General features: G+C 44.5%; 1 protein-coding gene across 1 annotated transcript; it reads right to left on the bottom strand.

The window, feature by feature from the left end:
- Positions 1-21641: 21641 nt before the first annotated feature.
- Positions 21642-35902, bottom strand: LOC146190819 (adenosine deaminase-like). The gene is made up of 8 exons (XM_084599845.1): positions 35630-35902; positions 31149-31210; positions 29843-29965; positions 28391-28620; positions 26716-26840; positions 25803-26050; positions 21929-22055; positions 21642-21770 (listed from the first exon to the last, which is right to left on the bottom strand). Exons 1-8 carry the CDS (start codon positions 35675-35677, stop codon positions 21666-21668), a joined length of 1068 nt encoding a protein of 355 aa, XP_084455971.1. The 5' UTR covers positions 35678-35902; the 3' UTR covers positions 21642-21665.
- Between the last annotated feature and the right edge of the window lie 36187 nt (positions 35903-72089).

Raw genomic sequence — 72089 nt, forward strand, 5'->3', positions numbered from 1 at the left:
AGTCATTTGCCCATAAAGTGCAATTTTTTTCCTAGTACGCATGGAATCTACTGGAAATTGCTTACACAGCGTGCGTTCAATGCGACTTTGGCATAAGCCTAAGCTGAAAAAGAAGGAAGGAACACAAATGAGGCTAGTTGAGCTTGTAAGCGCGTGGATGCATGCATGATTTAGCTGTATGTAGCAGAAGACCAGTGGCAGGGGTGGGAGGGGAGGGTAATAATTACATTAGCGAACAATTCAGGATGGCAAGCGTATAACCAGAGGGCGCCTAACATGGCCGGCTTAGTACTTTGGGTTTCGTCTACTTGAAAAGAAAAACGCCCTTAGTGCTCTCGGCCGTGAGTACCTAATGAGCTTGAGCCGCTGGTAAACAGTGGAGCTTCCAGTATAGTAGGAAATTCGAAACAAAAAAAGGCAGATTTTGGTGGAGTTTACTCAGCAGATCAGTTTATTGTTATCTTTATCAATGTGCTCTCTGCTGGAAAGAAGCCCGGATGTGTCTCCACCCTGGGTCGTCCCCGCGTCATTGCATTTTTATTAGTTCGGCCCTCAACTATACCTGAGCTCTTTTTCCCTTGATAGCTAGAGCGGTTAGACTGCCGTTGGCGATAAAGAATTAGGCCAGGTTATTGTAATGGCACAGCTAATGAGCTCACTAGGGAATGACATAGAACCCGGTCCCAGTACGCACATTTCAACGTTTTTTTTTTCTATAGCTTCAACTCCTCTTTTGCTTTATTGGCAGTGACTGTTTGTATCCTGACTGCAACGTTCCAGCAATATCGGGGGCTTACAATCAACTAAGGTGAATATAAAAACCGAACAATTAAAGAAGTGAAGAAGTGGTACCAGTAATATCCCTGCAATTGAGTATTTTTCTATAGGCCTTACATGGGTTCTAACGGATACAGCAAGGACATTCGCTTTCGTAACCAAATACCTGAATTACTTTGAACCTGGGAGCGCAGTAATTGGGCGCATTAAGCTAGTCTACTCCGAGCTCTAAGGGGGGCCACTCGAGCGCTACACATAGAAGCGAAGTCTGAGCTTAACTTAGCGACAATTTGATTCCCTTGCACGTATGAGCCGTATGAGATAGTTCATTTATTCTTGCATCATTCTCGTTTCCGGAATTGTTTCGAGCGCATTTTGATCATGGCAGCAGTCAAGTGCAAGTTACTTCAGCTCTTGCTAGACAACGACGAACTAGACGAGCTTGATGCCCTGCGACGCAGACAGCAGCAGCGGTTTACCTTCATGCTGCAAGATGTCCGTGTTTGCATGCGGGGTACGATTCTACTGTTTTACCACATTGCAGTATATTAACTGTCTGCCCGCTTCGTATGAAGACCGCAGAATTGCCGAGAGGAGGATCCATGGCATTGAAGGCTGCATACTGAACGCAGTACCTCGGTACGCAGATATGCATTTCAGGGAGCGTTTTCGGATTACCCGAAGCACTACGCGAACACTTTGTTTCTTCGCCGCGGCAAATACGGCTGCTAGAAATTTAAGAATGCTGAACGATTGAGTCACCGGCATCACGACTGACCAATAGGAGTGGGAAATATTTAGAGCGGCGATTGTTTTCGATTTTAGAGCTATCCGCAATTATAGGCTCCCTTAAACAAGCAAGCAGTGAACAATCTTAGCGCACTTTGGGTCAGTAAATAGGCAATACCTCCTGTTCATTCAGAAACTGCATTGATCAGGTATCTTGAAATGCACTGGCCTATTTTGTTGCTGACGAAAGTCGTTATATCTATACGCAAAGCTTGTTCTGAAGCAGAAACCACTCCGAATTTAAAATTTTTATGGTTGTCATGCAGGTACAGCTGTGGAGCACGCAAGAGTGGCTAAACATAAAAAGGGTACCTCCCATACCTCTGTAAATTAAACTGCTGATGACACTGTGGATGCTGAGCAACCAGGAATCATTTCGTGCAGTGGCTGATCAATTTGGGATCAACAACGACTTGCTTTTTATTCAACAAATCGCATTATTAAAGGGTGGACACATGCTGAAAAATAATTCATCCGTTGGCGCGCAAACCTGCAAGGCGTTGCTCGGGAGTTTGCTTGGAAACGGCGCTTTCCGCGTGTTGTTGAAGCTGTGGACGGCTGCGATATTTCAATCAAGGACCCCGAAAAAGAACAAGATACATGCTACAACAAGAGTAAATTACACTGTCGTAGGAATGCTGCGACAGGAAATTGATATTCACTCAAGTACTTGAAGGCAGCCCGGGACGAATGCAGAATGCCAGAGTTTCTGCCAGATCAGGCCTTGATGAGGTAGCAGGCAACTTGCCGCAGAATTTTCGTATCTTGCAGTGACTGTGCGTATTTCTTGTCAATAGGTCTCATGTAGCCGCAGAAAAACAACGGCCACTCAACAACACCACCGCTCAAGTTGAATGAAACGCTAGGAGCAGTAAGGTCATTAATTGAGCGAGCGTTTACTCAGTTCAAAAGAAAATTCAGAACACTGAAGTACCTTGACATGGAACCAAATGTGAAAACGAGCAACTATGTTAGGGGCATCCTACTCGTTCACAACATAATAGTACAATGTAAAGACACATTCGGAGACGACGACAGCACCATGGAAGAAGAGAGTGATGCAGATCCATCCCTTGATGATGAGGCCGCGGAGCCAGAAGACAGCCGTGCTACAATGAAACGGGTTTCAATAAGGAGTTTCTTGTGTATAAAGTAATGCAAGGAATGCGTATGATAGGCAGCGAACTTCTAGTCCTGAAATGCAACTTCTGCGTTTTATGCATCACACATATGTGACCCTTACGTAGTGAAATTACTTATTGTACGTACGAGGTGATCAATTCCGGCTAAAACTCTCAATGGCAAAAACTGTTGAAATAAATCGAATGTCAGTATTTCCTTAAATTAAAAAGAATGCAACCTACACCTCCATCAGTGAGCAGAATAAATGGGAAATTAATACACTATGCAAAAAGCAAGTTTATAAAACAATGAATCGTTTTAGCCTCACAAAGACCTGACAAAGTTCACTGCTGCTTATTCAGGGCTGCAATGCGTTTCAGGATACCCAGGTTAAACCTCAGCACCCTTAAATATTGCTTGTATCGTCTTCCTTTTTAATACGGTGCTGAGTGCCAGTTCACTAGAACTTCTTCCAGTACGACAGACGGCGTTCGACGACGCTTCCCATTTGGTTTATTTTTCTGGTGAAGAGCATCATCATTTGTCGAGCCCTTTTCGCAAGAAGCAGCTGCATCTATTATTAAGGGTGGTTCGTTGCTGCTGTATGTGGTGACCACTGCTAACGAGCAGACAAGTGAGGCAATGGGTTGTTGGAGTTAGCTTGCTTCCACTGGATCCTTGTACCCAACATCGTTTTAAACCAGACCATCCATTGCCTGAAAAAAGACTCTCCTTTCTTTCTCTCCCACTCTTCTTTAGCTGACGGTGCTCGTCATATGTTCGCTCCAGGCCTTTTTTTTTTTTTCACAGTTCACAACTGTCCGCATATATCCATGCATGTATCCATGCAGGTATCCATCTATCCATGCTTGCACAATTCTAAACTAATCATTTTCCAGGTGTGTTTTCTGTTTTTGTAACTGAAGTCCTGTTTGTGCTTCTCATCAGATGAAATCCAAGTAAGTACATCAACATGTACCCAACTTGAGCCTTCTTTTGAGAAACCTGCAGCACAGACGACAGCTACAGCTTAAGCACCGGCATTAAAATATTAGTAACAGAGCATGAAAAGCATCTAAATTAAAAGAAAAGAGGCATTGCTCACCGTTATAGCTGGGGTCATAATCCCTATCAGCATTCCAGTGGGTGAACTTGTCCTCTGAAAAAAAAAAGAAAAAAAGGCTTTCACTCATGGTGTACCGGGGCGAACAAAAATAAACGGAGCACGCGATTTCTTTCAAAATTTTTTTTTTTTCACGCGTTGCGTAATTGAAGGTGGCCGTAGTGGTATGTGCGAGCTCGTAGCAGACGCCAGTGCCCTTTCACTTGGACAAACATTGTTTTCTTATCTGCGTTGCAGAAGGTGTGATTTCAATTTGAACGGAAAAGCGGGCTCCGTTTACTTATGTCAGCACCTGTGTATCATCTTACACAAGGAATCATATGCTAGAGGATTCTATTCTCCGCTAGAAAAGTTTTAAAAAAGAGGTCTTAGTCACCCTGCGCGCCAGTAAAATGGGCAGTGAATATATCATAATAATGAACAAGTGGATTATTTCAAGCACTTTGACAAGCGCGAGTGATTGCCCGTACCAAATACATAACGCCTGAGTAAGAAGCCCCAATGTAATTTATTTTCGAGCGCGTTTTGTGCCTATTGTCGCCTAATACGATGACGAAAAACATCGCGCTCGACAAAATGTCGTCAGTGTTAGCTACAGCTTTACAATAATGCTTGCTGCGCGAGGCCAGCAACGTCAAGCGAAAAACAGAATTCAGATTTTACGCGAAATTTCCGTAGTGGTCGCTTGTTACTGCTCGTTCTCTGGAAACAAACAGAACACTCTTCGCAGTCCAAAAAACGAAACAATGCCGACAAATGATTCATACTGCCGCGAAACCTTCAAAACAGTATTTGTTGTTTTTTAACAGCCGCCGGCATACAGGCTTATCACTCTGATTCTGGACCGCGTATCAGTTCCGTAATCTTTGTTTGTTAATGCTCGATGTCGCAAGTCACAACTTTATCAGTTTTGTTGTAGCGCAAGATGCACCGAGATCTGTCTCGAAGGTTCCGGCCACTCGGGTGTCTTTCCACAATGTTCCAGCCCGTGCTGGTAGCTGTTTGCGACGTTATCTAGATTGTTCGGTGCAGCCTTTAAATTGAGCGTTGCCGAGTGAGACGAGCATTCTTTGTCCGACGACCGACGAGCGCGTTTGTTGCTATCGCCGCCGCCGAGTTGCTTAGTTCTTTTGCGGGCGCAAGTCAGCCCAAATAAAGAGTTTCTTTAGTGCAATCATCGACCCCTTCATTTGTGTCGTCGACCTCGTCACCACTACGTGACATCTAGTGGAGGTGCTGCCTTTGATCCTTCAAGCGAAGACCCAAGCCGTGTTCCTGTCGCCCTGGAAGACCAGCCTACAGGCCACCGAGCCAGCCGCCGACTTCAAGGCCTACAACCCGAACACGGTCTGCTGCCTGACCCTATTCGATCTCGGAAGGCATCGACGCTGACAATGGCCCAGCCTACAGCACCGGTTGTTTTCGTCCAACCCCGTGAGCCCCCCTGCTTCCATGGACGACCGGATGAAGATGCTGGAGACTGGATGGACCTTTTCGACCGTGTGGCAGAATTCAACGGCTGGAATGACGCCGCGAAACTTAGGCAAGTCTACTTTGTTCTTCAAGGACATGCCCGAGTTTGGTTCGAAAATCATGAGGCTACTATGAAGGATTGGGAGACTTTCAAGGAAGCGTTTCTGACTGCCTTTTTAAGCGCCGTCCGAAAGGAAAGAGCCCAGGCCCTCCTTCAGTCAAGACTTCAACTCCCTAACGAGCCTGTCCTGGCGTATGTTGAGGAGATGAAGCGCCTCTTTCGCCGCGCCGACCCAAATATGACCGAAAGTGAGCAAGTCAAACTTTTATTGCGAGGCGTTAAAGAGTCGCTCTTTGCGGGTCGTGTGCGAAATCCGCCAAGAACTGTGGCCGAATTTGAAACGGAGGCATCTACTATTGAGAAGACGATGGCCACCCGGATGCGCCACTACGAGCGACCACTTCAGCCGGACTGCTCAATCCACTAGACCAGCGCATCTGCAAGCGGAGAGAACCTTCGGGACCTCATTCGTGAGATTGTGCGAGAGGAGCTCCGCCGACTGATGCCATCATCGCAACAACCGCAGGTGGCGACGCTCGCGGACGTCGTCCGTGAAGAAGTCCAGCAGGAGCTGGGCGTTCCTCAAGCGACGGCTGCGACTGTTCCAGCACAAGAGGCTACAGCGATGAACTACGCTGGTGCATTACGTCGCCCTCGGCCCCGACGTGATGACTTTCCGAGCCCTCGCCGCTACCGTCCTGTTCCTGAAAACCGCCCTTTGGCCCCCGCCCGCCAAGCCCACCAACGACCAACAAGCCCCAGGAAATGCGACGCATGGAGGACAGCGAACAACCGGCCATTATGTTTCCACTGCGGTGAGGCCGGCCACATTCTGCGGCACTGCCCGTACAGGCGGATCGGCCTCCGTGGTTTCGCTGTCGACGCCCCACGTCCCCGTCCTGGCGAGTGACCACAGGAAATCAACGACTTCCTGCGCAGCGGAGAGCACACGTCACCAAGGCGTCTATCACGCTCCCCATCGCCGTTCAATGCCCGATTTGCGTCGCCGGGCCGCGGTTACGTGCAAGGACGGTCTCCTAGCCCCCGTAGGGGAAACTAAAGGCAGCAACCTTTGGAGGTGAGGTTGCTCAACGGCGAAAAGACGAAGATCCTCCGCCGCCGACAACCACTAACGACGACGCAACCATTTCATCGCCGCTCCACACGACGACATCGACGACAACACGACCAGAGTGCAAGCAGACACCGCCGCCCAGCGAAGTAACAACGGTATGCCCCGGCCATGACCTGAAGAAACGACGGAGCCGAGATCGGACACTAAGGCCCACGTGCAATGCGAGGACGCGAACAAGTGACCTTGAAGTTGATATCGACGGTCGCAGAGTCACTGCCCTTGTAGACACCGGAGCTGACTATTCAGTCGTTAGTGGACCGTTAGCCTCTCAGCTCAGAAAAGTTACCACCGCTTGGGATGGCCCGCTGATTCGCACCGCAGATGGCAACCTGATTACTCCATAGGGACGATGCACTGCAAGAATAACCGTAAATGGGCGTACTTACCCCACCAGCTTTGTGGTCTTGCAGCAGTGCTCCCGGACGTGATTTTAGGCATGGAGTTCCTAAATGAAAATAGGGCTATCATCGACCTCCGATCCAAGCTCATCAAGCTCTCTGCAGACAAAGCTATACCTGCTACGACGACTTCGACGCAACACGTCGCTCTAAACGTCCTCGACGGAGAATTGACCGTGCCGCCCCGATCAAGCGTCGCCGTCAGCGTAGGTAGCACGGACATCGAAACCGCTGAAGGCATCGTCGAAGGAAATATCCAATTGCTCTTGGAACGAGGTATAGGCATCGCAAAAGGCATTGCGAAATTCCGGAGAGGACAAGCTCAGGTGCTGGTAACAAACTTCACTGAAGAATACCGGCATCTCAACAAGGGCACGACCATCGCTTTTCTCGACGAATTAGCGGACCTCAAAGACGTATTCGCCCTCCACGACCAACCACTCGAAGACGCACCGGACCAATTCCGTCAGCCCACATTTGACACCAACCCAGTATTGACCCACAGCAGGAAAAACCAGATTCGCAGTCTTCTTCGAAACTAAAGGGGTGCTTTTCATCATCATCAAAGGTACGACAAACACCACTGGCCAAGCACCGCATTATAACGGACGAACACGACCGACCTCTGCGCCAAAGCCCTTATCGTGTATCGCCGCGAGAACGGCAGGCCATTCGCGATCAAGTTGAGGAAATGCTGCGTGATGACGTAATCCAGTCATCGAACAGCCCCTGGGCGGCACCAGTCGTTTTGGTCAAGAAGAAAGACAGCACACTTCGCTTCTGCGTTGATTATCGCCGCTTGAATAGCATAACGAAGAAGGATGTCTACCCGCTTCCCCGCATCGACGACACTCTGGACCGGCTCTGCAATGCAAGGTACTTCTCATCGATTGACCTGAAGAGCGGATATTGGCAAATTGAGGTGGACGAAAGAGATCGCGAGAAGACCGCATTCATCACACCGGACGGCCTTTATGAGTTCAAGGTGATGCCATTTGGCCTCTGCTCCGCACCAGCCACGTTTCAACGAGTAATGGACACAGTCCTGGCAGGCTTGAAGTGGCAAATTTGTTTGGTATATTAGGACGACGTTGTTGCCTTCTCGTCAAACTTTGAAGACCACCTAAAACGACTACAGACAGTGCTGGAAGCAATCAAGTCATCGGGACTAACGCTAAAAGCAGAGAAGTGTCACTTCGCCTACGAAGAACTCCGGTTGCTAGGTCACATCGTTAGCAAGGACGGTATTCGCCCAGACCCGGAGAAAACAGCTGCAATCGCACATTTCCCACCGCCTGCCGACAAGAAAGCTGTGCGCCGATTCCTTGGGCTGTGCGCTTATTATCGACGATTTGTCAGAAACTTTTCGCGGATCGCAGAACCGTTGACGCAGCTTACAAAGGCTGACGTACCTTTTAAATGGGAAGCGCCGCAAGGAGAAGCCTTCGACGAACTCAAGCGCCGCCTGCAATGCCCTCCTGTACTTGGCCACTTTGATGATAACGCCGAGACCGAAATTCACACCGACGCGAGCAGTGTGGGCCTAGGAGCCGTTCTCATCCAGAAGAGTGCCGGACAGGAGAAAGTAATCGCCTACGCTAGCAGGTCACTCACAAAAGCCGAAGTCAATTACTCGACGACCGAGAAGGAGTGCCTTGCAATCATCTGGGCCACTTCTAAGTTTCGTCCATACCTATACGGCCGACCATTCAAGGTGGTAAGCGACCATCACGCGCTCTGCTGGCTGGCTAATTTGAAAGATCCTTCCGGCCGCATTGCCAGATGGAGCCTACGCCTTCAAGAATTTGACATGACTGTAGTCTATAAGTCGGGCCGGAAGCATTCCGACGCAGACTGCTTATCCCGCGCTCCCGTCGATGCTCCCCCGAAGGACGATGACGACGACGCCCTTTTAGGACCGGTAAGCGCCAGCTGTTTCGCAGAACAACAGCGATCAGACCCTGAGCTGAAAGCGCTAGCCGATTACTTGGAAGGAAAGACCGCTTCCCCTCCTAGTGTGTTCAGGCGACATTTATCATCCTTCACGTTAAACAATGGCCTCCTCGTGAAGAACAACTTCGCACCCAACAAGACCGCGCAGCTTCTCGTAGTGCCTAAAACCCTTCGGCAAGAAATTCTGCAGGCGTTACACGATGAGCCCACAGCAGGCCACCTCGGATTTGCGCGCACGTTGCGTCGAATTCAGGAGAAGTATTACTGGCCGCGACTGCCTGCCGAAGTTGCCCACTACGTGAAGACGTGTCGTGAGTGCCAACGACGCAAGACGCCGCCGATCAGACCAGCAGGACTACTAAACCCGATTCCACCCCCAATCCTGACCTTTCAACAAATTGGGATGGATCTCCTCGGCCCCTTTCCATCTTCGTCTATGGTAACAAGTGGATCATCGTGGCCACTGACTACCTTACCCGTTACGCCGAAGCAAGAGCACTACCAAATGGTACCGCGGCAGAAGTCGCCAAATTTTTTGTGGAACAAATTCTCTTGCGACACGGCGCCCCAGAAGTGCTCATCACGGACAGGGGAACGGCGTTTACGGCAGAGTTGACGCAAGCCATCCTGGAATACAGTCACACAAGCCATCGACGAACAACTGCGTACCATCCCTAGACCAACGGCCTTACGGAGCGCCTGAACAAAACGATCGCGGACATGATCGCTATGTACGTCGACGCTGAACACAAGACCTGGGACGCCATCTTGCCGTACGTGATCTTCGCGTATAACACGGCAGTCCAGGAGACGACCAGAGCGACCCCGTTTAAGCTTGTGTACGGCAGGGAGCCCACGACGACGCTCGACGCAATGCTGCCGCACGTAACCAGCGAGGACAACCTTGACGTCGCCGCCTACCTGCAGCGAGCAGAGGAAGCCCGACGACTCGCACGGCTGCGTATTAAAGACCAACAGCGCACCGACAGCCGACGATACAATTTACGACGACGCCACGCAGAGTACAATCCAGGAGACCAAGTGTGGGTTTGGACACCAATTCGCCGTCGCGGGTTAAGTGAAAAGTTGTTGCGTCGATACTTTGGGCCATACAAAATCCTTCGCCGCGTCGGACCACTGGACTATGAAGTCATTCCCGACGGAACTTCAGCATCACAACGGCGACGCGCACGCCCAGAAATTGTACATGTTATACGACTGAAGCCATATTACGCGCGTTAAAGAATCTGTGGTGTTTAAACTTAGCAGTGTTTATGTTTAAGTTTCTTTGTTTTGGAACATCGAGGCGATGTTTTTTTAAGGGGGCAGTAATGCCGCGAAACCTTCAAAACAGTATTTGTTGTTTTTTAACAGACGCCGGCATACAGGCTTATCACTCTGATTCTGGACCGCGTATCAGTTCCGTAATCTTTGTTTGTTAATGCTCGATGTCACAAGTCACAACTTTATCAGTTTTGTTGTAGGGCAAGATGCACCGAGATCTGTCTCGAAGGTTCCGGCCACTCGGGTGTCTTTCCACAATGTTCCAGCCCGTGCTGGTAGCTGTTTGCGACGTTATCTAGATTGTTCGGTGCAGCCTTTAAATTGAGCGTTGCCGAGTGAGACGAGCATTCTTTGTCCGACGACCGACGAGCGCGTTTGTTGCTATCGCCGCCGCCGAGTTGCTTAGTTCTTTTGAGGGCGCAAGTCAGCCCAAATAAAGAGTTTCTTTAGTGCAATCATCGACCCCTTCATTTGTGTCGTCGACCTCGTCACCACTACGTGACAATACACACTTAGCTTTCACTGAGCTGTTCCCGCGTAGGAAGCCGACGCTGTGCCTGCCACTACTTCGCATAGTTCAAGTAGGCCAAGCCCTACAGTTGCAGCAGCTGTTTCTATTCCGAATTCTGCGAATGCACCAACGATTAAAACAAGGCCACTGGCGAAACAGCAATGTTTAATTACATACCTGCGTTAGTGTTCGCGACGAGCACGAACCACAAGGAACCCGCGGCCGCCACCGCCGCCATAACCACCAGAATGCGCCAAAAAAGAAGCAGCACCCAGAAATACGCAATGTCGGCAGATTCAAAGCCGAGACACCCGCTCCCGCACACCATCGTCGAGGACGGAGCGCTTGGATGGCGCTCTGCAATCGCACAGCGGAAGTCAGTTGCAGTTGTTTAGCTTGCTTGGACGACATGAGCGCGCTCGAGCCTTTTAACTTAAGGCTTTCATTATCTAAGAAGAGCGCAAGCTCTAAACTTTATATATTCCGCATTAGTAAGTGCAAACACACTGTTAAATTAGTGCTTTACGACTACCAAAACTATACTGGCCACTATTTACCTTAGACAGCAGCAATTTCCCATTTTAATGGTGCCTCTCTTCCCCAGCTGCTCAGTTTTAGACATATTACACAATTTTGAACCACCTGAACCAAGGCATTCCCAAGAGAAGGTGCAATTGCGAAATAGTTTGGTTTGATTTGGTTCTGTTTACGGGGCTTAAGTCTCCACATAGACACAGACGTTGAAAGACGCTGTAGTGGAAGGCTCTGAAATTTCGATCACCTCTGAACGTGCAGGGACGTTCCCCAGTACGCAGGCACATTGCGGTTGCATAGAAACTCTACCGCCAATGCAGGGATTAAAACATATCCTAGGAATAAGCTATCAATCGCTCCAACCATTGAGTCACTGGGGCGGGTAAAATACAGAAAGATTGCCGGTGAATTTTTGACACAAACATGAGCGGCACCTTTTTTCCGAAAGAGATAGTTACTCATGAAATTTTGCCGGCCAAGTCTATATCAGCATTATAGAATTGTCATTCCTTCGGACATGAAATTCAACAAGGTTGACGACTGGACGAGTTGGTAAGCATTCATCTTAAACCAGCCAAAAGACAAGACACAGGGAACATAAGCGAACAAGGCGAGGCTGGTTTTCGTGATACACTTTTGCACACACCTTAGAAGTTTGTCCTGTGGCAATGAATAGAACAGATTATCTACATCTATGCTCTGTTGCAGAGCACCTGCCCGGATTTCTGTGAATAAAGAACTCGAGCGGCGTAGAAGAATTCGGAACCAAAAACGGGTCCTGAAGTTTCTTCGTCTTCAGATGCTTCTGCAGAAATCCGGAAATCTCGTACTACCAGGTGCGACGTTCGGAAACAATCGTCCTGAAATGAATGTCCGCCTTGTGCGCCTTCACCATAACGAAAGCATCCAAGTGGGCTTTTTGGGCTGCCTTCATCCTTGAACTTAATGCCTTCAGACTAGCAATGCAGTAGCTTGCTTCCTGTAGAATGATGTCTTTGCTTTAAACTTAAAATTCTTGGCAATTTCAGCCGAGCCTTTTCAGAGAAACTGCCATTGGGTACACCGACAAAGAAGTCTTCGTTGTCAGACACCAGCAGACGCGATTGGTTGTCAACCAGATAGTCGCACACTGGTTTCAGTTTTTACCGTGGCTTCTGCTCACGTTTAAGTGTCGCTATTACGTCCGTGGCTTCACTCAAAAAACATCTCTCCTCATCTTCCGGAACATGACGAGACATCGCCAAAACATCAACTGGACGCCCATTATGAGAGTCTATGCATATGGACCGTACGTGTTATTTTGTTACTCAAGATTAGCACGATGATATTCTTTACTTATTCTCTTATTTATGAACAAGTAGCAAAAGCTTCTGAAGTGTCGCGCTGAAAACCAATGGTACATAAGCAAGTGATTCAGCCACGCGTACAGCAAGTTTATCGAAGCTGCCACTTTTAATATAACCGCTTTAACTGGGAGCTTGGTACAATGACAGTCCTTATTCATTTAATTCGATACTGTTGTTGTTCAGTGAATCGATTTACTTCAAGTGTCGTATCTAGCGGGCTCTGCAGTCATGCGACCGAATGACATGTTAAATAAACAGTGCTCGCAAATACATTTAGGCATCTATTTGCTTCATTCGGGCTCGACCAAGCTTTTTATAAACGATGACGGCAAAAGTTAAGACAATACCAATTTTCAAATTTTTGTGCACAGCATGGATACGTGGAGTTGCTGAAACATCTACATGATTCGTGAAGAAGCAGGTTCGAAAAAAAAAATAAAACACCACGACAAATAACAGTCGGAAAGAAACAATTGACTATATAAAGATGAAAATAGTTTCGCCACTACCCTACAGCTTAAAATTTTAATTCGTTTCGTCGAATAGACAATACAGACGTTACTATCGCATGCGTGCTTTGACCAAGCGACATCTGCGGCTCCAGCGATTTCTCGAATTAGCTTGTGTCGATGGTTTCTTAACATATTTATTTGCTTAAAGAACGGCTGGTAGGTTTTACTTTCGCAGACGTTATAATGTACGCCGACATGCCCTTTCACCGTATTGTATCCACTGCTATGGTTCATCTTCAAATTTCTGTTGAAAATAATTCTCGTCTGACCCACGTATTACTTGGCGCAAGACAACTAGGTGATCAAGACAACACTTCGACACGCCATGAAATGACCCGTGCGCTTTATGGAGCATTCTTGGCGTACAAATTCGTCAACTACTTTGAAATCTTTTTAAGGATTTTTTTAGATCTCAGAAACAAGTTTCTGGGCTCGAAGGGTCGTCTTTTATAGATTTTCTGCAAAAGATCAGTACAACTTTCAACCATTGTCTTTTTTTTTTTTTCACGTGTTAAGCCAGCCCCTTTCCAGTTTCGTCTTGCTTGAATTTCCGAGGAATGGTCCTGATAAACCCACAAACAGCAGCGCGTAATATCGATGCCTTCAAAGGACAACCAATTCTGTGAGTGAAACTTTTTTCGCAAAGGGTTGATGCAGGATTTACTTTGAGTACAACAAATGCGATGCCTGATCACTGCTTCGAAATCTCACACTCTAGCTACAGAAATGCTCATGTCATTGCTATACCCCGCCGGCTCACTCGTGCATTTTACTTGAATGGGAAAGGGCATCTCGCAGAAAGCAGATGCTGCCGTCCTAATATGAGAAGCCCAATTGATCGAAAAGGTGGTGGCGTCATAGCCTCATGACATAGCTCGGGAATTTATAACACCTCAGAACTGTTAGGTTAAACGCTGCGTCACACGTGCGATGACAGTGATTACAACATGGCATGTAATATGAATTGACTGTCGCCGCATGTCTCAAATTATTTGACTCTATACAGTAAATTATATAGCCTAAAGAAGCACATTAAGTGCTTTAGCTTTCGTTTACATGAACATAGGTGGTCCTAAGAAAATCGGCCAAATTTCTGCGCTCAAATAGACATTACAAAAGCTTGCCCTTCTGTTGCAAGCCCGACAGGTTGACCGGCCGCCTTATTTTGTATCGTCATTTTTTGGGGCACAAAGCTATTTCTGGATCGACAGACAGGTCTCGTCAGCTCGTTCTAGATTCGTACACCCTCTGAAACAATAGAGCCGTGAAAGTCGCTTTTTGTTTGTACAAGACATCAAGAAACACTATAAGCCGAGCGCAATCAATAAATATTCACGTAGGAAAACACTCGTTTGTATACTTCGTTATTGGTAGCGATAATTGTGCAACAGTGGTCATTCATATTTACTACGACTTCTCCTTTGAGCCAGAGGAAATGCCTCTCAGACTTAATTTATTTTGGTTATGACTTATAGCAGGCACGTCAGCACTTCTGCTTTTAGAAGAAACCAGAACAAAAAGTTAGCTTCTCTGTAAACAACCGCGTTTTGAGAGCGCAATCCAGATAGGAAGGAACAATGCTTAAACCTTTAACGATTTTGTTTGTTGTCCAAGTCACCTTAGAGTATTTCTTTTATAAGGTGAGCAGAAATTTGAGCCATAGATAAATATTTGTCTAATCGCCTCTTACTCTAAAGACAACAGAGGTTTCTCCGGAAAAGAGTCCTTGAGAGGGCAGGATCACTTTGCTGATCCCTCTCAAGAGTTTTCTTTGCCTCTTACGGTTTTTATCGCCCCATACACTACATCCTCATGCAATCAGCACCTCTCTGAGAGTTGCGGTAATTCATTTTGTTCTCCAACCTTTAACGTCTCGTAAAGCTGCATTTTCTTTCGTTTCTCGGAAGTCATCCTAATGAAAGGTAGAATTCGCCGAATAGTTGCTGTAGAGGCACTCAACACGATACCGAAATGGGGCTAAAACAAGGTTGTTTAGCTCATTCGTTCCAAGCCGTTGATTTCGACGCTGACAGTGGCAGGAAGAATATGCGTTCCGAGAGAGAGAGGGAGAGAGAGCAGCAAAAATTATTCGCATACATATCAAGGAGCTCGTTTTCGCAGAATAACGCTACAATTTTGTGCGGGTAAACATTTAATATCTCTGGAAATAGCTCAGCTACTGTGTTACTCTGAATGCACTTGTAAATACATCAGCAACTCAGTATGCATTTGGAACCAAAAATTAAAATGTTTTTACTGAAGTAAAATAGGGTAAAAAAAGGCATTATTTTTGCTTATACTTAATTTGCTTTCTCAGTTGTGTTTTGTTTTCGTGCGTTGAGCGATTATTTGTGGTCTCTATAGGCCTCCCTGGGATATTCTTTAAACCAGCTTGATGCGGAAACCTTATAAATTTTAGAAAGTAAGAGCGTCCTCTTGCTTATCATTTAATAAAAATTAAGAAGCTGTCAACAGATATCTTAATAAGTCCTCTAGGTAATATGTCTGTCTATTTCCTCATTATGACTTGGTTTAATTCTTATTTGGGATTGGTACTTAATTTGTTAGAGCGGCTTCAATAAAATTTGCTATGACACATTGTGCAATGCATGCATCAAAGCCAACTAGCGAGCATTCAGGTGCACATTTTTGATGTCCGATATATTGAGTCACATCACTGATAAAGAACATTTATTAAATGTAATCACCTTTGATGCTGATGGCCTTCAATTTCACATTTTATTATTGGCACCTAAAATCAAAATTAAAAAATGCAACGCCTAATTCTATTTCAAAATTGCGAATTATTATGCTCTATAACGTGCAGGTGCGAAAAAAAAGTAAAAAGAGGATGTCACTGCTTTGTAACCTCTTTCACGAGTTGTCTAACTAAACCTGGCAGCTATGATTATGTAGCGTGTTAGTAGAGGTTACTGCTCGTTTTCAAGGACAAAGCTTTGTTACAAAAGGTAATAGTGATTTCAATTATAACAAAATAATATGCTCCGTTCACTTATGTCCGCACCTCTACATAATGTCCATCTTTCTGCGCAGCCCATCTGCACAGACCGCTGCCAGGTATCGCTCGTAGTTCTTAAAATATGCAAGTACTTAAAAAAAAAAGACCGGCTAGTCACACTTCGCTCAAATTAGTTAATCTCGGCAAAGTTCACATTTCTTGAAACTATCGTTGATTGGGCAAAACCTGAGTCTTCGCTTCAGAAACTCTGACGACCATTTGGAAATTTGACCATATCAACTGCATTGACATTACCTTCCTGAGATGTCATGTATATATTGCGTGATTTTATCGAAATTGCAAGGTGGTTGCTTAAACATCTGTTTTTTTTTTTTTTTTCGAGCAAATGCGTTTACGTTGTTGTTTTCCCTGAAGCGGGTGTTTTGTCCTATCATAAAATTTATTAGTTCCTCTCGTTAGTGAGCTTTCAGGGCTTTTACCGAGTTGACCTTAGAGTGGTACTCACAGTTTTAAAAGAGGTACAATGGATACAGACTACACCACCATGAGGATGCAATGTCTGAAATTTTCTTTTCCATCGCTTAAGCTCCATGGGTCGAAATAGATTACCTTGAATAGTTTAGGTATCATTCTATGCTGCGAGTTGGATATTTAAGTCTGTAAAATGAGCCTGCAAATGGTAGGTATCATGGATAACAGCACTGAATAACAACATTACCGCCTTTAACGATGGCTGACCTTCGGGTCCACGTGGTGTAGCAATTGTTCATTTTCATCGGTGTAAATAAAATCAAGAATACGATCGCCGCTCATGTCCCTCATACAGGGCGAACGTTTCCGCAGGACAACCGGTTCGTAAAAGCTTTCGAGCTTTCGCATTCAATGTATACAAACTTTGACCAGTTTTACATTCATTTATCATAAATAATAGCACAAGCCGCAGATTTGCTGTTCCAACTTGGTTGCAGCCTTATTTAAGGATTCGGGTCTCAAGTTATACTATTGCAACCAAAGTTACAGTACGCAGCATCAGCTTGACATTCCATATGCCTGAAAGGCTAAAAATTGCACTAAACAGTTTGCAGCATCAAGTCAGCACTTTACAAGCGGTGAGGCTGCGCTACTTAAAAGGAAATCATACATTCTTGAGAGACATGGTGCATAATTTGTCTTGCACACTCGTTGTTTAGGAAGATTATATGGCACGTAAAGAGATGAAACAAACAAACAAAAAAGTCAAAAACTTCTCCTTTTGAATCTTTGCGAGTTAAATCAGTTTCGCGACCAAGATACGTCTCTTGTTGCGTCGATAATACTTGCAAAGCTGCAACTTAGGACGTACTTAGATACCGAACTTTTCCTACCATTCGCTGCAGATACCCCCATTTCTTTTTCATAATAATAACAATAATAAGGAAGTTTTTAATTTTTGCCAACAGGCATGAAACTGAATGATGCACATGCATGTTACTCTCAACTGAATTCGTCTTTCTTAAAAAAACTGCATAGTACGCTCTTTTTTATGTAAAAAAAAAAGAAATAGTTGCTATTTCGCCTGGGTGATCGCCGAAGGATAGAAATATAACGAAGAAGTAAGCGACAGACCTTCAACGGCAGCATCTTCGTTGTGATGAAATGCAATTCAGGCGATCTTAGACGATGCACCATTCCTTTTGCAATGCAGAAAGGCAGAAACGCACTACCGTTCAAGGCGCAGCATACTCTGGTGCCCTCTTCGGCCCGATTGAAGCGCACGCAGGTGGGTATGCTTCGATATGCATGCGCAGAACGCGGAAGTGCAGGCGCCTTTTAAACTCCTGTGAATATCGCCCCCTTGTTGCAACATCCGTCTCTCACAATGAATGGAACAAGTTGAATGAGTTCACACTTCGCCGAGCCGAGTTTATCCGGCATGGGCTTAATGCGTTGAGAGGCTCGTTCAGTTCAGTTCAGTTTATTACCTTAAGGACCCCCGTGGGGGTATTACATAAGGGGTGGATTATACAAAAAAAAAAAAAAAATAAGTGCAATGGTTGCCATGTGGGTTCAACATACAATATGATCTGTTAGTGTTTTGGAAAAGTTGGATGGGCAGGTGATAGCGGCGATGCTGTGGGAAAGGCCGTTCCAATCTAATGCTGCTCGGGAGAAGAAGGAGGCAGCGAACGTGGTCGTATGGGTCCGAGGCCGGGCAACTTGAAGAATGTGACCAGTGCGATGCGATATGCGAGCTGGTGATGTGATATAGCCTGCGTAACCGTGGGTGCTGTAAAAGAACTTATGAAATAGGTTTAGGCTGGCAATGCGGCGACGAATAACAAGGGTTGATAAGGCGGATTCTGCTTTTAAAGACGACACGCTGACTTGGTATGAATAGGTATTGTGGATGAATCTAGTGGCACGGTTCTGGACGGATTCGAGGGCATTTATGAGGTATATTTGATGTGGATTCCATATGGGGGATGCATATTCTAGTTTCGGTCTGATTAGCGATTGGTAAGCCAGGAGTTTAACTTGTTGGGGAGCGTGACGTAAGTGGCGTTTCAAAAAGCCTAGTGTTTTATTCGCGGATGATATTACATTAGAAATATGTGTGCGCCAAGATAAATCATGAGATAGCGTGACTCCTAAGTACTTAAATGAGTTAACTGCTTCTATTGGGATTTGAGCTATATTGTACGAAAAAATAAATGGTTTAGTGCGACGGGTGAAGGATACAATCTTGCATTTCTGATCGCTGTGCTTCGCAATCGCTGTGCTTATGGTGAGCTTAAACTAAAGCTTTGAAATGAATACGCATCCCTCTCGAATTTCCGTTCCCCTACAGGGTTTGGAATTACATTGAAAGCAGAGGTAGGCGAACATATTATGTAATTCACGTGCTCTTACCTGTGTGCTTCAAAACAATTTATTCTTCCCTCTTATCTCTTCCACTTCCGCATTACAGACCATAAAATATGAAATGCTTCATTTCTTGAAGGAAATGAATTGGGCCGCATGCATGAACAAAAAAAAATAAACTGCTCTGACACGGAAGGCTTAGTCTGCAACACCTCCATAAATCTCTCGCGCTATAAGTTTGTGCAAATATTCTTTTATATTTTAAAGAGCCTTAAATTTGCTACTACGCCTACCCATTTTGTGTAGTATGTCTGGCAAAAGCGGTCTTATAAGAACGCATGGGTGGGTGTTGGAGGGTTCTCTATTATAATGAGCTTCAGTGCTGCAAAATTATTGTTTGATCTACAAACGCATCGCCTTTAACTAAGAAGCTGGACTTTTATGATAAAATTGGTAATTAAGGCTATGATATGTTCATTTACTTGATAGTCGTTTCGCACCATTCTCCTACAGAATTGTGAACAAAAAAGTATGTACGCTCGAGGCGCTAAGCCACATTCGGTATTTTTGGATTGTTTTCGAAGTCAAAATCCTGAATATAAAATATTTTAGCAAATTTCGAAAATAAGATGAGAAAAAATAATGTTTGTTGAGTTGATTTAGGGACCTAACCCTCTAAATGTAAATGGTTAAGAAAACCCGGAATGTAATTCATGACATCATTGATGAGTTTCCACTAAGTGCCCTGCTTGCAGGCCAACTTAAGGAACATGGGGAATATAAACGACTGCTTAGTTAACGTGGACACAAATGCAGAACCAACTGCAACATGTAAAGGCTGAAAGTAAAGTTTTATAGGTTAGGCCAAACCACTGATGAGCTCCGGCTAGTGGCATGTATGTAGCTCCTGACAACGACGCTGCATTTGACGAGGAATCAGCAATTTCTGTTAAGCTCAGTGAATATTTCAGCTTCTAAAAACTTAGGTGCATTTCGTTAGTATTTCAATTTAAAATTATTTCAATCTGTGATCTGTATTTCAAGAGAGCATAGAGTGGTAATCAAGAATAGGGAACGGCACCTGTTGAATAACATCTTTTTTTTGAACATGTCCACTCTGCGGTTTGATGAGAAAAGAAACTTAGTGACAGTATGCGCCCCCCCCCCCCCCCCAAAAAAAAAAAAAAAAAAAAAAAAATCTCGAAGTGGTAGTCGACTTAACCTCAGTCTTGCACTGACTGTGCGGAAGCGAATCGTCAGTTGGCCATTAAACATTGGACGATTTGCGAGCGTCGCAGCAACGTGAAGAACTTGACTACCCAAAAACGCCTAGCTACCGAAAGCTTGGATGCTCTGGCACTAGCCGAGTTGTCTGCTTGCCTATTGGCTTTGCATGACTTGCTGTGGAACGGCACGCTTCTGGATGTCTGAATAGCACGCCAACACTAAATCCCCAAACCCCAGTTTCGCCGGCGTTTACATGCCCAAAGCCTCTGCTTCACATTGAAATAAAATAAAGGCCTTTAAGGCCGTGATACAATTTAAAAACTGAGTGATACTGTAATCAGTTTCATTGGCCACTGCTCGTGATCAGTGTGTCATCACCTCAACTTCTCACCCTTAGAACTGCCACCTACTCGAGGTCTGTATTGAATGTGGTCGTTTCCAAGAACTTCCATCCACGCGCAATGGATCCAGAACACGCCACTATTACATTGCTCTCTTAAAAGCAGCCCCCAAATTTCACAGTGAAACATAAAAAAAACTGATGAGTGTTTGACTTTCTCGCACAGCTGATGGGGCCTCGTCCTATCAACCTTCATTTCACAGCGTTTTCGTGATCGAGTCACATCCTTTATAGCAGCCGCAAATCATTTCTTGCAATTAATTATCAGGCGTTCAAGAAAGCAAACGCTATGTATATGCAAGGAAGGTTGCGTGCATAGGTTTTGTACGGCCGGCCAATCTGCATTCACTTTCACATAAGACTGAGCTCTGAGCACGTTCTGAGCGCTCACTGAACAGTCTGGAACAAAACTTTCAGCGTAACAGAAACCAGAAAAGTTTAGAATAGGGCTATTAGCGGTCCGTCAACGGAACCCAATAACCGCGGGCCGCTGGGGCGTGCGCGCTGATTGATCTCGACGCGGCAGATCTGTGTGACGACTTCCAGCGTGTGACGCCATCTGGCGCCCTCAAGGTGATCTGGACATGCGCAGTGGAAAGCTTGGTGGCGGATCTTGGCAGCTAATGGCGGACAGCCCAACGCTAAATCTCTAATATTTGGAAATGTTAGTGTGACACCGATGACGAAGGAGTGCAGACTGACGGAGGAAGCGTTCAATTCACAACTAGATTTATTAATTGGTTGTCGTCTCTGTCGCGCTACAAGCATTCCCAAATTTGAATATGCCCAGACTCGTCCTGAAGAAATGTTCGTTGAGTTATAGAGGGGTTCTTGCTTTTTTTGATTTACTATACATCTTCGCTAACCCTACCTGAGGGTAATCGCGCAAGCCAAATTAGATATTTACGTCCAGATGTACTGTTTTTTTAGTGACTTGTTAGTTGCTTGTGTTAGTAAAAGCATATGAATTTGCTCTGCTTTTATTATTTTATTCCATTGTTTGAGAACAAATGTTCCGTCAGAATTAGTTCACTTCTTTCCCGATCACGGAGACAGCTGCAAATTAGGCATAAAATATTCATCATAAACCTCACGCATCGTGAGTAAACTCTTTAGACATATTTTTCTTATGGCTGTCTGCCTCATATAAGTCAAGAATACCAAATAGGTACAGAAAGTTTTACCCAAAAATTTTATTTTCAACTTGTTAACTCCGATTCGACACCATATTCCTTGTAAAGATGGTGTAGTAGATCTTGCTTTTCCGCTGGGGGCAAGAAGCATGATCGAGCAGCGTTTATGTTCTGAAATTAGAAAAGGAAGAAAACGGCCTTAGAATTTTCGCCTACAGAATTGCACCAACATCCATAAATTAGTTGAGATCACATCGCTGGATGATAGTACCTGCGAATTACCAACAGCAAACTTCCAATATTGTTGTTCAAAGCGAGAAAATACATACCGCTCTGATGAGGTGGGCTTCGGTCAGGCCGAGTTCCTTGAGGAATGCGTACTCGTCATCCAGAGTGCTTCCCGTGATGGTGCTGTCATCTTTGTTTATTGAGAAGTTTACGTTATCCTCAGCAAACCTTGAAGAAAATTAGATAAAATTGCAATACAGCCGGAGTGAATATATCTAACACAGATCTCTAGACGGTATTTGATGAAAATATTACCTGGTGCCTTTTTGCCTTTCAATTCGTTCGCAAATATTGAGCCCTAAAGTATGAATTCTTCTGGTATTTTTGAAATTCTAGGCTCCTTTGGATTTAGTCAGCTGCAAAGCACCCTACCCTTCGGTGTTGAACAGGCTGTCTACCACCACGCACTGTGGCTAACATGCTTTCATTATAGCTCAGTATATCATGGCGCCAAACATCATGCACAGTAGCTCAGCGCCGTAGCACACTATACCCACACAGTGCCACTGAGTGCGTACAATGTAATCATCTATATACTTTGAGCCTGAACTCCTTCTTCAAGGGGAGCGGATATTCTTCGTTGGACTTGTATTTAAAACGTTTGCCTTGTTCACTTTAGCACCTGGTTCCGGATACATGTTTTTAAATGTCGCCTTATTTTTCAATAAAAAAATGAAATATTTTCCGACCGATTTTATCTATCACCTTCTTAGACAAATCCTCGTTCCTACGTCATCTTGACCAATGGTAAGGAGGTTGGCAGTATCAGCATTAAAGAAATGCAAGTACTTAATGTGTTAAAAGTTTACCTGAGAACTAAGAAGCGGTAAAAACAGTCAACGCCGTTTATTCCTGTGATCACTAGATTGCATGCCGGAAAACTTTAGGCACTCACGACTACCCCACTACTGTTTCTTCACTGCTTTTGTGCACAGTTGTTATCGTCGCCACGACAATGTGTGCGAAGACTGGATGAGCGTGTTACCAAAGTGCACAGTGCCAGAGCAGACGGCGGCCCAGAGAAGCAATAAAACCCAGAAGATGTTGCACTTGAATCAGAGTGTGCGAGAGGCCTTCTATAAAGATAACGACGTCTTGGCGTGCCTCCTCTTACGTGCCAAAGGACCCCCCATTTACCAAGTTTTCTCGTGACTAATAACTCAAGATTGTGTTGAAGGTTGCAGACTCAAACTCGAGAGCAGCCATACGCTGTATCCTGATTTACAAGCACTAACCAGGGTAAAAGTTTCACTTAAAGCAGGAATTATCGGCACCTTAACACTTTTTCTATTCTAGGTGTCTCAGGGAAGCCCACCACTAATTTTAAAAATTCCTTTGTTGAGATAAGGACGTATGTTTTCTGGCATAAAGTCTCAAAGTTGGTGCACGCCAGAAAAATGGTGACTCGTGCTGATTATATTAATATAGGGCCGCACTCTACAATGATGTCATCATGCTGACATCAGGCATAATGAAATGGAAAATGAATATTCATTACAAATTTGGAGAATACTGCCCTCAGTTAACTCCAGTAGCTACCCTTTTTGCCTATAATGATGGGAAAATGATCGCATTTTTTTGAGAACATGGCTTACCATTAGTAACAGCCATGAGCATGTTTTTTAATTTAGAATGAATATTATTCTCAGTGCTATGGCCAAACAAATTTTGAATACTAAACGCACGACTGCACACATTCAGCCCAGCAGAGACTCTCAGACATGTCCACTTGTTAACATTCTGTGTGCACGTTTACCTGTGTACTTTAGAGACGTAGCCCGTCGCCTGATCACGCTTTATTCCGCGACCGTAAATGAAGCGGTTGTCTACAGTGAAACTTCGCTTTGGAAAGCCCAGGTGAAACAACCGAATTTAATTACAGACTCCTTGCATACAGGACTTCGCGTCGCCTCAACGGCTGAGTCATAAATCGTACCTAGCCAAGAAACGGTACGGGGTGCTAGGTACTTTGAGATTACGGTCACTCTTTTTCTCAGAGAGATATTTCCCACTGAAGTGTCACCAGATCGTGAGACCGTGTATGCTTGCACATCTCTTTCTTAAATGTGAGCACGTGCATCAGACTAGCACTTCACCATCGTTTAAGCTCTTATAGAGGAGCATATTAGATGTGTAATGCAGCCTTTTCCCCACTTGAACATTAGCACTTCAAATCATAGTATGGTCGATCTCGGATACACTGAACTCTTAAATATCGAATTATTGATTATATCGAACTCTCATATTATCCTATTTATAATCTCTTAAAAAGTACAGGAGTGGTGTTAGTCTTTACCGCACTCTTGTTCAGCAGAACATTCCGTATATCGAACGGCGCTCAGTGCCCCTGCAAAAGCGCTTCTCCGAATGGTCGCCTGCTGGCAGTGCTAACGCTGTGAAACCACCAATCCGACTAAAAAGTGGCCTTTTGTCTGGCATGCTTGTTTTTGACGCGACACTGCTGCCACGCGGAGGAGACGAAGTTCGCTGCATTGTTTGTCGATGCAGCAGAGCAAGCCTTGCTAACCGAAGGCTTGCGGCGCCTCTCGCATAAACTGTTTCGCGGCTGCAGGGGAAGAAAGCACTTGGAACGTATTTGAGCTGAGTTACTGAGTTACTGAGTTTTTTTTTCGTATAACTCGTTCTATGGTATTTCCAGTTGTGATGTATGGATACGAGAGTTGGACTGTGAAGAAGGCTGGCCGCCGAAGAATTGCCGCGTTTGAATTGTGGTGCTGGCGGAGACTCTTCAGAGTTCCTTCGACGGCCACAAGATCAAATCAGTCGATATTGTCGACCATAAACCCTGACTGCTCATTGGAGGGTCAAATTTTAAAGTTAAAGCTCAGCTACTTTGGTCATCTGATGAGAAGAGAGGAGTCGCTGGAGAAAGATTTGATGTTGGGAAAGGTTGAGGGTCACCGGAGAAGGGGTAGGCAGCGAACGCGATGGTTAGATGGCATCCTCGAGGCGCTGCAGATGAAGTTATGTGATGTTAGGAAGATAGTGAGAGACCAGAAAGCGTGGCGTGATATGGTCCATAGGGTCACGAAGTGTCGGACACGACTGAACGACTGAATTGAACTGAACTGAACTGCGTTCATAGCCTACCAGTAAAAAGATTACACTTCTTATGATCAGAAGTGGCTTATCCCGGAGCACATACATACATACATACATACATACATACATACATACATACATACATACATACATACATACATACATACATACATACATACATACATACATACATACATACATACATACATACATACATACATACATACATACATACATACATACATACATACATACATACATACATACATACATACATACATACATACATACATACATACATACATACATACATACATACATACATACATACATACATACATACATACATACATACAACACGCGAGCTCGCACCCGCAGAACGCTCGCACCAGCGGAGCTGCACGTACGCAGGTGTGTACTCCTTTTTCCGACGCCTGGCAGGAAGTGACGCGCGGGAAGTGCTCAACGCGCGAGTGCGCGCGCGCGCGCACCTCGCGGCGAAAGGCCACTATGCCGGCGGCACGCGTATCGCAGTTGAAAGTGTGTCGCCAGTGTGAGTACACCATATGCAAACTTCTGGGTTGCAGAGAAGCTCATCCGTTTGTTATATTTATATGTCTAATTATCGATATATCGAACTATTCGCAGTCCTCTTGAAATTTAGGATACAAACGCACAAAAACCCCTCTCTGCTATGGAAAGCTTGCATGGTACCGCATTCAGCACTGTGATTTCTATTTTAGCAGTATTGGGAAGCGAGGGAGAGGGCAAACGTATTTATTGACTTAATTTCGTAGTCCTTCCTACGTTCATGTTATTATTTGCTCACCAAACTACCTCCGAGGTACTCACCTAACTATGGAATGCCGTCGGGTGTCTAAGGGGCAACCCCCAGTGAGGACGCTCGAGTAAGGGCACACTTCGAAGTGGATGTCCTGCTCTCGCGCCAAGCGGTACGTTTCGCCTGTCGGGTCTCCGAAGACGCGGTAGCCGTGACCCACGCGGTTGCAGCTCATGTCCACAATGGCTTGTCTCACGGTCGTGTAAGTGCCGCTTTCGCCGGCATGAACTGTCCTTGGAATGCCCAGCTGCTTCGCCCTCTGCGTTGGTGGCCATGAGAGCGAAAAGTTGTCAGAAACGTCATCGCTTTGGCACGCGTGAAAAGTGCATAACAAACGCATTCTAATCTCACACATGGGCACGACGCCGTTAAAACTTATAGAAGGGAATTAGGGACTTTATCAGCTAAAGTGACTTTCCCTCACACTCATTCGAAGTTTTTCGCGCAGTTAGTATGATAGAGTTCAGAATACACTTGTTATATTTACCTTAGTAATTAAGTTTTCTGAAAAGGCGTCATTCGCAGCCCAGGAAGTATAAATGGCGGAGATCACTACCGTAGTCACCACCTTATTTTCAACTAATGTTCCATTTAAGCCGGCACCCGTTTCTAGAAAAGGAAAATTTCGTACTGGTTCGGCCTTGACGTACTGGCAAAGCGGACAAGTGCTCCTTGCACTTTCCAGATTGGCACGACTGATAAACATGAAATGAAGCGAATTAAACAAATCACTTGTTTACTTCTACCCCGACAAAGTAAATAACACATGGACCACTGGTAACAACTGGTGCAAATTTAATGAGTAAGCATACGCCCTGTGGCTAGGTACAACAAAAGTAATGCTTCACACAAAGCAGCACCAGGAGGCTTCTACTATGAGCATGCCTGAAATACACACTAGAATGAATCGTAGGAGATTTCTACCTGAAAAACTTGCGCTTCGAACGCCGTATAGCCAGGTGTCTGCACTTCGTCTTTCACTGTATCGAGTCCGACGACACCGCTGCTCTGGTACTGCTCGCACAGTTTCAAACACTCGACCGTCCACTCTGAAACATTCATTGCGACGCTTGCATCAAAATAACAGGCTCGTTTGTCATGCCTACTTCCAATACCCACTAAGGGGGATTAAGACAACCGTGAAAGAAACATATAAAACGTAGCAGAAAAGTCACGGCAACACTTCCGAAAAAATCCAGGACAGGTCGTCCTTAAGAAGTGTTCACACAGACAAAAAGCAAAACAATGAAGGAATGAATGCTCCACATGACTATTTCCTGTTGCTATTTAAGTCGTAGCTTTTTTTCTTTGATATGTCTATATAAAATATGGACAAATCAAGAATTTTGATGACAATTACAAATTACTGTCACAATTATTTCGTACCTAACAACTTTTCTCGGGAGGCAGAGCTCTCTCGCGTTTCACCCCGGAGGCTTTCCAGCATATAGTCGTAATTTTCGTACAGGAGAAACCCATTCAAACAATGGTCGTGCAGCGTCTCTAATAGCCTGGCTCGCCTTCAGACGCTGAACCATATACAATCAAAACCAAATCAGTGACGGTACAGTAGCTGGAACCTATCAATTCCCGAAAATAAGACTCATATTTTACAAAAATACCACGAATTCAGTCTTTTAGTGATTAGAAAAGACAACCCTGAAATTCTTCGAGAAAGCATGTATGGGTAGAACACAGATATGCATTAGCGGCTCTGTCTGGGTCAAAAAATAAACGTAGAATGACAAAACTTGCAACAAGTGAAAAAAAAAAGAAAACGAAGAGCATACGTCAGTATCCGACGCACATTAGGAACGCTTTTGCCCTACGCTTTAGAACACATGAGCCATACGACACCGACACTTTGTGGAGAGCGTTTTATTGATATTCTCGCTTTATACTGAGTTCTAAATGCCCATAAAATATCACAAAGGCAACCATATTCAGGTCACAATTGATTTCAAAAGACGTGGCTGCAGACACTACTCCTAAAAACAGTAAACGTTTTAAGCATAGACAGCCCCTTTGTTTTTATGCTCCCGTGAACCTTCCAAGAGAAACTCTTTATATACAGACCGATTGAAGACGCTTATTCTCATATTCGTTATATCAGGTTTTCCAACTCGTAAGCACTGTCACTTCGCTATTCTGCCCGCATTAACAATTGTTTCCGAAGACAGCACTCACAGGGCCTAAGGTTATGGGCCATGGCATAGCCTTCTTGCGCGGTAGGAAAGCCATCAGGGCAGTGTTCTAATATTTAAGGGTCATGGATTCGATCGCCATACTGCAGACGGAATGCGCGCATTCATTGTTTATATAAATCGACAGGATAACCTGGGCTCACTCCATACTAGACAGCTTAACTTTCACTCTTCTCCTTGTCTCACTTGTTCACTTGTCCCCAAGCCTACTGTGTATCAATCCGGACAGTGCATTCTCAAAATTCCCGCCTATGCATAATTCTCTTGTAGACTCTATAGCACTAAATTGTTACCCTTTGCTTCACAGTTTCAACTCAATATCACAAGAATTAAAATGAGACGACATTCCCAAACCGTTTCTGAGTAACAAGGCACCGGTGACTGCAATTACTTACCGTCATTTCCCCACAGTGAGGTTAATATTGAGCGAGCCTTAACGTCAAAGTCTCGCTGGCCCTTCTCCAAGCCACGGTTGACTGCTTCGACGACCAGAGATGACGTCACGCCTTTCTCCTTTGAGGTCAGAAGCTGAGGCGAGTATCGCGTCTCGAAGTAAGCAACGCCTTCTCTTGCCTGGTCCTCGCAGAGCTCATAGGAAATCCGCTCGATAGCCTCCAGATCCCCTCTGCAAAATTTGGTTGGCACTTGAGCTCCACCTCCAAGGGTATCACGCGGCAACTCACTTAAACGCACTATTTTACTCCACTAATCATTTAATTTGCGCCTCTGTTATCTCACGTATACACATTAGTATACAGTCCAAAGCTATCTCATTACGTGAAAGACAGCGGAACAGAATTGAAGCTTCACTTTAAGCAATCCTTACGAACATACGTGCACGTTTACAGGCAGTGTGTCTGACCCGGAATGTGATTGTCTCGGGTTTATTTTCCTATCTCAAAAAGGCTACACAAGTTGGCAGCTCCTGCCAACTAGGACATATTATGTGAACTCGTGACGTTACATAATCGGCCAACCTATCAGTGTCCGGACATGCAACCTGTAAACGGCCACCTCTCAACGGCATGCTGGCGATGTTTTGCACACAGTGCGAACTAACGACGACCACGTTGATGCTGAATATGCTACATAATTGGACCTCTAACAGAGTACCGTACGTTAGAGAGAAATAGAGAGTGCGAGCGCCATTAAGATTTGTGCCTTTGTGCCCAGGAAATCGCTACCGACAGCTGAAGAACAGCCCCTGGCCTCGAAATCTCAGTGTACGCTCTCGAAGAAAGGGGTTATTGATAATCCATCTGTGATCAGCTTTCAGTGATCAGCCATCGGTTGTAAATCTTCTGTGCTTTCACATGATTGCACGTTACGAAAGGGAGAACGGAAATACGGAGGGCAACCACATTGGAGCGATTAGTGACTCTTCGAGACATTAGCCAAAAGGTATCGACATGAGCTGCTACCTTTTTGTGTCTGGAAGATTGATTTCAACTTGGACGATTACATAATATGACGAAATATCGAAGACGTTACCTATCATGAGACAAAGTATGTCTCATCGGATTTCTTTTGCCTTAATCACATACATACTTTTAAAGTCCCTAACGCATGGGAGACTCGAAATTCAGCATCACGAAGTCTGTCATGCCAATACGTTACCAGCAGAAAACGATGCGAGACAATCTGTAGTGCAGAGCTGTTAGTTCAAATTCGCTTATTGAGAACACCTGGTGTATTCGAATTGCTACTTTAGTTTTGTTCAAACAAAGGAATCGAGAAAATTGCCCTCTGTCCGAAGTGCGCTCAATGAGAAATTTGTCGGCACCATTCAAGTTGAGTTACCGATAGTCCACTGCTGAAAATGCAAAGTACAAGCGGGTTTCACTCACACTATAGTTGGCATGAATATCGCAAATCGATCCAGGAAGTCCTTCAGGGACGATGACTCCACTTTTTGAAGACGCCAACGGAGGGCAGCGATTGAAGTGCAACCAAGGTCAATCTGTTTTTTGCTTGAAGTTAAAAAAGAAAAGATCAGACTTGTAGTTACCGAGATGATACTGCTATATGTTGCCGATATGCTGAAGCGGACATTATAAAGCGTCCCGCATTCGGGAGTTCTTCGATTGACATTTATGGCAGAAAGGTCCTGGACAATTGGACATTGCGTTACCATTTCTATGTGTATGCCTAAAGTGTCCTGAATTTCCACTTAGATCTCTACACTTCAATCTTAGCCAAGAGGCCTAAAGGGCGACTGCGCGTTTTCTTTCCTGTAACCAATTCAATCAATTTAATCTAATTTATATATCTCGCACCTCCTAGAATACTCCCTACGACTCATTATTATCAAGCTCAGTGCAGGGTAAAAAGCGCAAACAACATTTAATTATTTGATGTGAGGAGCAAAATAAAAAAGCCCTGTTCGATTGTACAGGACCGCATTATTCCGGGGAAATAAAAGGCAGTGTACCAACGTCCTTAGAAAATGTATAGACCACAATACAGTAAACAGCAGCAATGTAATGAAAGGTAACGGCTATTATAAACAAAAAAAAAATAAGCTTATAAAGAAATAAATAAAATATAAACAAAAAATAAAAAATGACGGTTTCTCTTTCCTAACACCTGTTGGGACTAATGCTCTCACCCGACCGGCTGCAAGCAAATGGGCACATCGCAGTATACTAGCACTATGAAACCTTACACATAGCTCCGCTGATTACTACTATTCGCCGTTATGTTGCTGAAATTGAGTAGCTCATATTCATGGTGTGCGTGTCAATGTTTCAATTATTACTTCAGCGAAAGCAGCTTAATGAGAGCAGTTTTTGCAAAAAAGTACGCCTTATCGTTTTAGATAGTACAACTTCATAAAAAATTTATAACAGTAGCTAGAAAACAGTTACATCTGCGCGGCCACGTAAGGCGCCATTTTCATGGGCGTCAGTAGACCGGATAGTACACTTCATCTGCGTGAAGTTTTATGTTCTTAAACCTTTAAATCCTAAACCATGATATTAAACCTCCAAATCGCTTGTTGCCCACATCTTCTTACACATATTCACTACGAAGAGTTCCCCGGATAGCGACGTTAACATTGGTGAGAACAGAAAGAAGTTGATTAGAAAGCCGTTAAAATATTCCGTTATGTAACGATGCAAAGAGCTTGTCTTGAAATTAGGCCGTACTTACTGCGCCAGTTCCCATATGGTCTCAAGTCGCATGGACCCATCTAAATGAAGATGTAGCTCGACCTGTGCGAAAGAGAACAGAATCACACCCTCAGTAATGTATTTGGTAATCTACGCTTTAGAGACTACTCGCTAATGTGTGGCCACGCCCTTTTAATACCCAGCGCGTTAGCTGTAGCAACGCATCAAAGCGAATCGTGAGGACCGAGGACGCGAAGCACTATACTTTCGGGTTATTGTTCTTGTGACGCCTCGCCTTATCAAACACAATGGTCCGTTAGAAAGCACAGCCACGCACTCGCATTTCATCATAATGGTGGATCACCGTGTCTTTTGTAGGCGTTGAGTAAGTGAAAAAATAAACGCCAGTTGATATGAGGAAATTAAATATTATCCTCTCCAATTAGAGGTGGCATTTTTGTTACTCTTGGAAACGCCGGCTTTGAAGGTCAGTACCACTCTAACCAGCATTGCGGGATCAAATTCGTCGCAACACAGGGTTCGGCGTGGTTGTTCTGTTAGACATTCTTTTTTTTTGTTTGTTTTAGGATGTTTAAATCGGCTAACATGTGGACCAGTTTTCATTCTACTCGCATGACCATACAACCCTAGGAGGAGAACTGGTCAGCTGCTTCCCCTGGTGCGGTAAAGAAGGTGTCGCTAGGAGTAAATATATTGAAGGTGCTCGGATATGGCTTGGTTTGGTTTGTGGGGTTTAACGTCCCAAAGCGACTACAGAAATGATCGTTTCGGTTGTTACACATCAAGCTGAAATGAAAGTGCCGAACACCGAACTAGAACTAAAAATTACAAAGTTAAACTTTTAGATATCCCAAATTGCCCTGGATTCTCCTTTAACTCGAAAGGAATCCCTTCCAGACAGGGGATCACAAACAGGAGGAGGGGCTATACAATCACTTTGCTTGCAGTTTAGTAGATCTGAGCATAATTGCTGACGACCTACATCTTCGAATCAGGACTGCGGTGGAGCCGTTACAAATGCTCTTTAGAAATATGCGCCTATATATCCACAAGAAACACGTGGGATATTTTTGAACAGGCTCGCTCACCCGGAAGGGGAAGGGGAAGTTGTCAAAATTCGGTGCCGTTCCTTCCAATGACGACCATCTCTATTAAGAACCCTAACCTTCTTAAGAATAAGATGTGCGCAAATTATTCCAACTGATGATGAATAATCTAACACGACAGTGAGTATTCATCGACAGACATGCGTTTTGTATTTAACGGAGGGATGAAGTTGAATTACTATAATGCACCGCTTCATGTCTCGACACAGACAGGGCACATATCCAGATCATTCCTCTTTCTGCAGCTGCAAAAGCTTGATAATTGGCATCTTTTTATAATAATATCCCAGCACAAGTATACCAACTTGTATGGCTAACCTGCGGCTGCAGAAGGCCATTGCCTTTGAATTCCAATTTGTCGCATACTCACTGAGCCTTTTGATTTGCCGCAGTACTTCTTTTGAAGGGACCTGAAGAATGAAGACAGGTGCCGCTTCTGAAGATTGGGGGTGGATGTGTGGGAGGGAATTGAATTTGAGGGTGGATGGTGGGTTCTTAATGCGGGTTCCCGTTGGGAGGTCCTTTACTCGTTTTCTAAAACACCGGCGGCGTCATTTTGTGGAAAGGACCTGCTAATGCCATTTTTAGCTACGTGCGTTTCTCTGAAGCAATCTTGGTATTTATTAATGATTGACTTCTGTCGAACTAACTGCTAGAGCATGATGATGTAGACACAACTCTAGCTATTTATACAGAGCTACAAATCAAGAAAATATCGCGGTAACGTCCGTCAAATACGCACTATTTTGAGCTGATTTAAAACCGGATTCCATGCGACTTCTTTCTTTCATATTTTTCAAAAAGCGTACAATCTACTTTAGCCTGTGCTAATGAACCATTTTCACATGCTAGTGAACACGTTAAGCTGTGATAGCCCTTTGCACTGCGAGCATTATAATCCCCAGTCAGAGACTGTCTATATATAGCCAGTTACAAGTCAAAAATGTAGCGGCGAAATTCCTGAAACGAAGCAAAAACAGGCTCAATAAAAAGCACCTCTTATGTCGCAGTTGAAGAAGGGCATTGAGCTGACAATATTTTTTAATTCCTAGCAGAAAAGAAACTATTCATGCTATAGAGAAACCTTCACATAGTGCCTCTCCATTTGTAGGGTGACCAGCGTTGAGAACCAGCACAAATATATAGAAGGTCTCCTTTGAGGAGCATCAGTTCTTTCATTCTTGACTTGTAATTGACTATATATGTGTTGAATTCTGCGCGCTATATCAATCCTTCGTTGGTAACATTGCATTCAGTATTGGGAGGAAAAGGGTTTTGCACAAATTATTTTATTCTGCAGACTATGGTTACTGCTTTTGCCCAAATTAGGTGATGTCATATCCTAAAGGGGCTGCCTACGCGATCCACCCATTTCATGAAAGACGTATTATGCTGTCTTCAAGTTTTTTTTTTTTTTTCACAACGCCCCCTTGCATAAAACATCATTATTTTACCTTAGGTGTTCTAATGGAGGAATGGACCCCTTGCAAAAATTGTTAAGTAGGCTTTCCCACGCTGCTTCTTTCCCCAAACATGGCGTCACTGGCTGCCAGAAAAACGGCGATATAGACCTGAAATCGCGTATTGCTTCTACACAGATGCATTTAGTGGTAATAGGGCAGTTTTGCGAATATGTTCTGATGCATAAATCATATGAATTATGGCCATAATAAAATGTTTCAATACATTGCAGTTCTGCCATTAGTGGGGAATACAGCATAGAGGTGAAGCCGACTTAACATTTATGAAAGGGGTCTATTATGATCTTTAGCGGTAACTATAATGGCACGTTCGTAAATATTACGGTACCGGTGGCGCCCTGAGCGACATTGTCCGCGCATTCATCGCCGGCGCTTTCTCTCTCTCCACCCTCGCTTAGAGTCGAGCTTCATTGCACTTGTTACGGCTCTGATGCATGGCCAATAGTTAGATACCGCTGGAATCCGACGTAACAAGCGCACTGTGCCACGTGACCGTAACTATCAGCAAGAGTGTGCGTTCACCTGAGCGTGACGCCTGTATTAAACCTCTATATCTTCACACCACGACTGATTTTTGGACCTTATTAATCCAATACTACCACCAGTAAAAAGCACGTTCTAGCTATAATGCTAGTGCAGCGGCATAGAAGTGAGAGATCCCGCGCCTCTGCCTGGATATTATAAACTTTCCAACAAGCGCCATTTATTTACTGACTGTTAGTTTTTGTTTCTATTTATTTTTCACAAGCACCTGCCTCCCACAATGCTATGGAGGCGAGACAAAAGAAAAAAAAAACAATGGCAAACACAGTATAATAACGAGAAGGGTATGACAGATTACGGAAGCACAAGGAAACACAAATCAATAACATGTCAGCTACAAATCTAGAATTTAAAAATTTCTTCAACCACAGCAGAGTCGTAGCAGAGCCTTGATTCGAGAGCCAAGTTTATGAGGTGCGCGGAAAAAAAAGCTATTTTAAGAATCTGTACAAAGCACAAAAGGCGAAATATTTATTTCGTGATAGCTTCTGAATGACGATGCTTCTAAAAATTATAACTCATTACCTATAGACTGAAATTGCAGATAATCATTAACGCACACAAAATTTATATTTGAAATGTGATGATACCAGGAGACCGGAAGGAGCTGCAGATCAGACTGATGATAAGGGGAAAATCCTATTTCTATTGCGTTGAAATAAAACAAAAAAAAAAGAATTTTTATTAATCGACGCAAATTTGTTGACATCCACAAGTTAATGGGGATTCCAAGCTTCTGAGCTGCTGAGCCATACTCTGTCACTGAAATTGTCTTTACCCCTACAGTAAACGCCCCGTCGAGTTTTCGTCTTCTGAGGAAAACGCAAGATATTCCGAGAAAAAAGGGCCATATAATGAGTTAGGTATGTTTTTCCTGAATATAAACTACAAGATATTAGAAATGAGCTGTTGGTTTCTGTCGTGCACGATATACACAAGCTGAATTCTCTTTTTCCCTTGTTTCTAATGCATCAGTAGCTCATTTAGCAGCATACATTAGATGCAAGAGTCAATTTTTTCTGCAAACGTTACCACAACCTCAATTCACGACTGCCAGGCTAGCATACAACGCGCTCGCCGCATCGTACAGATCGCCTCTTCGCCGCTCTTACATGCACTCGCACCTGCCCGAATAAATTCGTTATCTTATCTGGCTACAACAGGCCAATGTTGCCCACGTGGCTCGCATATCGCAGCACGTCGCAGGTATCAGCGAGAGTACAATGCCAGAAGAAAGAGCCCCCTCGCTCTAACAACCGTGTTCACATCAAAACGCAAGCACTCACAGTTAGTCCAGGGGTAAGGTTACACCAACCAGTGAGTGTTATGCAGTGTCATTCAAAACATCAGCAGTAAAAAACACCACTCACCCTGGTCCGCGGAATCTTCGCAGGATCGAAATGCCTCAAAAAGCTCATAACTAAAGAGAACTGATGTCGCCTCCTTCGTAGCAACGGAGAGAACTTTATTTCAGAGCGTAATAAAGAAAGGACGATAGTGACAACGTTTGGCAGGGACTTGCCTCGCTGGCTTGCCTCTAGAGCATTCCGAAAGGTTTCAAATGTTTCCCGTTTGCTACAGCCGCTGTGTGTCCGTATCGGGGCGGAAAGCGAAGGAGCGCGAGGCGCCGTCGAGTGGAGCCAGTGCGCACGGCACTATAGTTTCCCTCTCCAGCAGCGCGCACTTGCTGTAGGCGGTATCCCATGCTGACAAGAGTAGGCGTTATCCTGATCCCCCCCCCCCCCCCCCCCCTCTTTCATCACAAAGTGCCGTCCCTTGCACAGCTCGTTCACAGCCAGTTAAGGGCTTGAATTGTTAAGAATTTAACAATTGTTTTTACTAAGAGCACCCGCAAGGTGAAGGTCGATATCTAATCGGATCATGGACATCAGTGCGCGACATGTTATCGAGCAGAGATATGACAACCAGAAAGGTCGCTAATGCGCGCTTGGAAGACAATGAAGTTCTTACACTTTAACAAAGAAGAGTATAAGAAAAGTATGTATAAGTGACATTTGCCTAAAAAATTTGCTAGCTTTATTATCAAAGCTTGCAGTTGCAAAATTTTCCCCGTGATCAATCCTGACAAATGTCCTTCGAGCTCAATTCTTCCCCTTAATCTCTTCCATTTTAACGCCATAATAATAAGTAATTTAATAAACATTTTATCCGCCCCTATCATAAACAATTCGAGACGGTAGCGTTAGAATGTATAGGCACAGTTTCGGTACTTTTTATTTTCTACAGGATTTACAAATTAACCAGGCTAATTTAATTGTGCCTGCTTCCACAAGGTACAAAGAACAACTAAAAATATCAAGCTCTTAAAACAACTGTTACTGTGACCATAATTTATCTTCCCGCTACCGCAAAATTCAACCGGTCCCTTATATTCTCACTCAAAGCTCGTTGTGTGTTGCAGAATTTTCCTATCGGATGTTCATTTTTGGCGCCATTGTGCGTTACTTTGAGTGCTTGCAACAAATATAGAAGCCAAATCACGAGCGCTATATATAGTTCGATTTAAATGGACGCCGTGTTTTTTGCGGTTCCTAATACTTCGAGCCGTAAAAAAAAAAAAAAAAAAAAAAAAAAAGACATTCACAGGCTATCAATGAGAAGCGCATACAGGCATGAGCGTTCTACAGCATGCTGCATAATTTGTGCTTAATAATGTAGAAGAATTTACCGTGATGTTTGTGATAATAACACGCGTATAAACTCCATTGTATAAATGTGCGACGCGTGGAAGCCAACTCAATCCCTTTTGAGGTGCATTTTATTAACTTTGAATATTTTGAAGCATGCAGCCGATTAAGAAACTTTACGTGGAGGACTCACCTTCGTTGTTGAAAGCCACCACTTCTACCATACAATATTACTCCCCAAAGTTAAAAATAGAAAAGTTTATTAGGTGTTTTTCTTTTCATTACGCAAGCTTGCCATAAGGCATATTATAAAAACCCGTGTAAATTATTTCCGTTATGAACCGGAGAAGGTTCCTGCTCTTAGTGTTGTCGGTGAGCCATTCGGAGACGTCCTCTTTCTTTGTTGCGGTTAATCCCACTTGCTGCAGAATCTGTGTCCTTGATGACCTTGTCCCTGCACAAGTCTACAGCAGGTGGCGAACATCCACTTCTGCAGCTGGTGTGGCACATTTCGGGCATGTGGTGGGTCCGATGCCTTTTTGAGATTCCCATCGCCATGTTACCGACGGGGTAAGGGCCGGCCCAGCTTTTATCCTTCTAAGAAAAAACCTCCTCCAATCACGTTAAGATGTGAGGGAGGGGGAAAGTACACAGGGGAATGAGAGCACGTGTACTTTTCCTTAAAGAGGATGCTAAGATGGGAACAGCGGAGCGGGCATCAAAAGATAGCCTGGTGAGTGGTGCATTAGTGTTCGGAGCTTCGTGTGTGAGTTGGTCAACTTTTTTTTGCTCAGCGTTCTGAGCATCGCCTTATGTCCAGTGTATCTGGATGCGTATCTTTGTTTTTTATTGAGTGTATGGATTTTTTGGGTTGCACATAGTGTCTTTGTCACTTTCTTCAGTTGTTTTACGCCGGCTAAGAAGTCTGTATAGATATGGGCTTCTGTTATAGAATCTATTTTATTTATGGCCTCCACAGCATCGCGGATTGCTTATAGGTCCATCACAAGTGGGTCCGGGTATTCTAATACATATTCATTATGTACATTTAGTTTACTGTGTGTAGGACTAGTAGCTGCTGTTCTACCGCCATTTTCTATAATTTTCTATAAAATGCAGTTTGGTGCGACCAGAAACACTTGACTTTTGATTCACAGCCGTAGGCACCAAGACTAATGAATTACCACAAAGACAGCTCACAAAATTTTTACGTCCTCGCTAATGGGCTCTTAACGTTGCAATATGTGCAAGAAGTCAGCTTTCTTCTTCAAGAAGTCAGCTTTCTTCTTCCTTCTTGCAGAACAACTACCATTATGGGAGTGGAGACTTGCTTGTTAAATTATGTTTTGTCAGCTGCTTGCATTCGCGCTCACAGTATGCAACAGAGTGTTTCACGGGTTCTTTGAGACGCCGACATTCAAAGACGCTTCGCCGATGAAACGGAGGGGGCGTGGGCGGAGATTGCAAGCTTTTTCAGCGTTTCTAAAACTTGCACGGTATCTGCGGCCCCAGAATGCAAGCAGCGTAAATCGCCGCAACTATATGCAAATTGAGCCGAAAGACTTCATTTTGAAGTATTTTCAATCTTCTTTTGTGTTTTTGCGCATAGCGCATGCGTAATCAAAGAGGGAGACTGCCATTTGCATCGCATCAATTCAGACCGGCTGCATGTACAGTATAGAGGGCGTTCAGAGCGCGAGAAAGCGATTCGTTTCGTAATACCTCTAGAACTAACACATGATTCGAAAAAAAAAAAAAAAGCGTCTTTCCTTTCGCTGCATGCTTGTAAGCACGTGGCGGCATTGTGACATCTATGTATACAGCGGTCAACTACAAACTCGACAGTGACGTGCGTTCTCGTATACCTATATGTAAGCGCAACAAACACGACACAACAAACATGAAGGAGCGAAAGGGCAACCCGTCTGTCCTTCTTGTCTGTTTTGTCATCTTTGTTGAGCTTACATTTGGGAAGCAAATTTACGACTGCATCGACTATGCGATGCCACACTGTGACACCGCATAGCGACAACAATGCCGTCGGGATCAACGACAAACTCGGCAGTGACATTTCGGAAGAAAATGCATGACTGCACTAAAGTGTATGGGATTTAAGGCTTTTCTATACACTTCCGTGTTATCCACCAGCGGTTCGAAGCAGAAACAATGCACCTTGTAATGGTGCTACGCATTCGAAGAGGTAATTAGTGACTGTGCATCCCGCCACATGTGTATTCATGGCTCCGCTACAAAGGCTTCGTTGCATTCACTAAGGCTCTTGATTATATAGATTCGTTATTAGCTTTACCCTGCTCGAGACAAGGTGAGAGGGAATTAATGCGGCACTAGGGAGTTCAGTGTTCGTGAACCGAACGCTTTATTTTGGGTTTGTGATTTTAATATTGCTGTAATTTTATATCCATGTTCAAAAGTAGCAAACCGCTCAACACTAATATAGCTCAATTTCTCGTTACACTGAGCAAATATGCACGTTCGCCATGAACTGTGGCTACGTAGGGTGTTTTAGTGTCGGCTACCACAGATGTAATACAGATGTATATAGTGAACAATATTATAGATGAATGAAGGATTTCCGCATTTATTTGATGATGCAAAGCTGACAGTGACGTAGTAATGGAAACAAGAATGTACTATCCTGGTAAAATTGTATGTGCAAATGACGAGCTTCGTCTCATCTAAATATTTATCAGAATTCAAATGCTCATGCTTTTGCAACCCCTTGGTGACTACCACGAGAATAACCCGGAAAGTGGCTTTTGTGGAAGGAAGAGGTTGCGGCGAGATCGAAGAAATGTGTAACCAGAGATTATAGCTTCAGTGGGAACAGCAGCGATGTTGGCTTCCATGAAAAAGGGAGGCTATGGCGACTGCGGATGAATGCATATGATATATTAACCAACGTGCCTAAACAGCAATGCAGCTTAATTGCCGTTGCCATCCACACGACCAACTACATCGACTGGGTCCTTAAAGTGTCCCCTGACAGCACTGCTGCCGCCATACTCTGGCAAAAGCTTGCAGATTCTGTGGGCGCAAGTCCAAGAACCAAGCTTTACGGCAGTCAACGTCGGTGGTGCACGGGGCCAGACATCTGCACAGATTCCCGCAGCAAAGTGCACCGGCAGGGCTTTTAATAAACGACGTGTTTTGATAATCAATTCTTACTGTCAACAATCTTGGAAGTTTCTCGCTTGAGATTCGCTTTATGGTACTGCCGTTCTGAGTAAATCTGTATTCATCTCAGGCTCCTAGCTTTTGCGAGGAAAAAGAAACAGAGCATCTGCGTGCAATACTACTTGGTGTTTGTGTCGGACCAAACCTGAAGCTCAAACATTCGCACTGCACGCGCGTAACGGTCCTATTGATATTTTATGCGAGCAGTACCAACTGTGACTATTAGAGTGCGTTCGTGTGGAACTACGATACGCTGCAAACACGATGGTCGATAATAAAATACGCAAAATAATAAAAACATGAAAAATATATTCATAGTATCTAGTATTTATTGTGCCATCGGTGTTCACCAGTCATAACGTGTTTATTTTAAACAGAAAACAAAGGATGAATTAATTGACGCTCATAGTTGTAACGCATCTCTTTCCAAAGCTCCGTTCCCTCCCTGCAAACGATAAAAGGCCAGCAGGCTGCCAGCGAAAGATAATCTGCCGAGGTCAAAGTTAAGTCTTATAGCGTCTCAAAGCAGCGATAACGGTACTGCCATCCAAACCCCAACGTCGTGAGCAGTGTGACCTACGGATCGCCACGCTGTCCCTGAAAGACATTTACGTACGATCCATCACGTCGTTTCCGTTCACGAAGGCAGCTTGAAGTGCTCTTCGTTGCGCTCGTGCTGATAATGAAGCTCGCCTCGCTGCTTTGCTAAGGGAACGGCGCTCTGAAAGTGGGCCGAAACTTGACTCCTTTAGGGTGCTATCGAGATGGTGGCCCCAAGTGACGGTTTCAGGGTAGCTATGTTGCTTCCGTACTTGTTCGCAAGGAAGGGCGGGGTCGATGGGCGACCCTAAGCGAAAGCCCCCTACTTTGCACTGTTGGTGATGTTTTGCTCTCCAACTTACGGCGATTTTATGAGCCCGATATCCGAAAATTCTGGCACTGCAGCAGATAAAGTCAGAGTGAATCGTAGTTTCGCAGGAGAATAACCAATGTTTTTCGCTTGAAAGAAGGTTTGTAAACCACACATGTTTGTTGACATTTATTTTTCCATACCTTTAAACGGGCTAGAGCGGGCCCTATATCCTCCATGTATTATATTTTGTTTGGGATGGTTTTTCTAAGCATCAACCTGCACTAAACCAGTCAAACAAATATCATTGCAATCAACTTCAAGTTTACTAAAAAGAATTACTGTTTAATAAAAATCGGCTGTAAAAATTATTTGAAACAAAACTGATTGCATCCTTTGTTATTTGAATGAATTTGCTTCTATTTCAATTGGTGGAGAGGATGCCACGGTTACACTGCAAGCAAATGATCGGCCAGTATTCAATCACGTTGCGCAAAAATTCCGAATCTATTTGGTCAACACCGGAAAGAGACGCTAGGGTTAGATTCTGTATTATTACCGTCGCACTGAATACTTACGTCGCAATGTAATAGCTCGGAGCAATGCGAGGGAAGAGGAGAAGGGACACAAAGGCGGGAATGCGAAAAAATTTGACTTACGGTTAGTGTACTTCCCGTGTTGCAGTTTTTTAATGTTAATTCTGTGAGTTCATTCCTGTGCTGTGAGTTCATTCCGCGTCTGAAACGCTGCCGATCGTTCCGCAGAACTTCCACATCGAGCGCGTTTATCGCAACCGCTCCTACAGCCTCTTGCAAACTTGGCCGCACTGCCACGCAAGTTTCCCGAGCAGAGCGAATCAAAAACCTCCATGTTTGCTTGTCTAAACACACAAAGGGCGCAAACGGCAAAAAAAAAAGTACAAAATATCCATGCCTTTCACCCGCGATGGTAACAGTTTGTTGTAAACTTCGTGCAGCGCTTTCTCCTGTCACCACACATTCCTGTCTTTGATACACTCATGTTATCCAGCGCTGATGGCGACCCCTCGTTAACATATATGTGAGTACAACATGCCTAATTCATATCGGTGTCCTAAAACAAGCAATAGCTACCGAATACCGCAGTCGTTCATATTCTATAGCCAGGAAACCTCTAATATTCAAAACCGCAAAACCGTCTGTGGTTGCGACATGGGCCTACATATGCATAAATGCTTTAAGCCGCGTTGGAAGACCGCGCCGTGGGTCTTCTTTAACTCTCCTAACTTGACATGTGCGTTTTTCAAAGCGCCTCTCACTGCATAAACACCGGTTTCTAACTCCCGACTGCTTTCGTAGGTGCCTGTAGCGCCAACTCTCGTATACTATTCGGCTGGCTGCGTCTTGTAGGGCATATGAAGACGTACTAGTGCAGGTTAGTAGTTATGCTATAGTAAAGATGTTAACCAAGGTTTATCTGCGCTACAAAGCGAATGCTAGCTGTAATTTCACTGCAAGCGGAAGAATACGGAACTGGGAAAACTCTCAACATTCAGTTTCAGTTTTGAAAGCCTAATGCGTAGAACTGTAATCGAGAAGATGAAAAACAGCCCGGCGAATGGAGCCACAAACTGCGCAGCCCGTAAAACTCCATTAGCTCCTTTGTATTCAAGCGAATAAAAAGAAAAGGCTAAGCTGAAGGAAATTGAGTCGCTGAATCACGTTTTATTTAAAGAAGCGGAAATTGATAGAGTGTACATATATTTTGGTTTGTAGCAATCTTGGTTATTTTTTTATTTTTTTCGTCATACACAAATGAAGCAACTTGTGCCCACCACCTCACTAAGGGGGAGAGGGTATGCGGGAGGCCTGCGCACCATCGCAGTTTATTAGTCTTTGAAAAGCTCTGTGAATACGGCGTCCATGAAATGTGTACCAGAGAAGGCTTGGGGGACAGCGCAGACATTTAGCGTCGGACAGAGCCTCTCATTAAAGTGGCACAATTAGCCGGCAGGAAGAACGATTTTAGGAATCCCATTTCGAACCAACGCTTTGTCTTTCTCTTCCCTGTTAGAGTCAGTTCGTGTGTTGTACCAAGATACTTCGTTGGGCGAGTTGGTAAACATCCATTATTAATTTAAACAGTGCGAACCTTTTATCTTGTCCTGAGTCTTTCGGTTCGCGCTGTTTAAATTAATAATTCGTGTGTTGTAGCCTAACAATGTTATTTTTCGCTCTAAGACACGTTTGTAGGGACGGGAAAAAATGTAATTATTTTTCGCTTCGCGCTGGAGCACATGTGCGACAAGTGATAAGGAATAATGCGAACAGATTCGTGGGTCGTTATTGATACCTGACGCACGTTTATGGTACTATAATGCGTAAATGGGTTCTTAAGCTGCAGCGCTTCGTGTAAACATAGCTCCTCAGATGCCTCTGTAAAAACCAGTTGAAAAAAAAAAGAATAATAACAAACCTATGCTTGAGCAACATTGAATGTCTTATAGCAATCATAAGCGCACACAAGTACACTCAAATGAAGACGCGGACATTTTCAGTCGTTTAATTACCTAAACATGGATTTCAGCTAATCGAATTGTTTGCGGAGTCGGCACCGCGAAAGCTTTAAACTTCAGAATAGAAGTAAATAATGTAATTTGCGATAAAGAGTGCTCTGCTGCCAACTCAGTTATATACGACTTACGGGAGACCATCGCTGATGCTTTTCCGCCCCGACACGGGACGTCTTCAAAACACTGTTCTTAAATAAAAGGTTCTTTCCACAAGAGCTGCAAGAGAGAGAAACTTTTCCGCTGGAATGAGACCAGAGGCTTGAACTGTAAAGCCAATTGTTCTCATTCGCAAGTATATTGTCTTGCGCCTTTACACCCTCAGCAATTGCTGAGGTCATTCTTGGCTGCGAGGTTGCTGCAGAGCATTAGAGTACTCGATTGAAAGTCAACCGAAAGATTATCACAGCGCTCAGCCATGATTAAAAGGGGAGATCACAGAACAGAAGAATTTCCACTAGACACAGGAAAACGACGCACAATCTTGCCGGAAGCTAGAAAAAGCTTTTGCGGTGATAACTACCGAAGTTAAACTAACAGCTCTGGTGCATTTTTCTTGGTATTCCCGTAGCCTTTCTTTTTTCTTTTTTTTTTTTTTCAACACTGAAAGACATCTGCAATGGCGAATAAATTCAGCTGCTTCAGAATTGGTCCGTGCCAAAATATATTGGGTTGCCTTAATATGTAATACTTTTTTGAGTACTCCGAATGAAAAAAAAAAAAAAGCCGTTTGTGCCTGAAGTCCATCATGGTCCATTCAATTTTTCAATTTCAATTTCAATTAATTTTTTTCTATTTGCGAAACTAAAATTCAGATAATCCCAGCCTCAGCCAGGCCAGGAGTTTATCCGTACTCTGACTGTTAAATTTTTACCTCGAAATATATTATATCGAATATGGAGGCGCTGCTTTTGCCAGACATCATGACTGTTTGGTCAATCCGCAACAGTTGAAAAAAATGTAAATGTTTATTGTTGCATTTCACACCATATTTTTCTGAATCTGTGCTTAAATACTTCGCGATGTACCTGTTAATAAATTGTCATCCATGAAAGTGGACTCAATCATCACACCTGCAAAAGTTCAATAAGTTCAATAAGGGGGGGGGGCTCTAAGATGGCTTTTGCAGGGAAAATAAAATATAGCCTGTAGCTTTACCTGCGGTTTCTTTTTTTATTTTTGCACCGACACCGTTAAGTCTACTTCTTCGGTCATGTAGATAGGCACCAGCCGGGTTAAGACCGACTGCACTCTACATTTGTTCTCTAAAGTATAAGAAAGGAGCTGCGCTTAACCAAGACCTCTCCAGAACTCTCCAATTAAGGAGAGCTGAATCAATGCAGGGGAACTCTAGAGTACGATAAAATAATGTCATAGTTAAAAGATGAAATGGGGCCTTTATGTTAAAAATAAATAATGAATAAAGGTAATCTTGACGCAAATTGCACCACTTAAAACAAAAACGAATTATTACTCAGTGACCGGAACTGATTTACAAAGGAGACAGTAGTCACGCGGCAGCTTGGTGCATAATAAGTATGTAATTCACCAAACTGCCACGTATGTATTATGCACCAAGCTTCATCCAGCTTACTTTAAAAAACACTCATTAGCAAAGTGGATTAAAAAAGGGGTTTGAGTAACCAATATAGGCGTGAAACTGGAAACTATAGCCACTATTATTTGTCAGTTAGTACCACACTTTGGTGTAATAGTTATGAAGGAAACTGCTTTTTTTTTCCTCTTCTACTTGAATTATTACCTCTCCCTCTATCTCTCGTTCTTTTGCGCATACACGACGCTGGTACTTCTAAAAAAAGACGCCTCTTGTTGCCTCCTAAAAAAAAAGCGCAACCTTCGAATGGACTGCGATGATCTCGGCGTGGTATGTCTGTGCTTTCATTTTTTATCTAAAGAATGGTATATTGCATCAAATGGGCTTCAGATATATATTATTAAAGTCGAGCTGCAATTTTCCAGACTGATCTGCTTCACCATCTTCTTCAGCTGGTGTGAAAAATGGAAAACGTTTTGCAAATTCTTACCTGTATGGATGCGTATGAAGGTAAATAACGTGCTGAGCAAGTAAAATAATGCGCAGCGCTTATGTTCTCCCTTTCATCAGGCGGCAGTGTCATGCTATTCCCTTTGTCTCTGCAATAACAAGTCGCATAATGCGTCAATAACAGCCATGTCTCTGATAAACTACGTTATTATCCTAATTTTACCTTTGATACAGCTCCTATTTGCTGGCACAGTGTGGTGACATAAGCGGGTCGCCGATAAAAACTGTTATGAAGCCGCGCGCCAAACGTGTAAAACAACAAACATAATAAATCTAAGATACCATCGAAGACGTTATGTAGCACTGTGGGGTAGCAATGCCGTGGTAAGCCACTAAAGTCGTGGAAATGTCGCCCTTTGCAGCAAGCGGATATCTGTTTTCAAGCTCGTGCTATACTGGCACAATGTCGAGTACTGAAACACCTTTCAAACAGCCGTGAAAGTTAGAGCGCCAGACTGTACTAAAGAAGACCCCGCCGGAGTGGCGCAGTGGTTACGGCGCTCGAATACTGTTTCCAAGGGCGCCAGATCGAATCCCGGCCTCGGCGGCTGCTTTTCGATGGAGGCGAAAAGCAGGGCGCCCGTGTACTGTGCGATGTCAGTGCGCGTTAAAGAACCCCAGGTGGTCGAAATTTCCGGAGTCCGCCACTACGGTGTCTCTCATAGCCTGAATTGATTTGGGACGTTAAACCCCACGAATCAAATCAAATCAAATCATGTACTAAAGAAGGGCAAAACTGAAGAAGCGTGTGGATGCTTAACGGGAAGTGAAATGGTATGACACTATCTCTGAACGCTGCACAAAGAACGGTTTCGTCACACTTTTATACGAAATAACTGACGTATTGTTTTCGCCAAGTTCTTCGGAATTCAGGGTTGCGGTGACGGCAACGGCGACGCCTTGTCGGCCAAAATTAGCACTATTTACCATCGCGTCAAAAACGTTGAAAATTAAAGTTATGTCAGGGAATCGTACCTAAACTTCGCTCATTAGTTTCAGGCAGAGTGAGTTCGTCTTTCGGTGAGTTTGGAGAGTGAGGTGAGGGCTTTTTGAGAATTGAGGTGGCTGACTCCGACGAGAGCTCCTTCCTAATCAGAGCTATGTCCATCGTCGCGGTGAGTGATGCTTGCTCGTGTTCGGTTGGCTCCCCTCTCCATTTTCATAACAAAGAATGCCGTGACCGCGTCTAGCTTTTGGCCGATTCCAACGTTATGGTTCTTTCGCCCAAACTTGCACGACGCTCACTGCTGATCATCTCGCAAACAGTGATGTTCGTGAACTTCGTGATATTTAAGGCCTCAAGAGTAGCTGTGATCAGGAAGTCACTGCGAATAGAAAGTAACAACAAAAATATAACGTGATTTAAGCTGAAAATTGCGACGCAGCCGTTATTTGGGCAGAGACCATCGTCCTCTTTCCCCGTAGTTTCTAGTCTATGGAGCAGACTTTCCGGGTGAATATACTATCGGTTTCTTCACGGATGACCGCGCCATTCAATAAGACGATGCGTACACGAAGACGGTTGCGCAGTATTAAAATTGACACACTTATAAATATCTCTCTCGCTTTTTTTCACCACGCAAGGGGATACCGGTGGTAGTTTCCAACTGAACGCCACCCGAGGAGCAAAGGTTTCCTTCCTTGACTCAGGTAGGTGAAATAAGCGTACACTGTGCGCTTGGAGAACAGAAATTACGGAGCTACGTAACTGAGCGAGTCAGTCATGGCCTATACACACATATTTAATCGATAAAGCGCTCTTTTAAAATGACGCCAGTTTTATAGATGCGCATCTATGTAAGAAATAAAAAGGATGCATAAATGCTTACGGTTAATAGAGGATAAAACGAGGAAGAATGCCATGCGGGTAGCTTCTGAGAGCAATATACCAGCCATCACGAGTTTGAAATATCAATTCCGGCTCAGAGTTCAAACCGTATAATAATGTGATCGACTGAGATTTTATTGGCAGTTAACAAAACTCGTCATGCATTGTCGAATGCCGGCACCCCATGGATTTCATCGTGCTTATCAGAAACCGTGAAACCGGAAACTAGGTCGACCGTAACACACCGCTATCTCGCAAGCTACGCAGCACGGGGCTTGACCCTATGGTTCGCTTATTACATTTCTCCGGGAAAAGGGGTAAAGTTTGCACGCACGTGGCACATTTTCTTTGATCTTGGAACTTTGAGCGAGCACGTGTCCCTGGGCCATACATCGCTACCTCTTCATTTAATACGCGCGCTGCGCACGGAAAACCGCGAATGCTGCTTGCTTCCGTGCATGTAACAAGCTCCCGAGAAACCGACCGTGCTGCGTCGCTTGAATGATCACCTTCTAGTTATTTCCCATCTTCTCTTCCTCTCCCTTGCTTGAGCTCAGGGAAAAGTGCTTCACAATTCAACGGCGCAATTCTCTCCTTTGTAGCAGATATAAATTCATCATGCTTCGGCGACGCCTCTCCTCGCTCTATTTCCTCTCCTGCTTCTGGTGCCTTGACGCGGAGAAAGTTCGAGGTTTGTGCTTCATGAGCCCAGACCTTAAAAGCAAGAACAGCTTGTTTGAACGCATGTTTCGCCTCACAGCACTTATGTTCGCGGATACTTGTATGCCTCCAATTCAATATCTCAATTCTTTTCTTCTTTTTTATAACGAACGTAGCTTACCGTTACACAGTGTGCTGATTTACTCATTCTTGTGAAAAATACCGAAGGAGAAACCAATTCGAAGACTTACGCCTTTGCCTTCAAGCAAACTAGCAAAGTGATATGCTTTCGTCTTGCGCTTACTCTCGAAGCAGCACAAATGGCTTTACTTCATAAGAATGTTCGTCTCATGATTTCCGGTTAGAAAGAAAGCTTGCTGGCGTAGTCTGATCGGAAGAAAAAAGGCACATTTAAAATATGTTCGTATCTGTCTTGCTATTGCTATTGAAAAAGGCAGGGAGAAGACAGTTTAACAGCAACAGCTTCTTCAGGCGAGCGAAGCCATCCCATTGTTTAACTATGCAAAAATGGTCCGTCGTCTGCATACGTAGGCTGCATACTTATTTTCAAGAATGCGTTCCATTAGGAAGAATACCCCCGCTGCCGTTGTGACGTACTTTAGAAAGCGTTCATTTGCGGGCCTTTAAATGGAGTGTGCAGCATGTTTTCTTTTTCTTTCTTTATGGCGTGTGGGAACTTGAGAATGTCTTGCCCAGTTTTCAAAGTACATGCGAAGCAGCTTTTCTCGTGCTATCAAATGTTTTAGCAAATACACAGTATTGGCCGCTGGATGAATTTATGTATATAAAAATGAAATCTATCACTGAAAAATAATTTCTTTTTCTATACCCTCTTGTTGGTTTCACGAAGATTGTTTACTGATATTTACCTTTTTACTTCGATAGTTAGATGGGTGAAGTGTATTAACGCGGTAGGTTTTATAAGACCCTAAATGGGTCTTATAAAACCGCGGTGATACACTTCACCCATCTAACTATCGAAGAAAAAAGGTAAATATCAAAAATCGGCGTCGCCCCGGCGGTGGTGTTGAGTCTGAGAACCCACGTCACGCGTGGGTGTCTTCTTATGCGACTACTTCTTATGCAAAATGAAAGTTGCCGCGTGTCTAACATGTCTTAACTTTATAAACCTAACAATTTTACGCAAAGAAAAAAAAATTCATATCCTTTTTTTTTTTTTTTTTTTGCAGAGAGCAAACCTATATTCATTTAGTCGTCAGCAAATCATGTTACCGACTAGCCTGCCTATTCCAAGGAGTCACGAAGGTTGACTTGGAATGGTGTTTGGTTTGGTTTGGTTTTGGGATTTAACGTCCCAAGGCGACTCAGGCTATGAGAGATGCCGTAGTGGAGAACTCCGGAAATTTCGACCACCTAGGGTTCTTTAATGTGCACTGACATCGCACACGCACAGCACACAGGCGCCTAGCTTTTCGCCTCCATCGAAAAGCGGCCGCTGAGGGGCGTGTGTGTGTGTGTGTGTGTGTGTGTGTGTGTGTGTGTGTGTGTGTGTGTGTGTGTGTGTGTGTGTGTGTGTGTGTGTGTGTGTGTGTGTGTGTGTGTGTGTGTGTGTGTGTGTGTGTGTGTGTGTGTGTGTGTGTGTGTGTGTGTGTGTGTGTGTGTGTGTGTGTGTGTGTGTGTGTGTGTGTGTGTGTGTGTGTGTGTGTGTGTGTGTGTGTGTGTGTGTGTGTGTGTGTGTGTGTGTGTGTGTGTGTGTGTGTGTGTGTGTGTGTGTGTGTGTGTGTGTGTGTGTGTGTGTGTGTGTGTGTGTGTGTGTGTGTGTGTGTGTGTGTGTGTGTGTGTGTGTGTGTGTGTGTGTGTGTGTGTGTGTGTGTGTGTGTGTGTGTGTGTGTGTGTGTGTGTGTGTGTGTGTGTGTGTGTGTGTGTGTGTGTGTGTGTGTGTGTGTGTGTGTGTGTGTGTGTGTGTGTGTGTGTGTGTGTGTGTGTGTGTGTGTGTGTGTGTGTGTGTGTGTGTGTGTGTGTGTGTGTGTGTGTGTGTGTGTGTGTGTGTGTGTGTGTGTGTGTGTGTGTGTGTGTGTGTGTGTGTGTGTGTGTGTGTGTGTGTGTGTGTGTGTGTGTGTGTGTGTGTGTGTGTGTGTGTGTGTGTGTGTGTGTGTGTGTGTGTGTGTGTGTGTGTGTGTGTGTGTGTGTGTGTGTGTGTGTGTGTGTGTGTGTGTGTGTGTGTGTGTGTGTGTGTGTGTGTGTGTGTGTGTGTGTGTGTGTGTGTGTGTGTGTGTGTGTGTGTGTGTGTGTGTGTGTGTGTGTGTGTGTGTGTGTGTGTGTGTGTGTGTGTGTGTGTGTGTGTGTGTGTGTGTGTGTGTGTGTGTGTGCTGAGGGAGGATGTTGCTTTGAATGCTGCAAAGCGACACCAAGAAATAAATGAAATTTTATTCTGTCTTCATTGAGCACAGATTATTTCCATGCAGTGTTTGTCTTTGCCACTTCTCATATCATTTGCAGGTTAAGAAATTGGTTTATTTGGCTTCTTTTGCAGGAGGGAGAAGAGAGGTGCCGTGAGGAGTCCCTATTGTAGACAGTAGGGTCTCCGTTGCTAACACCACTAAATGCACGTGCCTCGAAGGGCACGTCACCCATTGTCACGTGATTATCCCATGCAGGCCGGCCTTATGCGCCTGGCGTATGGTCCAACATTCATTGTCATAGGGTGGCACCGCGGCGTCAAATGTACACATATCCTTTTAAACGCCTCTCGCACGCTCTTTGTGCACACGTGTAGGAGTTCGAAGCACTATATGGAAAAACGCGGTACACATGCACAGATGAGCAGTCTGGTAGAGCAACGGGCAAAGGGTTGCTATATGTAACGCTACGCGGTAATCGTAACCTTAGACTCATCGCCCGCATTAAAGTACACCTCGACGGCTACGAGAAGCAGCTTTCAAAGGTGATTTATTACTTCAATAAAATGAAAAATACATAAATTACTCCCAAAAGTAATTCAATCAGTCGTAAGGTCCTCCCCGGCCACTGCACTGTTTCCCAAAGAACCCTCCTGCTTTTTGCACTGGTTTATTTCAGCCACACCCATCTTTTTTTATTTCGACATGTGTTTCCTGGCATTGACGACTGTTTAAACCACGAAGGTAAGCAGTACTGAACCAGAAGAGGGTTGATTTTGACCTTTTTTATTAGGGCAATGAAGAAAGCAGCTATTGAGCTATTTGAAACGCTTCCCCCACAATCCTTTCTGGGAAAAGCTTACAAAACCTAAAGTAGCGCTTTCTCCTGAACAAACCTTGAGTGTCTTATTCGCCTGCTGTATCCACTCTCGAAGCGGGCTGGCACTCTACCTTGTACTTTGTCTTAACTCGCTAGGGATTCCGATACGTCAATACAAGTACCGAAGAGAGCCCAAGATGACACTTAAGCGCGAATCAACCAACCTCAAAAAATAGCGGAGAAAAGTGACACAAATGGACCGTGTTATAAAGTGTCTGGAACCAGCTAACCCAGCACTAAGTGTTATTGAAAATAAATTGAAACCTGCCAAGGAAGCAAGACAGCACATCATACTGTATTGTAGTTCATTTTATTTATGGCGTAATAGAAGGTTATCGACCAACTTTGAGGGTGATAAGATGGCAATTACATTGCTTAGCGACGTCAGGAGTCACCCAAAAAGGTTATTCCTGCTTTGAGCCGACCGGAGGCATATATTGAAGTTGAGACTGAGCGCCATTTCTGCCTGCCGCGAGTGTTTTCCTGTATGTGCATAGTGTAAGAGCATGGAACTAAACCATTAACACGGATAAACTGAAGCAAACAAACAAGATCAAGGATGAAGTGAAAAATAGAAAAATGAGAGGAGTGTACAAAGATCTTATGATAAACAATTATAAGATGTGAACTATACCGAGCAAATTGATCGTGTTAATTATTTCTGTTGTGACGTTTTAGAACAACATTTATTTAGTATAAAGGGCTTTTAAAAATGATTCGGCTTATAAGGATTGTCTCCTTTTGGTTTGTGATTGCCTAACACCGTGCATTTCTTTTTTGTTTCCCCTAGTGTTATCTTGATTGTGCTCTTCTTTTACGCATGCTTATCGACTGATAGTGGCAACGACTCCTATATATTTGACACATTGTTTTTCTAAAATGAATTTTCAAGTTATATTCGGGCTCAAAATCTGTGTACATTGGACGTGGATTTTTTTTTTTAAAACAAAATTGCGAGTTAGCGCCTGTCGTGTGTACATTTGTGTCGCCCGTGTCTATATTTGAGTTATGTTTTCAAGAAATTGCTACCAACTACCTCAAACCAAACATCGATCTGCACCGAATATGTCATTTTACAGCGCCCGAAAACGCGCAATTTGCCCTCATCGGCGCACAGTACGTGGCCATGCATCCATGTGTAAACAACTCACCATCGTCGCTCTTTAATTTTCGGCGTATTGCAGTGCGTTCAGTTCGCCAGGATCATCATCATCATTTATTGAACCCTTAAGGATCCTTTACAGGGTATTACATAAGGGGGGGGGGGGGGGGGGGAAGAGACGTACATTATAGAACAGTACATTAGGAAAGTCAAAGATGTTGAAACAACAAAAAAATCTTGTAAAACAGATATATATAAGCATACAATGAGAGTAAGGAGTACAACTAATACAATCAGCCACATCAAAAATTGCAGTTAAGGAGAGCAAGTGAATTAATCAAACTATGACTCAAAACAGCTCAGGATATGCACATTCGGTGCTTCTTCACGAACGAAGGTAGCGTAACTATAGTCAAAGAGGCGCCAAAACACAATACATAAGCCCCTAGAAACGGTTCTTTCTCTCCATCGGCCACACCATACTGAATACGCCGGCTCTCGTCATATCACTGAAGCAGAGCAGCATTGGGCTCGGTCAGTATTTGGAGGGAGGAGACCGTCTGGGAACACCGAGTGCTGATGGCTTTTATTTTGTGTTTTATTTCTTCTCCCCGTGTGCGGTTGCTTTTTTTTCTTTTTTGTTACTTGAGCACCACAGATTCTGTAGGTTAATCGAGCTGTAGGTTAATCGAACAGCTGGGACACCTTATTTTGGGGTCGAATAAAGTCCCATCGGCCACGTATGCGCGCACGGAGAGAAGCGGCGGCGCGTGCGCAGGCGCTGAACTCCCAGAAGCGCACCACGGCTCCTTCATATTCGGCATGGCGTTTTTCTAAAGTAGAGAACGCGGTATTTTAGCTCACGCTTCGCGTTCAACAAACCAGCTCATCATGTAATTGCGCTTTGAACAAACCTTGCGCTACAGAAAGAGCCGAAACCCACACGGGAGGTTTGGCGCTTGTAAGTGGTTGTTTTCTTCTTTTGTGGCTGCTTTCCACCGAAACATTCAATCCATTGCTTAGTTCCTGAAAACACGTGGCTTGGTTCACCGACCTGCTTAATGCAGTGAAACGTCCACGTGCGTACGGCGAGAATGGCTGCTGGCTTTATTTGAAATCAGTCGGGTGAGTGTACGCTCCGAGTTAAATTTGATTATAAGATGAACGCATTCGAAGAAGAACCCTATAGCTACTCCCATCGTACCAAAGTGTTTGTCTGAAGGCATACCTTTTCCTATCCGCCCACCGGGTCGCGGCGCAAAGCAGTTTTATTGAAGTACGACCTCTGTGTGGGTGGACTGCCCGTTTTGTTCCAAATTTCACGGAGCTATCGACACCAGTTTGCAATATTAAGGGTAAATTTGTTCTGACGAAAAAGCGAAAACTGATTTTGTTGCTTGAATCACTTATGGTGCGCGCCGCATGTGCAGAAAAAGACAAAGCGTAGAATCTCGGCACATCACACAAATGAGTGAATTCCCGTATATTGCTCTTTAAGGACGCTGCCTTTTGGAATTGATGTTTCCTCCGAAACAAAAATACCTGTGGGAGATGCTCAGAAAAAGGGGCATAAGATCGATTCTTTCTTTATCCATTGTTCGCCGTTTCCAACATGGTCGCCGCTTTAAAACGGGTTCGAGCAATCTGCTTAAGCTGCCAACGTCACTGCCGCAGATGAAGCAGAGTATTACTTTAAGCTTCTATTTTCGGCATTTATTAGCAACTGACAGCGTGTTTAAGACATTACTGTCAGGAAATCAATCAGTTTCGCAATGACAGGTTAACTGGTTTATTCGAAAGCAGATGTATACCGTAACAATTCTTTGTCTGCTCATCATTGTTAAGTTCTTTAGCCGCGCGTTTGAAAACTAATGTGGAGTGTTGAAGCATATGATAATACCCAAAGGCTCATAGCTATCGAAACAAAAAGAAGGAAAAATCTACAGGCAACAATACGGCGATGTGCACCATCTGGTGGCTGCCGAGGTGAAACATCTAATGCGTTCGAACTTATTTTTAGCGCCTTCGCTCTTTGAGCTGAAAGTTCAGGGCTCCAACGATTTCACATATTGGTTGATGAAGCAACACTCCGCGCCTTCGTACGCCTTTAAGTCGCTGCTCACCTGAGAGAGGTATCACGCGGGTTTACGTTTATTTTTTGAAAGAAACAGAAAAACACCGAAAATGGCACTACGCTTTCCCAGATCCTTTATCATAAGGTAGCACTGGATGTGTTTGCTGGACGTCGGCCGAGAAAACACCCTAGGGTAGATTGTTTCAAAATACTTTAGCCATCCCGTTGTTCAGGTAATGTGTCGCCGTCGCTGAACGATTGCGCACTCGAATAGCGGATGTTTCCAGGGCAGCATGGAGTGCCGGAAAGTTGTCTCATCCCGCATCAAGTGGCTTGGTCCTTCTTTTTTGTAGCTTCACTACCAGTTCCCCTTGCACCCTTTCCCTCCCATTCGCCTCCATCTTCGCGAAGGCAGGCTTTCCCACAAAATGCCTCGGCCACTGCCGAGCCTTTACGTTTACCTGTCCACATCAATACGAAAGGTTTCGTAATCTCAACTCGGAGGGCAGGGGAATTCGCACTGCTCTAACAGAAAATCCGAGGTTTACTGCTCTGTTGATGCAACCGCTAAGAGCCTGGATGCAGGTTATTTCCCTCCTTTTTTTTTTAAATGCAATGTCTGTGTAGGAGATTTGTGCGAAAGTGTAGCACTTAGCCCCGGTGAACCAGTTTACGTTAGTTTTGTATTTCTTAGCCGCATATTTGCTGTCAAACCAGGGAAAATTGTCCAAGGTGTTGCAGGCTCATGTCGCAGAAGATGGTTGGAAAAATGGCCGAGCATTTGAAGAAGAGCAAAGAAAGGTCATCTAGATACCTGATTTCAAATTTTCTTCGATCGTTTTCATTCATTCGGCTGTTGACGCGTTGCTTTTGAAGTTACAATCACGACACATTGGTTGGCACGATGAGTAGCAAAAGTATATTTTCGCCGTTCCTTTCACTCCGCGGTTTCATTCCTAACATTTTACATACGAACGCACATGACTGTCATTTCAATGGTATCGAGGTCTCAACAAGTAAAGAATTTGGAATTTGGAACCCGTTGTTTTGCCTATAGGCCAGTTGTCCTAGTTACAGTTGCTGCACAGCTTATAGTGCACGGATTCCAATTACGCAGTCTGGACTTACGGCCCGCCATAGCGGTGCGCAAACGCGTGTTTCGCAGTGAGCTGGAATTAGTTTTCTAGAGATAAAGGAATAGGAGTGGAAGTCGGTTCTAAGCTTGTGTCACTCTTCCGCAAAAGCCTGTGAGTGCAGTGCATGGTGGCAAACCTCAGATGCAACAACTTTGTTTTTAAAGGCACACATGTGTTATTAGGGATTCGACCATTTTTGTTTAATAATGTAACTATAGCCGCATTCATCAAATTTATATTTCGTACAAGTCACAAATCTCCTTAAAACACTAATATCCCACAGTGACCAAGCAACGCCAAAATCCCGCGGTTCGGATATCGAATATCGTGAGGCAGGAATCACTTATTAACGTCAATTCAAACGCAGCATCTTTAAACTCACTGGGCAGGTATCGAATATGATTGGAGTCTGGCACATGATCAGTTCTTCTAAATAGGCAAAGAAAGGCTTCGAAGCTGCTTTTAGGTCCGTAAATAATCAGTAATCTGCGATTCGCTGATGACGCTGCCTGTTAAGTAACTGAAGGGACCAACTCCGACGAATGATTATTGATCTAGACAGGAGAAGCAGAGAGGTAGGCGTACATTAAGTATTCAGGAGACTAGGATAATATTTAGTAGCCTGGGAAAGGAACAGCAGTTTGCAATAGGTAGCGAAGCATTGGAAGTGGTAGGCGCATATCTCTACTTAGGACAGGTAGTAAGCACAGATCCGGATTACGAAAAAGAAATACCTAGGAGAATAAGACTGGGATGGAGCGCATTTGGAAGGTACTCGCACATAATGGTAGCAACTTACCGGTACCGCTCGAGACGAAACTGCATAACAGTTGCATCCTACCGGTACTCACCTATGGTGCTGAAACATGAAGGCTAAAGAAAAGCGTTCTACTTAGGTTGAGGAGAATTCAGAGGGCTATGGAACTGAAAATAGTTGGTGTAAAGTTAAGAGATAGGAAGCGTCCAGAGTGGGAGAGAGAAATAACTCAAGTTACTGATATTCTAGTCGAAATCAAAAAGAAGAAATGGGCATGCGCAGGACTTGTATTGCTAAGAGAGGATAACCAATTGTCTCTAAGAGTAATCATTTGGATTCCAAGGAAAGGAAGGCGTAGCAAGGTGGGGGAGGTGGGAAAGAGAGAAAAAGTTAGGTGGGTGTAATGAGGTTCAGAAGTTCGCAGTGGTCAAGTGGATGCAGCTAGTAAGGGACCAGGTTAATTGGAGGAAAGTAGGTGAGACCTGCGCAGTGTAGTGATTATAGATAGGCTGATGATGCATAACTGACTGTCGCACGACTGTGCAAAATACCTTCCTTATACAGTGCTCAAGGCCGCAGGAAATTATTGGCTCCGTGGAAGCTACACCGAAAGAACGAATGATAGGGCTGTTGATTTAATCTTGAAAAAGTAAAATGAAGCCTCACTAAATTGGTAACGTGTCTTTAATCAGCGCGAATTCGGGCCAAGTAATCATATTCCTAAAGAGAATTCGCCCAGATGCTATTCAGGCCGGATGAAGGCTTCTAGCAATTGATGCAAGGGCACCCGCCGCCCTCGTGCATTTTTCCCGGTGCCTCTCGCAACTAAAACGGATGCTTATTCCGTTCAACCACAACTGCGTTTCAAGGATTTCGATGAGTCGAGAACCTAAATTAGATCAAAGATTTGCCGAGTTGGTAATCTATTGCGAATAAAAAGCACGAAAGAATACTAGGTTCTATCTCCGTCCCAGTATTGTTTCGCGCTCTTTTTACGCAGTTGAGAAACACTTAGGACAAATTTTGATCCTCTCAGATTATTGTTTTATGCATGTCATGTAGCAGTTTAGGGCTCCACAGAATGAACAGGTGGCGTTGTTTATATAATGGCAGCAGCATGGAGGTCGAAGTTCGTGGGCAGAAACATCGAAGATTGAGTATGCACGTGTTTGGATTAGACGCTTAAAATGTCATGGTTGCTGCGAGATCCATTTATACATCTTTACCAACATGCGCATTCGTTTAGGCTACAGCACGTCGACAGGTAGATATTATGCTCTCCCTACATGTCATGGCAGCCGTTGAATTACACACCTTTTCTTCTCTCCGTTCTGACCAGTGAGGGTGTGAATGAAATTCCCAAGGAAAACTCCACGTGTCTTTCCCGTTCAGCACTATATACCTGCTCTCAAGCGGAAAATCCTTAAGTCCTTCGTTGACTTTCGACGGGCCTGTTACTCCACTCCAACTTAGGCATTAGCTAGCCTTTCTAATTGCGCTCTTCTTAGCGAAGCAATGAAGGGATATGGAGCTTCTTGACTCGCTACGCATTGCAGTCGGGAACCAGGGGACGAGAATAAACCTGGAACAGTCTCAATCTACCTGGCTTAGACCCGTGTCACGAGGTCGTTTTCAGGCACAAGGACCATCGCGTGCTCAGATTAAAGTCAATGGCACGGCGGAAAAATACCGCTTCGTTTGCTGCGCCGCTTATTGGTCGAGGGTATTCCTTTTCCATGTACGGCGTGCAGAGCACTTTTCTGGCTGAGGGCCAAGATTGGGAATGGAACAAAAATGTTTTACGCAAGAAAAGAGGAGAGAAAACGCAGAGAACCTGTTCAGAGAGAATACTGGCAGCCGCTACTCATTTCTGCCTTTATTATTTTTCTCCACGCAGCACGAGACGCCCACGTGTAATCAATATTTGCCGTTCGTAATATTACAATGGGGCTAGAACCGCTGAATTTCTAAAGACCTAACAAGAAAAAGATGGTGTAATCCTTCGACGAGAGAGAATTAGCTTTTTTTTTCTTGTGTTGAATACGTTCCGTATAACAGCAAACATTTTGCCGGGCGAAGGAAGAAGTAGACGAGCAAACCGAGCGCTGTGTGAGTGAGCGGTTTGCGCTATTCTTAGGTTGTAGTTGACCCAACACAAATAAACTTAAGAAGTTAACCCGTCCAATGCGAACTTTCGTCCTTCAGCATAGTGTGGACACTTTAACTATAGCGCTAACTTCAGTCAGAGTCCTTCAATGCTCTTAATGGTCATTAAAGTCCCTTCGAAGTTTGGTTCGCTAACAAAAGTGGCCGCGAGTGGCGCCACCGCCGATTGGGGGGCCGCTGGCGGCAGGCCGTCACGGCGGAGTGCGGTTTGTTTGTACCCGAAATCCTTGCTTAATTTCTCTCTCCTGCTGTTTTGTCCTGCTTTTATTACTTCGTACGAAATTGAAGCTGAGATCCTGCATTCACAGCACATGCGTAATCGTAATGGAGGTTAAGCGTATATGAAGAAGCCCCGGCCGGCAGAGCCACGTGCAGCTGGCTCCTTACTCTGATTGTCTAGCTGCTGTGGGGAGATTTGTTATGCTTATAGTGGGACACTGAAATATTGCCGAAGTTCGTGATTGGTTCATTAACCTACAGCATATGTACGGAGCAGTGCACGGTAAGGAAAATGCCGCGTTAGCTGAAAGCACTCATTGGATTTGTATTGCGCTTGTAGCTCGCCTGGCTTGCTCATCTGGTCATCTGATATCAACAGAGATTTCACAGTGCGTCGCTTCATCTTCCTGTAAGGTGACGACTAGATGGGCGGGACATTATTGGATGGTTGATAACTAAGCGTCTGAGACTGCAGCGTACGAAGCCTCAAAATTGTAGCACTCGTTGCTACTGTGCGCGGAATTCAGGCGCTGACCAGAACAGTGCATTATCGCTGGTCATACTTGCACAGCAGAGGCCGTTTTGACTTGTTTGTCATTTGAGTTTATTATTGCAAATTTTGGCACTTATAGGTGTACAATTTTGACGGCATGGTTCCACAATTTGTAAATTGACAATTCTGCCACACGGTGTCACTAAATTCTCCTACCAAGATTGAATAACACCGTATTGAATTTGGACGCACTTAGATACACATCAGAGCTTTGTACCGAGATGTGTACCACAGCAACCTAAATTATTTTCTTCAACTTAATCAAGAGAAAAAAGCGGGCTTCCTTTACAGAATGAATGATGTATTCACATACTTTCACGTAGCTCAGAAGTGAGGAATAAAATTCTAGGGGGCACTATGGACTACTAAATTGCGATGAGGCGAAAGCCTTTATGGCGCGGTGGTCCGAAGCCCTCCACTACGGCACCCCTTTCTTTCTTTCACTTCCACCTTTCTCCCTTCCCCTAAGGCGCGGGTCAGGTGTCCGTGGAGAGGTATGATAGATACGGCACCTTTTCATTTCTGTAAACCAATTTGAAACGTCGCTGATTCCGGCTTCGCTCCGTCTTCTGTACGCAGTTTGGTGCGACGTTCGAGGAAGCGCCAGATGAAAGACTTAGAACGGATGACAGGCGGGGTCAGCTTCGTATATGCGTGTATTGCTCATGACTAGACATGACGCCATGACCGGATATGAAGTCATTATGGCGTCACGTCCGGTCATTATGTCTTTTCACGGCCGATGACGTCACAGTCAGCTCAATCATTATCATCATCACTGTCACTATCATTATCGGTCACATATATCTACTCCTAGCAAAGTCTTCACTGACAGCCGAAAGGTAAACAGCAGCGGCGGCCTCCATGGCAACCGCGTTGGAATGACGCTTAACAAGGAGAACTAAGATATGTTTTTCACGTGTCCGGCGTAGCTGTCAGAATGATTAACAGCTATAGTGGGACATGTTTTGCCAAAGAACGGTCAACGATGAGCCATCAGAGGCTTTCGCCGTAAAACATGGAGTAGTTTCCTAAGAGACACTTTATTGGGTTGACAAGCGCCAGCAAAGAAACACACACTCGGCAGCGCCGGTAGCAAGAAAGTACTTGGGGCTCAAGAAAGCGCTAGTATACGACGGTAATAACTATGATTCTCTAATGGTATTTAAATACCTCTTCGTCTAATTAGCCACGCGTATAGGGATTAACGTGCTGAAGCGACTTAGGCTATGAGAGACGCCGTAGTGGAAGGCTGAGGAAATGTCGACTTCCTGAGGTTCTTTAATTTACATTCATGTTGCACACTGCACACGGCTGCCTTGCTTTTCGTCTCCACCGAAAAGAGGCCTCCCCGGCCGAAATTCGGTCCTGCGTCCTTAGGCACAGCAGTCGAGCACCGTAACCACTGCGCCACCGCGGCGGGGGAGAAGTTGTAAAAACAACAAAAACTGATAATAAGCACAGTTAGTAAAGCGAGTAAGTAGAGTAAAAGTAGATTTGTAGACGTCACAAATTAGGAGCAATGAAATGCAGAACCAGCTCATGACACCCCTGTAAATTTTTATTGCGAAAGCAATACTACTTGCACTTTCAAGCCTTCAGCGTAGCGAGGCAATGCATACCATTGACCTTTAGCTTTACCCCTGGTGTGACGTCATCCTATCTGCCGCAAAAACCGGGGGCGCAACGCGCACCGTGAGCCATGCGAGGCGGTGCACACCAACGGCGGCATAACTCCCGCTCCTTCCGCTAGGAGCGCTACAGACGGAGTGACGTCATACAGTTGGATAAATCGGGCCCTGGCTCACGCCGTCAGCCATACGAGTCAGAATCAGCCTGCTAGGACCCTGGCATTCACGTTACACCTATAGGCCACTAAGGTGCGTTCATACGGCTCGGTTAAAGCGGGGCTTTATATGTGGGCTCAGGAAGAAGAGCGTACTGTCCCCCGCAACTGATGCTTTCGCTCAATATTTGGTTCAGCAGCGTTGAACTCTTGTAATTTTTTACCAAGCTGCCGATATACGTTGTCAATGTTTTGCCACCACTGGGTGGGAATTTAATATGCATAGTCGCTTGCAAGGCGTTGATTGTTATTTTTTGTAATGAAATATAATGAAATATGGTGCCACTTACAATTGGACGAGGACGTGGTTTTATCATCGGTAAACATTGTTGGAGCCCTTGAACATTTTCAGAACTGCTACAAGTATCAGTTTGGGGTGCTTTTCAAAGACATAAGTTTTCAATTAGCTGCAAATATTTCTCAGAAACACACGTTTGTGGAGTCAACTCAAAGATCACAAACTTCTTTTGGCGGGCGGTGCGTATCCACGTCTGCGTAATTAAACGCCATACATGAAACAAGGAAGTGACACCTTTTCGTCGTTGATCCCAGAGTCATAGCGCCAGCCCATCACGCAAGCGGACAACATCGTTCGCAGAACGCAATGGGTTTACGAAAATAAGCGCACTCACACACTTCAGCAATGGACTAATAGAACCACCGTGGAGCAAAAGCCCTACAAAGACCCTGGAACACATCGCTTTCCATACAAACGGCCTCCCGCTCTGCCGTCCGTAAAAATGTGCCCCTCGATCGACGCCAGCGCAGCAAGTGCAGCTGCTCTACCAAGAGTACCAAGCTCTCCTATAGGGTGACAAAGAAGTTTCATGACCATAAAGCGGTATTCAAAGATTATGCTTCAACTTTAAGAAATCAAAAAAGAAAGAACGGATATTAAGTGCTTTGCGACCATTTGGTGTCTCTAAAAGAATGTACACTTGTTCATTTGAAGGAAAAAGGGACAGAAGTGGGTGCATTTGGGATTGAAGCCCTTTGTCCGCCAGCATATATTCGTTGGGTGTAAAGGATTAATTGGGGGAATAAAGGAGAGGCGTTCGCCCTACAGTACGTGTAGTTCGGCTGATGATGACGATGTATAGAAAGTGCAAAGTTAGGAGCGAAAGATCAGGTTGCTTTTTGTGGCTCCGCAAGTCATACCCTCCCTCAGACCCCTTCGTCATTAGCCCCAAGAACTTCGCAATCCTGACTTCGTTACCGGCGACCTGCAGTTGTCGTTTCACGTGCGAAAGGATTTCGCCTCGACAACGAAGATTTTGAAACCCCTTTTCTTTTCTTGTATTGGTTGGGAAAACGACGTCATATCTTTGTGACAGCAGTGCTATCCATTTCGATGTGAGACAGGATCTATAACAGATTTATACAGCCGCCACAGTGAAGTTTTTTCACGCTTGAGTGGACCGACCCCCTGCTTGCTCCTGAAAAGTACCACAAGGGCGAATTTCAAGAATAGCATTTTTTTTCCTGCAAAAGATTCATAGCTACTACTGAATGTAGTTCCTTTAATACAGCACCAAGAATGACGGTCTTGAATGCAACGCATTTAATCGTCACGATGAGTCTGATGTAAGCCCTGTGAACGAGTGGCTCTAAGAAGCAAAAAATGATTATTGCCGTAAAATTTTGTAATGTATTGATACTTTAATTGTTTATTAGGATTCATCCGACTGCAGCCAAATGGCTACAAAAGAAAGTTATTCAGCTCACTCAGAATTACCTTAGTAGAAAATTGGCCCGAACTCGGGACCACCACTTGTCCGAAGCAGTCACTCTACCAACCGATTGAACCTGGACTGCCAGCAGACCAAATAACTGGGCCGGAGCGAAGTGTTCAACAACGTAAAGTGGAATGGTATTGGTCTACTTTTTAAGGGAATCGCCCAAGGTGGCTTCGGTATGTCGAGGAGACTGTACGACAGGCTATCCGCCCTGGTTAACTCAGCTATAGTAGAGCAACGGGTCCCGGTAGGGTGTGTTCCATGGTTCAAATCCATCACCAGGAAAAATTATTTTTTTTTTGCTAAGACGTATGTGAGGAAGCTCTAAAGCTTTTCTTTCTAATCTTCTGGCAGTAGTTCAGTAAATGCCGATAAGTAATTATTCCTTTATTACAAATATACTACACCTTTGGAGACCCTCCTGAACTTTTTACGAATAGCTTAGTAATGTTCATTTCTTCATGCTCAAAATTACTTGCGTACAACTTTATTGCTCTCTGTATTAACGAGGCTTGTTACCAGATTCAACTTCCTGCTTTGAGCCGCGCAAAGTTGGTTCTAAGTTCTCAGAGTTTGTCGTAGACGACTACCGCGTCTTGTTGAGAATTTCTTTTTTATATCAGCTTTAAAACGAGCACGGCGGCCGAGACCAGCAGGCACTATTCTTCGACGACTGCCGAGAGCGCTTGTTGCCACTTCCGCCGCCTAGAGCACCATTGTGGAAGGGTCTTACTCATTTCAACGACTTGGTGTTCTTTACCATGCTCTGACGCAGGAAACGACCTTCTTTGCGGCATTTCTTCGCAGCGAGTCCCAATGCTGAGTTCCCAGAACCGAACGATATACACTGAAATATTATGGCTCGCACTGCATTTTTTCATAGCCCCAAATATGACTTATTAATGGCTGCATAAGCCCCGTCTGCGACCGACACTTCACTTTGACCGCTCTAATTTAAATTCTTATACTCCTTTTCGAGTGTTGTTGTAATGATGATATTTAAATGATGATGTTTATGTTCTGTTTCAAAGCAGCTAAAGCAATCGAAATACGTGTTGGGGCGCCGGCATGCTTGCTCATCACCGCTCTCAGCCTTCGGCAAACCCGGTTGTCGGAGCCATAAGGGGTTCCTCTTGATTCCGTCAATAACCAAAAAAGAAAAGTAAAGAAAGCACTAAAGACGCACGACATGCCAGCCAGATTAGGCAACGGGTAAACATCCTAAAGAGCAGCTACTGTGGTAATCCCGTCCCTCTCTCTTCATCAGCAGCCTGGTGAATAAATACGCCGCATGTAGGCAGGTCGTGCATCTCTGCCAACTTGCAGGCTAAGCCAGCTCAGCCTCCGACTGCGCGAGCGGCAGCGCTGTGCGCAACCAAGCGCTCACGCCATCTCGCTTGCATATAGCAGGAACTCTGCTCCGTGTTGATATCGTTGCTTCGTTTTCGCTGCTCCGCCTTGTTGATGCAACGGTGCCTCTTTTTCCCTGGTAGAACATGACTCGCTTCACGTCCCTTTGCCTCCAGGTATGCAAATTACGTGCTGGGGTTCATCTTACTCGGAAAGCTCGGGACGGGGTTGCATGAACGCTCAGTTGAGTTCCTCGTGTCACAGATCGTGTAAACGTGTGCTCTGTCAAATATGCACGCGCTTTCAGCAAACAGGTCGACGTGTAGTAAAGCGCTCACCCAACGTGACTGCTGCCTGATGTGTACAGAGTTGATAACAGCGACTGACTCGTACCTGGAGGTCCTCAAAAAATAGTGACGATTTCGTTGTACCAATTTCTTTTCTTTGATACAGGCGTGAGATGCCATATAATAACGAACTAATAAATCTGACCTAAGTACGACCGCTCCATATTTGTAAATTGTTTGGCTGCCAGACATCATGGTAAATTGGTAAATTCAAACCAACGTTTTATTTAACAGCAATGGCCTTGCAAGCAGTTTCCAGTGACTTGCAAATTATTTTTTCTATATCTTCTTAGCCGTTTCCTTTTGACTGTCGGCAAGTAAAGAAGCAAAATTACTATGGCGGACTGCTTTTTTCGGTGATAAAATGTGCCCTGTCGTCTGACTTCAAAAATGCTAGACGCTTATTCCGCATTGCGTTCAGTCCATTTCCTCGAAGCTTTTTACCGAGAAGTTGTGTAAAGACCGATCCGTAGCGCGAGAACTTCAGTGAAAACGCGGATTCCGGTTGACGCTTCTCATCAGTTACACCGTTTCTAAATTTCAATTCTTCTGTGGTGAACACTACTTCTTTGTTGGTATTGACCAGAAATAAATATCTCCCAATCGGTTGAATCAGTTATTACCAAACCTTTAGAGGCACCCCTATAGGGTATAAACCGCGCGTCCCTCAAAAAGCGACATGTTGAAAGCACTTGCCTATGAGCACGCCGTCAAAATCAATTCACACTATTCCAAACTGCAAAGATGTGCGCAAGCGCAGATCCTACATAGTGCGAACCAACCTATGAGCATATAAGTCTCATTAGCACAAAAGCCACCACATGACCTCCCCACGTCAGTGTACAGTGCCAAAACGTATGTAAGAGCACATCTATAGACATTAATAAGAAAACATTACATTTTATTTAGTCATAATACATCACAGTCATCTTGTTAGAACTGTGATCTCTACAGATATAACAAAGGCATATTATAACATCCTTCACTCAGCCATTCTTGCCTCCCTACAAACTCTTGGTCTTCCTCACAGGTTTCTCCTCGCCATTCACACCTTTCTAACAAATAGAACATTCAGTGTGCGTGTCCATGGAAAGCCCTTTGGTCACTTCTACTCAAACAGAGGAGTGCCCCAGGGCTCCGTTCTCGTCCCTACATTTTTAATGTGGCCTTCATTCCACTTGTTCGAGCCCTATAGGCCATCCCTTCTATACGCGTGCTTGCGTATGCCGATGATATAACCTTATGGTGCTGTCACCCAGATACGTCTGTCCATCAGGCGGCCCTCTAGCATGCGCTGGATGTATTGACATTTCGCCTCCCTCCTTTGGGCCTAACTCTTTCGCATACAAAATCCTGTATCATTCGAATTGGAAATAAAGCTGGCTTACGGAAAGCTCCCACTATAAATTTTATGATAGATAATACTCGAATTCCTCAGGTACAAACTGTTCGCATTCTTGGCCTTCTTCTTCATTCCTCTGGGACTGGCACCCCGTGGCTGACAGCCATCCGTAAGACCGCTCACGTTACTTTAGGTCTCATTCGTCGCATAGCTATGCGCTCTGGCGGCTCGCGTGCTCACACGGCCCGCCAGCTTGTTCGCTCTGTCCTCCAGCCGCGTATATTCTACCAGGCACAGTTTCAACGTCTCACCCGCAGACAATGGGACTCCCTTGAGGCCATCAATCGTGAGGCTATGCGTGCAATTACATATCTTCCCCTCCTAACACCCATACCAGTACTTCAGGAGTATGCCCAGCTAAATACGCTCACTGAACTCGTTGATCAGCGGACGGCAAACAAAGCTCGCAAACAGTCTTTACAACTACATCATTTAAAGACACTACCTCCATGGTCGTATTGCCAGCTCACGGACAATCGCCCCACTGCTTCCCTGTCGGTATCATCCGCACACCTGCCTGAAGGGTGCATATTATATACCGATGCATCACATACTGCAGAGCGAGGAGTTACTTCTGTGTATAGTCCCTCTCATCCGCATCTCAACACTCACGTGACATATACCGCGGATACGTGCACCCCTCTGGCACTGGAACTTCAAGCAATTTACAATGCCATACATTCCCTTCCACCAGTTCCTACATTCAATGCAGTTCATATTTACACAGACTCTCTCACTGCCCTTAAACAGCTTAAGGCCGTTCGACGCACATTCCAAATAACACAGTCCATACATTTGCTATGTTCAAAGTACCCATGTCCTACTCGCATACACTGTATTCGCGGCCATGCTCGCGATCCACATAACATACAAGCAGATGCTATGACGCATATAAACACATCAGACGATCCACCACCTTCCCCTCTTCCCCCAGATCCGTTCCTGTCCCACGTTTCCGATTCGCAAGTTCTGCGCCAGCGAACACGCGCTCTCATTCCTCCGTGTTCGCACCCTCTCCCCCGTAGTCTTACTCGGCAGGAGGAGGTGACAGTGCGCCGGATCCGGGCAGGGGCGGCTCTGACCCCATCTGTTCGACATCGATGCCGGGAAAAAGATCTACCAGTGACTGACAGGTGCCCTCACTGTGAGACTCCACCTGACGTCTGCGATGTGCGTCACTTGTTGTGGACGTGTCCATCAACGACGCACATTAGGCAACGGACAATCATGAAGGTGGGCCTGCGGTGGAATCGCGATAGTGATTATGAGAAATGGACAATGGACAATCGCTATACTGCCAACCTTCTCGAATACATAAGCACAACTGGACTTCACTCCTTCTTTTAATTTTCTATCTCCTGCATCCCATTCCCCCTTTCTCAACTTATGCCTTGTGGCAAACTCTTCGAAAAAAAAAATTTAGTGCCTCTTGCATATTGTGCATCGCACATTTACTCAGCAATTTACAAGTAACGTATTGTCTAGACTGTACAGTATGTGCAAATATCAGTTATAGTGATATCCATGACGCGCCTTTCAATAATTTCGCATTCTTGCGAGTAAGCAGTGTTAAGTATATCTGCCTTATTTTGGACCACGAAGACCAGCAAAGCGTATAAACACTAAAGCACAGAAATTAGACGATGATGAGCACTGACCTAGAACTAAATGTTATTTTAGGTCATACCGAAATAAAGTAAAACATAAAAGAGCAAGCAAAGAACATAAAAAAAGAAATCTTATATAAATGCTGCATCGCATAGCTATAAATGCTACCTATATTCTTTAAGTAGCAAGTTAGATGCCATGCAATCAGGATAGTCAGCCTCTTGCGCTTATTTCTCATCATTGATAACTTATCACGTCATTTGGCATTCTGTTCTTGCGAGGATTTTACAATAGTAAAATAAATCGGCAAATAAGTTTGGAATTACAGCTGCGCGCTTGATTCTAAACGTGTCTGATCCTGTGAAACTTGTTTTGTAGCCATATTCTCCAAGCTTCTCGCCGAGACATCACCCGATCCGGCGACGTAGGATTTGAGTCGTCAAATGTTTTACAGGATGAGTAGCTTAGTTCAGTTTAAAAAAGCTTATGAGTGTTTCATAAGAGTTCCATTGTCTTGGGAAAGTCGCTCAACCGTAACGTAGCTAGCAACTAGTTTTATAACATTTTCACAAACTTTTGAAAGTGTGCAATGGAAAGGGTCTCAGGAATGTTTTATAGAAAGATGAGGATTGAGTATTTATTCCTCGTAGGTCTAGAATAACATATTCTTCTAAAATCAGCTGTCTACCAGCGTTCCGAGAACGTCTTTTCTGGTGCGGTGCTGTTCACCGGCGAATAAACAACCAGCTTGCCCGAACAGCAAAAACACTGAATATTATCTCAGCGTGTTATAAGAAAATGCTTTTTTAACGCGTTGGTGTTAACGCCGATCTTCAGGAAAAGTTGCCCGATGACGTTAGCTCTCCGAATGATCGGTTGGCATTGTGGGACGGGATTTGCCTACGGGACAGAGCCGCGTTGGCAGGTGCTCTGGCAGTGCAGGTGGTAGTTAGAAGCCCTGCACTACAAAAAAAAAAAAAAATGTGCGGCTTCGGCGTTCTTCGCAGTAGATAATAAATAAAAGAGGGAACGACGGTAACAAAATAACAGAAAGGGAGAGCGAAGGCGACAAGCTATTCGTTCAGGGAGATAGGGGGGGGTGGGGGTAACAGGAACAGAAGGTAATAATGGAGTGCGGCGGCAAGGGGAGGGATAGAGTGGTGATGAATGTGGCACGCAGCGGCTGCTTCTATACTCATATGCAGTGCCTGCTTGGTAGTCTTGTCATGGCACTGTATGCAGTTTTGCCTTTCGCCATAGGCGACAAAACATTCTGTAACGTGCTGTGAAAAAAAAAAAAAAATTACCAATATTTTTATGCCATATGATTCTAATAGATCATCTGTAATTATTTTTATGAGTATTTGTTTTCCTCACCATTGACATCTCCTGTAGGTGTAACGTATAGGGTATCGCTCCTCTGAAAAATTTACGATTGCATGGCACAGTCGGGCAAAATTAGAACCCACATCGCTGATTACCCAAACAGCATACAGTTTTCTCCTCAAGCGGAACCGATGACAGCTCCCCTCATTCTTAAGGACGTAACACGACGTGAACACCTCCTTCCGTCACATCCGCCCTGAACACTTTCGGGTACCAGCAAACCGCATTTTCAATCTCGCAGATGACTAAAAACACGAATATTTTAGCTGCATTACATGGGGACATACCAAGCAGCAGTGGCCGATGATCTATAATTGGACATATTTGGAAACCTCCTCGATAGCCGTTATGCTTAGTCAGAATCTTGCTCCTTGAATACAAATTACTTGACATCATGCAATTAAATATGACAATGTTCAGTCAGTAGGCTTGATGATTCCGCTCTCTTATTTCCCGATTTTTCCGATTTCTTCTAGACGCACCCAGAACTGATTTGTTGGCATTGGCAGCCGCACTGAGAAGTCTATGCTCGAGCCAAATAATTAAAATTTGTCAGTCTGTAATGCATGCAACGACGTCGCTTACTTGTCTGAGGTGATGGTCACTCGGAAATGTTGAATGCAGCTAATTCGAAGCAGACGACAGTCGAATTAAGAGAAATCACAGCACTCACTTGAGATGTTATTTTCAGCGTCATGCAATGATTCCACAATATCCAAAATCTTGTTTACCAGTAATGATGCAGCAAATAACACGTTACGCGCTCACAGATCAGAATTTTCTAGCATTACCGATAAAGAGCAGCTTTGTGACCAGCCGATGTGGGCGTTCCTGAAAACGGCCTAGAGACGGGTGGCGACCCTGTGCGGTTTCGTTTACACGGTCTGCATGGCTTTCAGACATAGTCCGACCATCTGTGGTCTGTCATTTAATCGACCAATATAAAGTGTTGAGATAAAATTAAGCGTCTGCCTTCAATGCAGCAACAGGATTCAATCGTACACTCAAAGAAACATTGAGCAGATAATCCTAGACAGAGTTTTTCTTACGGTCGGCTTTATTGTCTCCCTTGCGTTGCTGCCTGTAATTCAAGTCGTCAATCATCAAATAAAATGATTGGATTAAGCATAGTTCTCCAAAAGAAGGCTTTATGATGGTCCAAGGTCTTATACAGATTGGGAATGCCTGGCCTTCCTTAGGATGTCTAATGACTGGCTTGCCACCACGTCCACGCACAAACTATGATTGGTTTCTAGTGTTTTGCCAATGGCGGAAGCACTAAGCATTAACAACTAGCCATGCTTTAGCGAATACAATTTTGCTTCTGGGAATGGTATACTGCCGCGCAGGTCAATTCGTATTTCTTCCTCCACGTCGTTTACATGATAGTAACTTTTACACACAACTCAGAACCCACACCTTTCCAGCAAAGTGTATCGCGTACAAAATTCACTCCATCCCAAGCAGGCACATTGTATTGCATGAAGATCGACACGCCGGCCTACTGACTACTCGTGGGCATTCCCCTAATTCCTGCTCCCCTTGAGAAATTGCTCTATTGGTCGCTCGACCTCGCGTTCTGAAACCGGGATCAACGGTAGTCAGCATCAAGGTCGCCCCTGGACAGAGAAGTCTTTCAAGAGTCCGCGGTCAGCGTCCAGTCCAGCGTATTGGTGCTCAGCATCTGAAAGCTATAATCCCTGAGTCACCGAAGCCGGGCCAGTAGCTGCCATGACATACACGGATGGTCATATTCCCTGCAGCATACTTTATGTGGCATCGCAACAGCTTTTTGAGGGCTACGCAGAAAGTACTACCTGGACACGGCTTTCGTGACTGGTTACTACGCCAAGGTTTTCTGGCATATCTGACCGCAGTTACGTTTATGGTTTCAATTCCGCCTTTGCCTGAAATAATAGTTTCTGAGCCGTCAACGGAGCGGAAATATTTTTCTTTAGACAGCTGAAGGTCTAAGTGAACGTAAATTCGCGATTAATAGGTATCCCAATCCATACATTGTCGAAACACGCGGATCGAAAGCAAAAAAAAAAATAAAAAATCCGACAGGTAGAAGCAAAGACGCAGCCCACGTACGCACGTACGCTTAGCTGGATTCCCAACAGATGCTTTTGCACGGAGCATTGTGCCGGTGTTATATTGCTCTATATGAAATATGTACTGGCTTGTGGAAATTATTCTTGATGGTACAATAACGTGAATATTTCCGTAATGGTATAATAATTCAGAGCTCGATCCGCGAAGTTCCTAAAGGGACTATATTCAGCTGCGGTAAACAGAGCGCGTAAATTTTCTTCATCTTTTAAATACTCCTCTTCTCAAGTGACATTATCAGCTCCCAGATGATCACCCCACTGCTTCGTCGCTGGTATCAGCCGCGCATGCACCTGAAGGGTTCATAATGTACTCCAATTCATCACACACAGCACAGCGGGAATTTACCACGCTACTTACAGTCCCTCCTTTCCCATCATAAATCCCCAGCAGCCTACAACACTCATACATATGTACAAGAAGGAGGGCAGACAACAGGCCGCCTCTGTCTCTTTTATCCCCGACTGTTCCCTAGGCTATGTGTGTGGAAACATGGCGCTTATTCGCCGTTGTTGTTGTTGTGCCCTTAGATAATCGCTCAGTCTCCTACGCGCGTCCCATTCCTGAGCCACATCTTCTTCCCCCTCCTTCCGCTTGCAGATGCCTGCACGAGTCTTCAATAACATGCACCCTTCCGACATTGGAGCTTCAAGCAATTTGCAGTGCAATATCTTTCCTTGCACACTATCCCCATTTAGTATTCTTTACGTTCACACTGAGTGCCTCTTCGCCTTTAAACACCTTAAAGCCGTGCGGTTGCACATTCAAATTTACAAGTCCATCCATCAGTCCTGAAACACACAAAACACAAAGCACAAAACAGTCGCTTTGCGCGCATGCCTTCGATTCGTCGCCATGCTCACGATCCACATAACATTGACGAGGATACAATGATCCACCTTTACACTTCATACAACTCGCCACCCTTCCAATGTCCCCCAGAAAGGCTTCTCTCTCAATATTGGAAAAACCAGGCTACGA

This window comes from Amblyomma maculatum, chromosome 4 (assembly GCF_055883805.1).
Source record: "Amblyomma maculatum isolate TAMU_Amacu chromosome 4, ASM5588380v1, whole genome shotgun sequence".
In the NCBI taxonomy this organism is placed as follows: Eukaryota; Metazoa; Arthropoda; class Arachnida; order Ixodida; family Ixodidae; genus Amblyomma; species Amblyomma maculatum.

What these genes read in the sequence shown, in the direction of transcription:
- LOC146190819 (XM_084599845.1), bottom strand. Translation starts at nt 35,677, where the DNA reads ATGAGCTTTTTGAGGCATTTCGATCCTGCGAAGATTCCGCGGACCAGG. An exon ending in ACCATATGGGAACTGGCGCA is followed by an intron (nt 29,966 to 31,148) that starts GTAAGTACGGCC and finishes TTTAACTTCAAG; the next exon opens with CAAAAAACAGATTGACCTTG. An exon ending in CTCACTGTGGGGAAATGACG is followed by an intron (nt 26,841 to 28,390) that starts GTAAGTAATTGC and finishes TGAATGTTTCAG; the next exon opens with AGTGGACGGTCGAGTGTTTG.